General features: G+C 37.2%; 1 protein-coding gene across 1 annotated transcript; it reads left to right on the forward strand.

Annotated features, from left to right (window-relative positions):
- Nucleotides 1–7868: 7868 nt before the first annotated feature.
- SLC5A8 (solute carrier family 5 member 8) lies at nucleotides 7869–56076 on the forward strand. The gene is made up of 15 exons (XM_046646615.1): nucleotides 7869–8541; nucleotides 13555–13620; nucleotides 15479–15530; nucleotides 19613–19680; nucleotides 20707–20861; nucleotides 23747–23887; nucleotides 26859–26988; nucleotides 29459–29547; nucleotides 30458–30570; nucleotides 33313–33380; nucleotides 42164–42250; nucleotides 44922–45127; nucleotides 48700–48803; nucleotides 52139–52218; nucleotides 52487–56076. Exons 1-15 carry the CDS (start codon nucleotides 8191–8193, stop codon nucleotides 52610–52612), a joined length of 1836 nt encoding a protein of 611 aa, XP_046502571.1. The 5' UTR covers nucleotides 7869–8190; the 3' UTR covers nucleotides 52613–56076.
- Nucleotides 56077–66132: the final 10056 nt, after the last annotated feature.

Here is a 66132-nt window from a genome sequence, read left to right on the forward strand (position 1 = left end):
TAGTTGTGGCATGTGGGATGCTACCTCAGCATGGCTTGATGAGCGATGTCATGTCCTCGCCCAGGATCCGAACCCGTGAAACCCTGGGCCGCAGAAGCGGAGCGCATGAACTTAACCACTCAGCCACGGGCCAGCCCCAAAGTTATGTTTTTTGTTTTTTGGGTTTTTTTTGAGGAAGATTAGCCCTGAGCTAACTGCTGCCAATCCTCCTCTTTTTGCTGAGGAAGGCTGGCCCTGAGCTAACATCCGTGCCCATCTTCCTCTACTTTACATGTGGGATGCCTACCACAGCATGGCTTGCCAAGTGGTGCCATGTCTGCACCCAGGATCCAAACCGGCGAACCCCAGGTCACTGAAGTGGAACATGCACACTTAACTGCTGTGCCACTGGGCTGGCCCCTCTAATTTTCTTTTCTTTTTGCTCCTATTTTTCATCTCTGTGTATTTTTGTTCTGCTTTATAGAAGGTTTCCTAAACTTTATCTTCTAACTCTGCAACTGATTCTTAATCTATGCTCCTATATTTTTTAATTTTTAAGTGCACCTTCTAATTCCCTCATTATCTAAGAAGGAGCATGCCGGGGCATCAGATAAAACTTCTCTGACTAAATTTATTAAGTTGGTTGATCCCACTACTTAATAACAGTACCTAGTACTCCAACTTGGAATTGATTACATTGAGTTGGTTAGAGTGAGACCCAGATAAAAAACAAAATAAAAGAAGACCTGTGTGCCAAGTATTGACACATTTACACCTCTCCCAATTCAAGCCATGTGATGGCACTGGCTGTTGTACAGCTTTAAATTCCCAACTTTACTCAGTGTTCCTAGGTGGAAGGACATTAAGAAAGTGCTCTGTAGAGGAATTCTTATTCTCCTATCTTCCCTTGCCATTTCAGAAGGATATTCTCAGAGCCCCCCAGTAACTGTGATTATGATTTCAAGGTAAAGAATAAACAGACAGTACGGAATTATGTTGGTAGTACATTTTTCTTTACTTTTCCTCTCAAAAATAGAAAAAAGAGGCTCCCCACCACTGCCCCGATAGGAAAGCATATGACTAAGTCTAGATGTTTAGATTCAGGATCCAATAAAATCACTCTCAAGTTTCCAAATTTCATTTTGAGAAATTTTTGGGAAATTCTTGATGCCAACAGGCATGGTAAGGTAGGATCAGTACAACAAGAGGCTTGGTATTTTCTTCAGGCAACAAAGAGTGCTGGGTTCTGGGGGTTTACAAAGGTGAGCAAGCAGTCCCTTTTCCTAAGAAACTGATCTTACTCTCATAGGAGATAATAAAATGACACAGATGTTCAGTAGAGGAGACACCTTTCAGGGTGTCTACCCTCCTACATGGGAAACTAGCTCCTCTTCCCCACCCTCAGGGTGAATCTGTGCAGCCACCATGGGAACCCTGCCCATCTGGCCACTACTGATTGGATTTGAGGTCCAGGACATGCCACCCAAGCTGCACCAATCAGATTTCCTCTCCAAGGGATTTAGAATTAGATATCAAAGGTGCTGATCAATCTCTGCTGCCCACGAAATTAAGGGCATGAGAGCATTGGCTTGGATATTTCTGACCATGTACTTTGGCAATGCAGAGAAGACCCATCTGGAGAGAGGGGGAAAAAGGAAGCAGGCATGTAGAGTGGCTTTCCAGTTCCTGCTTTTGGACTCATGGAATCATTGAAATATCCCCACATTAAGAGCCTTAATTAAAACAACTGCAATGCTGTACCAATATGAAGGCTGAAAAGGGAGTATAAACATGCTAAGAGGGCTCAAAGCAGGAGAGAGAGTACATCTGATTGTGGGGCAGGTAGGATTAGGAGTAGTGAAATATTTCACAAAAAATTTTGACAATTGAGGTCACCTTAAATGATGGGTAAGATTCTAACAGGAAGAGATGGGATGAGAGCATTTACAAATGAAAGGACTCATATAAGGGAGAGAAGAATTGGGGGCATCTTCCAAGATGGATGGGGATGGTTGTCTGCTCATGAAAATTTAAGAGCTCTTTGAGTAGCTCCTATCCTTGCATGAGCTATGACATATGTCAGCACATTCTAAGTCCTTTTTCCACTTGAGAATAATTATTCGCAAGTGTCAGTCCATTCCCATTGGCCTATCTCTAGCTACTTTGCTTAAAAAAATTAGACGCTATTCAGAAAAACTCCTGTATTTCTACAAAAGAAACCTATTCAGATATGAAGTAACTAATAATGCAATGCTATAATTTTCAATATAAATTTCGTTCTTGTTTTCTGTGTCAGGATAAGTAGTAAGTAAATATTTCCCAACTGTATGAGGTGAATAATAGGAAATTCAAACAGAATTTCACCCTGGGGAAAACTGTTTTGGCTCTGTTGATCCTCTTCTCAATATCGTTATCTATAGCCTTCAGATGTAGCAGGCCATGAATTTCCAGGGCCACCAATTACTTTTCTGGGAGAAAAGTATTTTGCCAAATTTTAAAAACACACCAAAAATGGGGCTGAAAAAAAATGTGTGCGTATATCTATTGTGGTTTAAGTTGCCAATTTTCACAAAATGTTAAATGTGAATATACTTCTAAGACTTGAGTGAACTATGCAGTTATAAGGCATTATATTAATAGGCATATTATAAACTTTTATATGTTTATAAGTACATTGTTTAGAGAGAGGAATACAGTTGAACTCAGTAAGAAAGTTCTGGAGAAAAATAGTGAGAATTTGTAGCTTGTAGCTAATATCATTTACCTTATTTAGGGAAGGATCTAGTTTTTATACTAAAATAACTTCTAGGCAATAAGCCAATGAATATTTAAATTTTAAGGCAGCTCATGTAACTCCCTCAACTGTTGACTTGTTAAGAAAACTTCCGTGAGCTTGAAATCCCGTCCTTCCTTCACCAAATGTCTGACGTGGATATAATCCCATTACAACAGATCATTGCAACATTTTCTGTATCAGGAAGAGATTTTCATATTCCAGTTATGACTCTTAAAATAATATTGTCTATATGTCCAAACAATTGGGCTAGTGCCTTGTACATAATCTTAATGAGCTTTGTATTTACTCTACCCTGTATGCTAAGTGTGTTCCTAAAATCAATGCAAATTGATTTTTAAAAAAGCAGATCACATTTCAAAATGCGCTTGAGAAATGCTTTCTTCAAGGGATATGAGCAACCAGGTAAAGGGTAGTTCGCTGTGACCAGGCACCACACCTTATGCTCCATGCCCCTCCATTTTGAGTCAGCCTCTGACCGGCACTTCACTTGTGCTCCTGTCTGTTTCTATGTGGCCCTAGTGTTAGGGGTCTTTTGAGTAGTTCCTTGAGGAGAGAATAGTTGCTTGTCAAAACAAGAGGAGAAACTGGAGACTATTAACTTTAAGTAGAGAAGGGCAAAGTAGGAACTAGTCATTGTTGCAGCTGATGTGTGTTTTTAAACCTGAGAACTTCTTTGTCAGCCAAGGATGATCCATGGGGAAATAGTAAAATTCTTGGTAAACTGGTCCTTGAGAAGGAGTCTGTTTGGTGAAGATTGTGGTTAACTTGGATGTGGCAGAGACTGCTGGTCACCTCTCAGTATTTATTCTCCCCTTCTTTCTTAGAAATAGGACCCTCAGTTTTTAGTTTGGCACATGGTCCCTTGGCACAAAGAATTCATTTCCCAGTCTCCCTTGCAACTAGGTGTGGCCATGTGACTAAGTTCTACCCAATGGGATATAAGTAGAGCTATCATATAAAATTGATGGGAAATGTCCTTAAAGGGTGTGGACATTCCCTATTCAGCCCTTTCCTTCTTCTTGCAGAGATCGAAACCAAATCTGAGGATGGCAGAACTGGAAGAGAGGAGATTGGATCCCAAACAAATTCATGTAGCCTCACCCCTCTCCCCACCCCAGTCCTGGGTTACTTATCTCTGGACATCTTTAAATGTGAAAGAGAAAGAAACATTTCTTGCTTAAGCCATTGTTATTTTGGTCTCTGTCACTCTTAGCCAAGTTCAATATTAACTGATAAAATGGGTAAGGAAAACATGATGACAAATTAAAGAAAACTTTCTTTAAGTCTAAATGAAACTTTAAAATAAGTAGTTCCTGATGTTGTTTCTCTCATTTTTCCTCCAAAATGTCTATGAAAACATAGAAAAAGATTAAATTTGCAACATTAGAAACCAGGCCTGTGCCAGTGTATTTGAGAGGATTTTCTAATAATTCCTTCGTTTGTCTATTTGTATATTCAACAAGTATTGTTTTCTATTATTATTTCATTGAGGTCACATTGGTTTATAACATTGTATAAAGTTGAGGTGTATATTATTACATTTTGGCTTCTGTATATACTGCATCATGTTCACCATCAAAAGTCTAGTTTCCACCTGTCGCTATATATATGTGCCCCTGTACCCCTTTTGCCCTCCTCCCACTCCCTTTCCCTCTGGTAACCACCAATCTGTTCTCTGTATCTTTATGTTTGTTTGTTTATCTTCCACGTATGAGTGAAATCATACAGTATTTGTCTTTCTCTGACTTATTTCACTTAGCATAATATCCTCAAGGTCCATCTATGTTGTCAAAAATGGTATGATTTCATCTTTTTTATGGCTGAGTAGTATTCCATTGCGTGTGTGTGTGTGTGTGTGTGTGTGTGTGTATGTGTATGTATATATATATACCACATCTTCTTTATCCATTCATCTGTTCATGGGCACCTAGGTTGCTTCCAAGTCTTGGCTATTGTGAATAATGCTTCAATGAACATAGGGGTGCATATATATTTTTGAATTAGTGTTTTAATGTTCTTTGGATAAATACCCAGAAGTAGAATAGCTGGACCACATAGTATTTCTATTTTTAATTTTTTGAGAAATCTCCATACTGTTTTCCATAGTGGCTGTATCAGTTAGTACTCCCACCAGCAGTGTTTGAGAGTTCCCTTTTCTCCACATCCTCTCCAACACTTGTTTCTTATCTTTTTAATAATATCCATTCTGACAGGTGTGAGGTGATAGCCTGTAGTTTTGATGTGCATTTCCCTAATAGTTAGTGATGTTGAACATCTTTTCGTGTGCCTATTGACCATCTGTATATCCTATTTGGAAAAATGTCTGTTCATATTCTATGCTCATTTTCTGATCAGGTTGTTCATTCTTTTCTTGTTGAGTTGTATGAGTTCTTTATATATTTTGGAAAATTAGCCTCTTATCAAATATATGATTTGCAAATATTTCTCCCAGTTGGGGGGTTGTCTTTTCTTTTTGTTCTTCATTTCCTTTGCCATGCATAAACTTTTTAGTCTGATGTAGTCCCATTTTTTTATTTTTTCTTTTGTTTCCCATGCCTGTGGAGACATGGTATTCAAAAAGATACTGCTAAGACTAATATTGAAGCGTGTACCGCCTATGTTTTCTTCCAGGATTTTATGGTTTCAGGTCTTACATCCAAGTCTTCAATCCATTTTGAGTTAATTTTTGTGTATGGTGTAAGATAATGGTCTACTTTCATCCTTTTACATGTGGCTGTCCAGTTTTCCCAACATCATTTATTGAAGAGACATCATTTATTGAATCTCCTTTGTCGAAAATTAACTGTCCATAGATGTGTGCTTTTATTTCTCGGCCCTTTATTCTGTTCCATTGATCTGTGTGTCTGTTTTTCTGCAAGTACCATGCTGTTTTGATTCCTATAGCTTTGTAGTATATTTTGAATTCAGGGAGTGCAACACCTCCAGCTTTGTTCTTTTTTCTCAGAATTGCTTTGGCTCAACAAGTATTTTTAAAAATATGTACCATGGTCTCAGGCTGTTCTAGACCAGGAAGTATAGTGGTAAACAAAACAGATAAAGTCCCTACCTTCATGGAACTTCTCTTCCAGTGGGAGGAGACAGACTACAAACAAGAAAAACAAAGAACTATGTCAGATTGTATAAGTATGTGAAGAAAAACAAAGCAAGGTAAGGGACAGGAAAGATAGATACATATTACAGATGAAGTGGTCAGGGAAGTCTTCTTGGAGGAGGTGACATTTGAGCAATCACTTGAATGAAGCGAGGGTGGGAGTTGTAGTGATATCTGAAGGAAGAGCATTCAAGGCAGAGGTTGCAACACATGCAAAGGGCCTGAGACAAAAACAGGCTTGGCATGTTCCAGGAACAGTAAGAAGATAGTGTGACTGGAGTAGAGTAAGTGGGGAAAAGAAGTGGTAGGAAAAGATGTCTGAGAGCTGGTCAAGGGCCAGTAGTATAGGATGAATTGCCAGGAGGTCACTTTTAATTGGACTAAAAAACACACTTTGTGGTCCGTTCTGAAAAGGAAATGCCTCCCTAAAAATAGATGAGAAGACGTCTTATCCCTCTACTACACTAGGTTCACAATCATAACAGCTACCCCCATCAGAGAATTGGGCAGCCAGCCGTCTGTTGTCTGGATGTTTTCCACCAAAATGCCTCTTTGTCTGTACAATCAGAGGCTGTCGCCTCCGGGGAACCTATCGTCTTGCCTAATCCTCTGGCAGGATGCTAAAGGGGTAGAGTAAACTGGCAGTGCATAGTGAATCTTGGGAGGGTTCATTCTTACAAGTAAAGCACTGCAGTTTGGATGAAGATGAAGAAACCGAGATGCAGTGGATGCTGTATCTTACAGGTTTTAAGATGCCACTTCATGTGAGAGTTTGAGCACCAGGCAGTGAGAACAGGAGAAAATACTGTCTCTGTCGAAGAGAATCATAATAAGTGCAAATACAGTAAATTGCACAGAGTTGGGACATAATTCCAAACCACGTTTGTTTAAATAATCGAATTACTCGGATTTAGCTTCTATTTCCTCCTGAAAATATTATACAAATAATGCCAGTTTACAAAAAATAAAATCTGATATAGCTTTCTTCACATATTGGGCTGGGCTAAGTGCATTCTGTGGATTGTTTACCAAGGATCAATTGGTAAATTATAAAGATGTATGAAAATGAACAACAATGGCCTGAAATAGACTTATGCCTGGGCACAATTGACTGGAGGGTCTATTTTAGAAGCAAAATGTGAGAATCACATTGTTTTACGAGCATGACTCATGTGTTGTTAGTAATATTTCAAGGGAAGCCACTTAAAATAGTCCTGAGTACTGATATGGGAAATGAGCTTTCAAGTGTCGTCATTTAAGTATACATATTTGTGTTTACATTTAACACATATCTACATTTGGACTCTACAAAGTATAGCAATGTGATAAAGAGAACAAATTTTGATATCAGACCTGGATTAAAAGTCTTAATCTCTCCTATTTCTTGGGCAAGTGTTTTAACCCTTCTAAACCAGTTTCCTCATTTGAAAAATGGAGATGATGCCTATTTCAAGGTTAATAGTAAGAATTACACTGGTTAATGTATAAGTTGCCAAGCACGTTGTATGTCACATGGTAAGGCTCATTAAATAGTAGGTACTATTAATATTATAGCAACTATCATTTCTAGGAGAGACTGTTGGGGATAAAAGATGTTCATTGAATGAAAACTCAGGCAACCTATAGCACAGACTTCTTCCTCGCCTTTATAATTGCTTACCCGCTTAAGACCTGGGACCTCAGCTCACTGAACATTGGCACCCGAATCGCCCATTAATTTATCAAATAAGGCAATCTGAAAACTCCAAGTGTATCTTCTCGTAAGGACCTGGACTGTTGAAGTGGAAAACTAAAAGTAAAGGCGTGACAACTGCCCTTCGACCCCACTCCCCCATCGGTCGCCTGCTCATTTAAATGGTGCGTCCCCTCAGGTGCCACTCTTGATAAAATTTGCGCTGAGCGCTCCCTGTGGATTCGACGGACGCGCTGGAGGCTTCAGTCCTCACCTGCCCAGGTGTCTGCTGCGCTCCGGGATCCCGGCAACTGGGAGCCGGGCATCAGGTGAGCGCTTAGAGTGGCGGGGACGCTTCCCGAAGGCCCAGTTCGAGGGGCTCGGCTGGCTGCGGTGGGACCACCGGCTACCACCAGCGCATACCCACCTTCCCCCGTTCGCGGGGCGCTCGGGGACCCGGCGGGGACCGACTCCTGGAGCACGCCTCCAATTCCCGCAGGGCGCCACGCCCGCCGCGCTCCCGGCGCCGGGAAATAAGAAGTGAGCGCCAGGCCGGCCAGGTGAAGCTCCAGTCCCGGCTGATCGCCGCGGGGCCGCCAGTTCCGCGCGGGCCCGGGTGATCGCGCGGCCATGGACGCGCCGCGGGGCATCGGCACCTTCGTGGTGTGGGACTACGTGGTGTTCGCCGCGATGTTGCTCATCTCGGCCGCCATCGGCATCTACTACGCCTTCGCGGGGGGCGGCCAGCAGACCTCCAAGGAGTTCCTGATGGGCGGCCGAAGAATGACCGCCGTGCCAGTGGCGCTGTCCCTCACCGCCAGCTTCATGTCGGCGGTCACCGTCCTGGGCAGCCCCTCCGAGGTCTACCGTTTTGGGGCCATATACAGCATCTTTGCCATCACTTACTTCTTTGTGGTGGTCATCAGCGCGGAGATCTTCCTCCCTGTGTTCTACAAACTGGGAATTACCAGCACCTACGAGGTAAAGGATGATGGTGGGCTGGGGAGGGGTGTGGAGGACTTTTCTGGCTCCTGCAGAGATGTTCCTGGGGGCAGACCACCATATGGAAATCTCGGCCTGTCCAGGTCCATCACCTCCCATGCCCTCCCCTTTAAGGGAGAAGTGTTTGATAAAGGCCACAAAATCTTGGGACTTACTCTCAGGAGCTCAGTGAAAAAGAGGCTTCCAAATTAAAGGGAATGATTTGGACTAGTGCTCACTAAGGCCCTTTCTGCTTTAACATCCTTGATTCTGAGTCAAGGGGAAAGATTTTAACACTTTTTATCTTGGGGGAGGGTAAGTCGTTCAAGTCTCAGCTCCTCCTCCTTGAAATAAATCCCCTTATTCGAGGTCTTTTCCAGGCACTATTCACTTTTCCAGGTTAGTTGGGGAAGAATTTTCACTCTCCCCTCCTTCCCCTTTCACACACATACCTGCCGTGGTGAGGAAGACAGTTAAATGGTTAAAGATGCTGTAACTCTTGTCCCAATACCTGCTTTGAGACCATTTTCTACTGCTTCCTAGCTAGGTAACCTTGGGTGACTTAGTGACCTTTTGTGTCTCTTCATTCATCTCAAAGTGAAAATTATAATACCACCTACCCCATCCAGTTGTTGGGAGGATTAAATAAAATGATGCAAGTGTAGCATTTAGAATAGTGTCTGGCACAGGGTAACTGCTGAATAAATATTGGCCATAAGTATTGTGGTGGTTAGAGGCGTTTATCTTGGGATCACTAGGAAAATTTGGTTGCAAGGTTCTTAAACAGCTCTGCCTTCTCTCTCTATGGAAAGATGATTAAGGAAAACCATCTTTCCTCTTGCATAAGCCCACTGGTTATAGGTTTTCTCAAGTTGTCTGCAGGAAAGGGCTTTGCAAATATAGTGAATGTTTGGTTTACTTTAAAGAGCTTGAATGGGAGTGTGAGGGGAGGATAAAAACCCAGGGGAGTGGTGAGGCCCAGATTAGTGCCCTCAGTGGTCGCGTTTACCCATCCTCCATGGACCAACCTGCAGAAGTTTCCTCTCTAATAGGCCATTACCCAGAGGACTCTGAGCCTCATTCTCACCGGCCACCTCTGTCTTTGAGTTTAATGTAGTGTTTGCTCCAACCCAGAGCCACTGGAAGGTGGTTTCCTAGTGAGGCTGGTTCAACTGGTGCTGGGGACCGGGCCCCAGTGGCACCGTAAGTGTAGGTGGCAAACTGCATGGGCTCTAGTCGTGTCGTTTAGAGCGAGGCATCCCTGGGGCAGCATTGTCTTCCGCTCACTCTGGTTCTTGTGTTTGAGAGAGTTCAGTCATCACCCCAGAAGTGAGCAGGATAGAATTTTTCTCTTTTGCAAAGGTGACAAATTGGCTGCCCCAGGCCAAACTCAGTCTTCAGTCATGATTGTTGTTGTTTTTTTTGACCCCTATGGTGTTTTGAAAAAAAATTAATTTATCATTTAATGATGGTGGGAAGTCGAATAAAATTCCAGATTCTGGCTTCTTTTGACAACCTGGAAGACTTGTGACACTGGGCCTGCACTCTGTGGCCACAGGAACTCCAGTTTACAGTCATTACTATGACTTCCTATTAATTTCTATATTGAGGCCTCATCACTGTATTTGCATGGTTGCTTTCTCATGATAGAGAAATCTTTGCATTTATGTCTTTGTCAAAAATGCAAAAGAGAAAATGGACAGGAGTGAAGGGAGTTCTTATTTTGAGGGAGAGAGAGAGAACATATTTCTTAGTGGACTTGAGGAATGTTCCATCATGTTAATGTACAAACACCTGACCGATGCCGCTCAGGTGTTACCTGATGGGACTTATAGGCATTTGAGTCTGTGAGCGCTGATCTGTAGTTCACCAACTCCAAAACTCAGAAAGGGTTTGAAGAATTTGGCAAGAGGACTTCAGTCCCCACAGATGAATGCCGCTCTCATAGTCACTGACCCGTGCTTCTTTGGGGCAGCAACATTAACTCAACCAGAAACAGATTTCCCACACATTTCCAGTAGTGGAGGCTAAATTAGCAGGGTTCCAGCTAAAAATGGCAAAAGCTAACATTTACTGAATGTTTAATACATGCCAGACGCTAGGCTGCATGTTTTACATACATTATCTGACTCAATACTCAAAACAGTCCTTATAAGGGAGGTATTATGAGAGCCCCATTTTGCAGACAAAGAGACTCAGAGTTAGTTAAGCTACATAAGAGAGTGTGAAGCAAAGTAGACACATGCTTATAGGCTGTGTAGTGGTGCATAATGGCTGCTTCTGAAGGCTCTGGTGAGTCTGTTATAACCCCAAGCAAGGCTTATGACAGTTCAGAGAGAACAAGGGAAGTAGTACAGGACACACAGAGTTGTGGATGCACCAGGAGTGTTCACGACTACTGGGTGCCAGGCAATTGGGGACAGAGAAGTTAGATAACATGTTCTGTTTCTGACGGTTGGTCATGGCAAACACTTTCTTGAGGAATATTTTGTTTGTTTTATGCTGAGAGGCGGAGCCACCTACACAGAATAAGAAGTGCAGCATCGGGTGATACCCTGGACTTTTGCTCAAGTATGAAATCTCTCCCTATTTATAGTTTGTTAGCTAAGACTGGCTGTTCAGGAGCATTTTTGATGTCTATCACCACCTTAAGTGTAGTCTGGCAGGTGTTTAGCAACTCCCAGATCCACAGACAAGAAGTGTAATGCAAGAATCCAATTTCATTCGCCACTTCTTCAGGATCTTTCTGGATCCAGCGAAATCTGTGTGTTTGAACTGAGTTGCCCAGACTCTCTCTGTTTTTATTTTTTTAATCCAGTAGATGTCTTAGCATCCCTAAGGTATTGAAAGTTCTGAGGACTGCGAGAGATCTTGGTTGACTATTGGCACCTACTGTTAATCTATAGTTTTGTCTGGAAATCCTAGAGCTCTTCTCTAAGCCTGCTTCTCAGTGACTTGGGCTTCTGGGGGTGGGGGGGTCTCCACATATTTCTTTAGCAGACCAGTAACTACTGATATCTGAGATAGTGATATACTTCTTGGTTCTGTCTTGAGATGGTCTTGTTTCAGCTTAAATGCATAGGTTTGCCTGGATCCAGCTGACCTTGGAGTGGGGTGGGGAAATATATATATATATACACACACATATATTTATATATGTATGTATATTTCAGTTATTTGGTTTAACTTGCTACATTCTTATCTCCATCACATTTTTCTCTTCAGTTTTCTTTAGTCTGTAGCAATTTGGATACGTGTACCTAGAAAAGGCAAAGGCTTCTTTGTCTATTCATGTACATTCATTTGTAATAGAGTTTTACTAAAACAAGTATGAGGAAATAACATTGTTCTGTTTCTAGGCTTCAAGACACTTGAGTCTTCTAAAAAGTCTTCCAAAATGTCCTTGAATGATTTTCACACATGTAATTCACTGAAATTCAAACTCTCACTGCCTGTGGATTTAGATACCAGCTTCTTAATATCTTACTTTTGAATGAACAGTTTATAATATTTCTCCATCCATTTATATCATTCAATAGCCTCCAAAACCCTGCAAAGTAAGAGGGGAAAGAATTATTACTGTGATCCTCATTTTCAAGAGGAGGAAGCCGAGATTTTATGTGACTCCACCAAGCTTGTGGAGTCAGGGGTGAGGCTGGGACAAGGGCTGGAATTCTTCCCCCAGTGTGTGACACTGAACTGTATATTTTTTGCACATCAGTTATTTTTGGAGGTCCTACTATGTGTCAGTGCCACCCACTCACTCTGTAAAATCTTAGACTCCTTGTCAGTTTACTTATTTATTTCAAATTATGTAGTGGTTACACCCGCAAATTTTGGCATTAGATGGTCCTAGATTTGCATTGTGGCTCTGGCAACCATTAGTTGCAAACTTGGTGTTCCAGTGTTCTCCTCTCTAACATGTACTTATACATACTACCTGCCTCATGAAGTTGCTGGAAGCACGGTCTACGTGACAAATCCTCTATGAACGTTAGCAGTGATTATGGAACAAAAATATCCAGTGTCTTTTCTTCTGATTTTTACCTAGTGTTAGTTTTGCCTTCCTTTTTTCCCCTGCTATGTGAAAAGACTATTGTCAGCTTTAAAATTCTCTCTATGTGTAGTAATAGTATTCAAATTAAAGGATGTCTTGGGCCCCAGCTTGCTTCCAGCTCTGAAATTCTAGGATTCTAACTCTATAATACATTATGTTATATAACAGAGGAGATAAGCAGACTATATTATAAGATATAGCAGATGTCAAGGAGAGTAGGAAGAATTGATAGGGTTGTTGGCTCTGAATGGAAATTGACGTGGGCTGGTTTAAGTTAAAAAAAAAAAGTTTATTGGAAGGTTATGAGGGTAGCTCATAGAACAGAGGGGAAAGTTAAACAGACTGTGAAAAGGACAGGAGCCAGGGCAGCCTCTCCAGCAACCCTGTCAGGATCAGTCTGTTTCTGCTCCAGTCATTTTCTGTGGAAGAGAAGCTGATTGGCTAAGCTTGGGTCATGTGACTACCCCTTGGTCAGATGAGGCAGGGCACCTCGATTGACAATTTCATCACAATTGCCTGCTGTGGGAAAGGTGAATCAGGGAAATGTATGGAGTAGATACCAAGAGTAAGGGGAGAGCAACACTTGGCTCATTCTAAAAATGCAGAATATAATTCCGTTTATATGACATTCTGGACAGAGCAAAGCTAGGGATGGAGAGATCAGTGACTGCCACGGTTTAGGGGTGGGGGAAGGGTTTGACTACCAAGGAGCAACAGGAGGGAGTTTTCTGGGGGTGATGGAACTGTTCTGTATATTTAAACCCACTTAACTGGACCCTAAAGCAACAGTCAATTTTGCTGCATGTAAATAAAAATAATAGTAAAGTAAAAATACAGAATGCAAATTAGTTATGAAATTACTTTAAATTTTCAGCTCATTTACCTCTTAAGCAGCTGATTTTTAAAAAGTGTCCAGAGGTTTCACATGTTAACCATTGTTCCTTTTTTTGAAACAGTATTTAGAACTTCGATTTAATAAATACGTTCGTCTCTGTGGGACAGTCCTCTTCATCGTTGAAACAGTAAGTAGCTCTCCATTAATTTATTGTTTTTCATTAAAATGTTTTTAACCAAAGCATCTCGGCCAAACTTACTCAGTAAATGCATGAAACATAGAAAAGACATGTTGAAATAGGAGGAAACAAAAAAGGAAAAACACTTGTCACTACACAGCATTAACCCTTAAGATCATGAAACAGTGTTTCTGCAAATGCCTTCCTTCTGGGACAAACAGAATCTTTTCAATGAATGTTAAATATTATATTGATCAAACAACATTATGTTGCTTATCCTACCTCCTACCATCCCCACCAAACTGACAGTCAGGGCATTACTGAGGTGACACAGATATTTGAAGTAGCTGTAGTAGCAGCTGATAGTAGGAATAGTAGCATACTTCAAAAAATGAATCAGTACTCCCTTTTAAAAATGGAAACATGAGATCTAATTGAAACAGTTACTGAGTGTAAAACAACAGAACCATGTATTCTGGAGGAGTTTTTAAAGCCAGGGTCACAATCCAGTAATTCAAGAATTATGTAAGCATAGACTTACTGATTGACACAAATGGAAAGCAGAGATTTGCCAAGCCGTCAGTGACAAAGAATGCCTACCACCCTTCATCCAGATTGCTGGAGTCTTGTCATGATCATTGTCCCATCATTTATATCCAGCTTCCTCTGGGTAGCTATGTACTTTAGAGATGGTTTTGATAATGAGAGTCTAGGAAGGAATTTTCCTGCTCATTCCTGTTTACAGCTCCGCTTCTCCAATCACAAGCTACCTAAACATTTGCTACAGCATGACAGAGTGGCTTTGTAAAGTATTCAACTGGATTTTTTATCTCTGTAAATTACATAACTTAAGTTATATCAGCCCTCAAAGGAAGGAGCCCTTTGGGGTCTGCTAGAGATTCTGACACAGAGCTGAGGCTGGTACTTGCATTTGCCAACTGTTCAAACTCCCTTTGGATCATTGTTAGAAATGCAAACAGAAATGAAAAGTGGGGACAAGTGTTAGGAATGTGGCCTATGGTCATGTTTTCAAATCTTCAACTTGGACAGAGTGAATGTGGAAAGCTAGTACACTCTTGCAGTAAGAGGGCAGCTTTAGCATCTTCCATTTGAAGGACTTACCTCCATAGCTCTACTCATGTTATATGATCAAACATTCAAATACTACATAATATGATTTTGTTTACAATGTTTTTATGGGGTAATCACAAAATTAGCTTCTGTGTGATATATTTGAAAAATCATGTGCAATGAAAATGATATTCTGAGAAAAGGGACTTTACGTATCTTATTCATGATTGTACCCCAGATTAATAAATATTTGTTAAATGTATGAATGAAAAATAATAAATAGTATAAAAAAGATAGAATGCAGTTTTTGTTGGCTTTGAGAATTTCTAGTGTAACTTTACACTTTTGTTTAATTAATGGGCATGCAAACCTTTAAAAACGAGTTTCCAAAATTCTCACTGTTTTCCCAATTGATTATGCAGTGTTTAACAATAGTTCAAAGGTATGTGAATGAAGGTCCATCCCCTTTTAAATTTCTTTTTTTCTTTGTAATTGTTTTAGATGCAGGAAAATTGATTTCAAGCTTGGATTGATGGATCAGTGACTGTCTGCACTAACCCCACATGAAAAGTCCATATTTATTCACAAAATTGCTCATGAGAGATTTTTATAACCTATGACCACATCACAAACAGAAAAGGAGAATCAACTTCACTTAAATAACATTTTTCAAGTTACAAACAATTTTATTAAGTCCACTGAAAGTGTGGTTTTAATTCCTAACTGAACTTATAGAAAGCTATCAATATTTTATTTGTAATTCATACCGTTTATTTGGTTTTCTTTTTTCCCATAGATTCTGTATACTGGAATTGTTATTTACGCCCCTGCTCTGGCTTTGAATCAAGGTACATTTTAAAGTTACCACTTATGTCACTCACATTTTGTGGTTCCTTTTTAATGGACTTTCTTCTCTCTTTGGAGAAACAGGGAAATAGAGGAATGCTTCTAATAACCTGTGTCAGCTTGAGGGGGGCCAGGTGGGTTCAGTGTCCACACTAGCAGCTTCTTTGTGTTCCTGGATCATAGTCCCCAAAGGTCTGTGGATTACTAGAGGAGCAGACTTCACTGGGCAGTGATCCTCTTGGATGTGCCAACCAGCCATTCATCATTCTTTCATAATGAATGCCCCCTATAGTCTGAATCACGAATAACGACACTCCCTCCCTTTGTGGCTTTAACCTGGAGCCCATCTCCAAGAGGCTTCTCTGTTCCTAGGCTCAGTTCCATTGTAAAAAGTCTGGCAGGGAGAGAAGATTTTCTTCTCCTCACTTCTAATATGGTCCAAAATTCAGGAGAATGAGATCTGTGTGATTTGAAATATCAGACTGCTCCTAGTGAGAAAAGGACAAATGGCTATAGTGTCTTTATAAACAAATGTAGGAAGATTGTATTGATCCACAAATTACTATACTCTCTAGATTTGGGCAGATAAAAGCAGTGAAACTGGGATAGTTTACTGAGGCAAAGGTGACTGTTAGATCCTCAAAAGGCTTTGGGGAAACTCCATTTCCTTTAAATTCTTATCAATCACAAGTGAGTTTATTTCTAAAACTTCCTTATAAAATGGAGAAGTGGACTCTGATGGGGAGAATGTGATGCAGTTCCTGGAGTTAATATGAAATGGAAAAACCATGATAAATCCATACTCTAATTTCTTGCTTTCATGATAGATAGTAGTTATCATGTAAGTTTATAAGGTACAACAGTTCCATTTCAAAGAAGAACTCCATTATATAATAGGCTTTTGAATTCTGAATGTCAGGCATGTTCCATGTCAATATTACCAGCATCACAAATGGATCGCTTTGTACATAAGGAACTGAGCTATAAACTTCATAAGTTACTTATTGGTTTTAAGTATAATCAAAGATGTTGGCTTTAGGGTTTTAAAGTGCAGTTCCAGGAATAAGGGAGTACTACCTTCAAACTGTGGAGAAATCGAGGCCCCTGTTCTTATCAGTTTATTGAACCACTCCCGAGGGATAAATTAGGAACCAAGAGACTGCATTTTGACTACTCGAATGTCAATTGTGTATTTTACTGTGACCAAGGCAGTACGCACAAACATAGGCACAGTACTTGGTGTTTTACAGATACTCAATAGAAACTTATTTAACTGAATTAGAGCTTAACGTTCTCTGGGTCCAATCGTTTTTTTTACTATGGAAAACTTCAAATATATAGTAAGATAGAGAGGATAGTGTACTGAATCCTAGTGTATCCATCAGTCTACACTAATTATCAGCTCTGGTTTAATTCACTCTGCGTTTCCCTCACTAGATTATTTTGCTGTAACTTTGAGGTATCATTTCACCTGAATTCAGTATGTCTTTTAAAAATAAAGACCTGTTTTTTAAACACAATTATACTATCATATCTAAAATGTTAACACTAATTCCTTAGTATCATTGATATCAAGTCAGTGTTCACCTTTCCCTGATTTTTTTTTGTGTTTGTTAGAATCAACATCCAAGTAAGTTTATCTAATTGCAATTAGTTGATGTGTCTCTTAAGTTTCTCTTTCTTGCTTTTTAAAGTTGAAAAATTATTACTTCTTATCATTTAAATTGAGATATAGCTTATAAACAATAAAAACGCACAGATTATACAGCTTATGTATACTTTTGATGTTGAGTTTACTGGCTCGTGGAATAGTAAAATGAATACAAAAAGACAAATAACCTTGTAAAATGTGGGCAAAAGACTTGAATAGACATTTTACAAGAGGAGATACTCTTCCAATCCATTACGTGATATCTATCCATTTGTCCAGGCCTTTGAAAACTTCTCTTAGTAAAGTTTTATAGTTTTTGATGTTGAAGTCTTGTGCATATTTCTTAGGTTTACTTCCAGATAATTGATATTTTTGATGCTATTGCAAATGGTATCATTTTATAATATTTTCTAATTATTCATTGCAAATATATGAAATTACAGTTGATGGGGCCAGCCCCGTGGCCGAGTGGTTAAGTTCGCACACTCTGCTTCAGTGGCCCAGGGTTTTGCTGGTTCAGATCCTGGGAGCGGACATGGCACCACTCGTCAGGCCACGCTGAGGCAGAGACCCACATGCCACAACTAGAAGGATCCACAACTAAAATGTACAATTATGTATTGGGGGGACTTGGGTAGAAAGAGCAGAAAAAGAAAAGATTGGCAACAGTTGTTAGGTCAGGTGCCAATCTTTAAAAATACAGTTGACTTTTATATATTGATCTCCTATGCTGAGATTTGCTAAATTTGCTTCTAATTCAAGTAGGTTTTTGGCAAATCCCTTAGGATTTTCATGTTGTTTATGAATAGATACAGTTTTAGTTTTTCTTTTCTAGACTGTATGCTTCTTATTTCTCTTTCTTGTCTTACTGCACTGTCAACATGGGAAATTACATTGATTTTCAAGTGTTAAATCAGTTTTGCATTCTTGGAATAGACCTCACTTGGTCATGATGTATTAACCTTCTTATTATTGCTGGATTTGATTTGCTAATGTTTTGTTAAATATTTTAACAGTCTATGTGGACTGTCGACCTGAAGTTACTTTTCTTTTAATGTCTTTGTCAGGATTTTTGTATCAATTATGCTGGCTTCATAAATGAATTGGGAAGTGTTCCTTCTTCTATTTTCTGACAGACTTTATGTAAAATTGTGTATTTGTTTCTTGAATGCTTGTAGAATTCACAATGAAGACATCTGGGCTCAACATTTGTTTTTATAGAAAGGTTTAGGTATATGGGTTCGATTACTTTAATAAATATGGAGTTATTCATATTTTCTAATTCTTATTGAGTCAGTTTTGGTGAACTGTGTTTTTCATGGAATTAATTCATTTTTATCTAACTCGTCAAATTCATTGCCATAAAGTTGCTTATAACATCCTGTTACCCTTTTAATGTTTTTAGTACCTATAGTGATGTCCTTTCTAATTATTCCTAATATCGATATCTTTTCTATCCTCTGAAAGAGATTGTAGAGAATTGGTATAATTTCTTCCTTAAATGTTTGGTAGAATTCATCAGTGAACCCATCTGGACCTGGAGCTTTCTGTTTTGGAAGGTTATTAACTATTGATTCAATTTCTTTAATAGATATAGTCCTATTCAGATCATCTATTTCTTCTTGCGTGAGTTTTGGCAGATCATGTCTTTCAAGGAATTGCCCCATTTCATCTTGATTATCAAATTTGTGGGCATAGAATTATTATCCTTCCATTAAAAAAAATATAGTATGCCCCTCTGGGGCTGGCCCCGTGGCCAAGTGGTTAAGTTCGCGTGCTCTGCTGCAGGTGGCCCAGTGTTTCATTGGTTCGGATCGTGGGCACGGACATGGCACTGTTCATCAAACCTGAGGCAGCGTCCCACATGCCACAACTAGAAGGACCCACAACGAAGACTATGCAACTATGTACTGGGGTGCTTTGGGGAGAAAAAGGAAAAAAATAAAATCTTAAAAAAATAAATAAAAAAATATATATAGTATGCCCCTCTACTTCTTAGACATATGGTAGCAAATTGTATAGTCTTTTCTCCATCTTGATCCCTTCTTAGTAATATGTACAGCTTGTCTTTCAAGGACTGGTAGAGCAGTGTGTTTATTTGAACCACAATGACAAATACTCATTGACCCCATTCATAATATCAAATTTTTTTAGCTTAATTACAATATCAATGCTTTTTAATGTATTTAGTTTATCCAATGTTGGATCTGTGTATGTTTTCTGAGGGTAGAAACCAGGTCTATTTAACTTATTAAATAAAATTTTAAACTCTATTTGTTTTGGAACATTTTATGAGATTTAGACCTAGTTTTAGGCCAGTGACTATAGAGGTAGGTGCCCAATAAATGAGATAGCTTTCCCTGATGATTTTTTGAAAAATACTTTTGTTGTGTATGTTTCACAGCTATACATGCATTTTCTCTCCTTTTACAGTCACAGGATTTCATCTATGGGGCGCAGTAGTGGCAACAGGGGTGGTCTGCACATTCTACTGCACACTGGTATGTCAAGAATATTTTTTATCCTTTCATCTACCCACTTGCTTTGCAAAATTGAAAATTCCAATAGTTGTGTGCTGCAGTCTGGGTTGTTCATACCTATTCTCTTACTCCTACCTCCTACAGTGTAACTTTTTTGTAAGGAATATTCAGTCTGGGGTAAAATTTAATCCTTCTTAGAACATTGATCATAACTGAACATTTTTTCTTTCATCTGAACCGTGCAATGGTCCCTACTCTTGTCTCCTAATTCATCCTTACTGTTGCCAGGTTATTATGGCTGTGCTCATATTATTCTTCCACTTAGAAATCTGAGATAAATTCCCACTGTCTTTAGGCAGGAGTGGCCGTCAAAATATGTAACAACCAGTATGGCATGGGCTCTGATATTATCATAGATGCTGGTCCTTAGTATCTATGCAAGTGGTGCAAGTTTTATGGTGTCTCCGATAGTCTGGGTTTTAACCCTTTAGTTGCTAGATCTTTTAGAAGACAGGGTACCCATGGAGGGCCTGGTCCAGCCAAGGTCATAGGTCCTGGAAGGGGACACTTGAAAAGTTTGTGGCAGTGTCTAGTACAATACAACTTGAGTATTTCAACAACTGGCATGACCTTCTATGTATATACTAGTTGAATATCAGCCCTCCCTATAGGATAAAATATCTGCCTATAGGCACATATTGCCTTTTGCAATTTGACTCTGAATTTTCTTCCCAACAATCTCCCCATACCACTTCAAAATATATATCTGGCCGCACTCAATGTGCCATGTACTTTGACCTCTCTGTGCTTTTGCCCATGCTGTTTTCACTACTGGGAGGGACTTCCATCTTTGCCTCTGCTTATGTTTGAAGGTTTGGCTTAAATATCACCTTCTCTTGAAGGTTCTCCTAACCTGACCATTTCCCTTGGTGGTACTCTTGGCCAAGATCCATGTTTTCATTGTTTTTGTCTAGTGTAGTGTATAGCATGTAGATGTTTAATAATGTCGGATAGAAACATTAATTCTAATACACTTTCCCTTCAAAGGGTGGTCTTAAAGCAGTTATATGGACAGATGTTTTCCAAGTTGGGATCATGGTGGCTGGATTTTTATGTGTGATTATACAGTCTGTGGTGACTGAAGGTGGAATCAGCACTATTCTAAATGATGCCTATAATGGTGGAAGATTAAACTTCTGGAAGTAAGTAGCTCTTTACCTCTTGGTTAATAGAACACTCTTTTTGCTTTTTCTATAAAAATAATGTCTTTATTGAAATAGTAAGTTTACTTTAGAAAACAAACGAACCTCTAAGAATGTGGTGTAGAAATGTGAAGCTGACAAATAAATGTGTAAGCAGTTTCCACCAGGTCTTTAAGGGGTTAAAACAGTCAGATGGCGCTTAGTTATGTGATGCTTAGGATGGTGCATCCTCCTGAGAAGGCATTTATAGCAGGAGTATTTTATTCCAGATATTAAAGTCTGGAATAGGTTGAAGGGTAGGGTAGGGTGATAAGGGAAGAGATAATGGAGAGAGAAGAAAAGGAAACTTCTTAAGAGAAAAACACTAAAAGATAGTGATTCCATTTTGACAGTTTTGTTTCACACAGCCTGGAAAATTTCTCTTTTGATATTGGTCTGGTAATGTATACTATATTATTATGTATTATAATTATATTTATGTGTAAGTATTATATATTATATATTATTTAATAGTCTATATTATTTCTGAGGTATTGATTATGAAAGTTATGGTTGATGCATCAAGTGTCAGTATTGCGTATAATATAAGATGTCTTAAACAACTGTTCAGTTTTCCTAAAGAGAGACTAACGGAAAAACTAGATATTTCACCCCACTATATATCACTCAATTTAAAAGAATATTTAAAACACCTTTCCTTTTGGACTAGTAGTGTCATCCTTTTACATCATGTTCAGTATAGAGAAGGGCTCATTTTGACATGGACCAGCTTATTTTCTTTTTAAGCAGTCCTACTTTGAGGCACGAAGGCTGAAATCACTGGAAAGAAGAAATAAAACACAGTTTGCACTTTGTTGGCTCTCTTCTGGTTTTCTGAAAATAGGTTCTAACATTTGAGAAGAGCTTTGTCAGAAATTGGACAGGGTCAATGTGTTGATTTGCAGGAATGAATTACAGCAAATCAACTTCAACTGTTTTCAGTATTTTTTTTCCTTTTACCTCAAGATTCAGATTCCAAGGAAGAGAGCCTCCAGTTGGCTTAGCTTGAGCATGATTCCATCCATCCCTTAGCTAGAGCAGAGCAGGATGTTTTGATTGACAGCCATGTAGACTATTAAATGGAGAAATGGTAGCTTCCCCATAGTAAACCTGGATTGCTGTTACCAGAAGAGGGGAGAATGGACACTAAGAAGCAGATACAACCTGTGTCCACTCAGGAGATCTTGGTCATTCCCAAATCTCTTCCTGGTAGGCTGGGTTGAGGGGAGAGGTTGTGGAACCAATCGTTTTTCGGCAAGATAACTGTTACTTTGTACAAAGGATACACATACTCCCCCATTGAAGTGGTAACATGCATCAATAAAAGATTCTAAAGAATAAAAGATAAGACATTTTTATGATCTTTACTTTGAAGACTGCCAACCATTAAATAATAATGAAAAGGCTTATCGTGTATCCCTTGTAATTCTAATAAGTTTTGAGAATATCACAGGCAAAATATCTGCTCTGGTGGAGATAAATGAAGAGAAGGATTTTGTGTTGGTATTTTCTGTGCAGTCTGTAGTTGGCATAAATATGCTGTTTGGCCTGAAACCACTGAATTTTGTGTTTTAAATCTTGTCTTACTTCCCTCAGGTAGCTCGCTGAATCCTTTGGCTCTTGATTTCCATTTGCTAACATAGTGGCTACTTTCTCTATGGGAGAAAAGGTCAACACCCTTGACACTCTTAGACTTTGACATTAAATATTAGAGAATGGAATAGAGGCTTTGATCTTTCCACAGGAATGCCAGAATATGCATAAAATCCAAACACTTTATTCTACTGATCTCATATATAAGATTTGGAATAGATTTGAAGAAATTCATGATTTTCAGAAAGTTTCCATGAAAGCTAATTTTGCAGAAATTTATCAAGCCCATATTGTGTATCAGAGATGAACAGAATCATTCCTTCCAATGTGGTACCTTAAGAAGGATTAAAAGATGTATAAGCAGTGAAGTTAAGCTTTCTTTGTAACAATATTTTTGTCTTAGGTAAATGTTACAAAGTGTCTTGTAACTATTAGTTTTTAGCTTGTGCACACAGCATTTTAAGAAAGCATGATTAGGGGCTGGCCCGGTGGTGCAGCGGTTAAGTGTGTACGTTCTGCTTTGGCAGCCCGAGGTTCACTGGTTCGGATCCCGGGTGTGGACATGGCACTGCTTGGCAAGCCATGCTGTGGCAGGCGTCTCACAGTAGAGGAAGATGGGAACGGATGTTAGCTCAGGGCCAGTCTTCCTCAGCAAAAAGAGGAGGATTGGCAGCAGATGTTAGCTCAGGGCTAATCTTCCTCAAAAAAGAAAAAAAGAAAAGAAAAGAAAAAAGAAAGACATGAAAACCTTTAAACTGCCTTAATTGACTGATTTCTTGAGCTTGAATATAAATTAGAACTGTGACTGTACATGTGCTAAGAAAGGAGTTATACACACAAAATGTGCCAATTTTGTGTTCATTTCAGTCCCCTGTCTCTTGCTGTGGTGAATTTAGGAACCTATGTTTCTCTTTTCAGTGTCATGGTCTTCTCTGATTATAACATGGCAGACTTGTTTAAATAATTTCCTATGGCTATGGGAGAACAATTTATATAAACACTCAACATGATTATTTATTTTCCCCCAGTCCCATCCAGAATTTCTAAATCTCTGAAAGTATCAATTTTTGTTTCATTAAACTTAAGTTAGGAATATTTCTACCTCTTATATTACTTGATAAATTTGTATATATTTATGTATATGTACATATTTATATAGGTATACACTGCTTGCTTCAAAAAATATTCTTTGAGGATTTTCTGTAGTTTTTGTGCTGATGGTTCAGACTTGTTTTCTGTTTCTTTTCGTTTAGTTTTAATCCGAATCCTTTGCAAAGACACACATTCTGGACAATTATAATAGGAGGGACCTTCACGTGGGCCAGCATCTATGGTGTCAACCAATCACAAGTGCAGAGATATATTTCCTGTAAAAGCAGATTCCAGGCAAAAATGTAAGCCAAACTGTGGTATATAAATCATTATAACCATCAGTTACCTTTATGGAAACTCTTTCATAAGCCAAGCTTTGCTCAGGTTTAAGTCTTTCATATCATGAAATTCCAAGAGATATATGATATACTTACTTACAAAAGGATGAAGTGGTACTGTATGTTTTAAATCAGATATAGAAAATATTTATATGAATTGTTAAGTAAAATAAATCTTATCAAATAAATAGGCATTTACTGTGTATCTGTGTAACGAGCTATCAGGATTAAAAAATTATAAATACAAGGCTCTTATTGTTAAGAAACTTAACATCAAATTAGGAAATACATGCAAGTGAAATAACACTAGAGAGGCATAACAGTTCCCTGAAACAATATGACAATAGAGGAAATGTTCCAGAGCATTTTATTGCCAGATGTGCTGGTGTATTTTATTTTCAGACACAATCATGAATTTATAACCCTGCTTTAATACTTGCTACTTGAGTGATCCTGGATCAGTTCTTGGACTCTTTTAGCTTCAGTTTCTAAACTTGGTAAATGAACCTAAGAAATATACCTCTCATGGGAGGTATTGTGGAATACTGTGTTTGGCACACACATATTAGAAGTCCAGTAAATGTGAATTCCTTTTCCACCTCAAATCATGGAATGCAAAGGCAGAAGATGAGTAAGAAATTCTTGTCAACCAGGCAGATCCTGAAGGATGATCATATGTGGGCAGGTGGAGGAGAGTGGGAGGGCATTCTAGGTAAGCAGAGTAATTTGGACAAAGCATAGAGGTTGAAAGGACGACATGGTCAGGGAACTCTCAAGCTCATCTTGGCTTGAGCGAAGAGTATCAACAGTGGCTGGTTGTTTCTCAGGAGGCCTCAGATCAGCTTGGTGACCACCATTCGTTGTGCTGATAAATATGGCTCACTAGGCCCACATGCTTGTAGGAGATTAGGAACTCTAAATAGATTAACAGTGTGATTGGAGTAGGAGAAGGAGTGGCAATTCTATTTCTATTCAAAGGAGAACATGAAAATACTGTGATGACACATGTTAGAGCTCAATATATTGAGAGTAAATTGGTTTGGACATTATCTATCTTTAGAAATTTCCACAACTACTGATATATATGAATATGAGTACAATAATTAGATATGGAATTCCCCAAAAGTGAGTTTAGGAGTTCTGATATTTTAAGGAACTTGAAGGCATGTAATTTATATATCCAGTAATCCACCGGATTTTGAATCTATACCAGAGCGGATGCCTCTCCCAAAGTAATTGTGCACATGCTCTTCTATTTCTTTGGGAACATGAAACTCAAAAAGCCCAATTTTATAGCTGTAAGAGCAGCGTTAGAGCTTTCTTAATAGGAAGCAGTTTCCTTCAGGATAGCCCAATGGGTCTCCTTAGCAAGGCGGACTCCCCGAGCTCAGGGGAACCATTTTCTCCTGTTTTCTAACACTCTCCTTGGGAAGAATGAATCCAGCCACAAAGTGAAGACCTAATGACATTGACTGGTCAGGGACAATATCAGATGTTGATAAGTGGTGTATTTGAATAGTATTAAAGTCAAAATGATATGGTAAAATGTTAAACTCATATATAAGCAAGGGCTGAGCAGGAAAGTGTCAGGGCATATTTTCTGATGATTTGGAGATGAGATATAGCTACTTTCACTATTTTTATACAATAACAAAAAATGTAGTAAATTTAGTCAATTCAAAGGAAAAGGCTAGCAATCTGTTGTTTGGCACCCGTTGCAGGGTGGGTCCTCTGGAAGCCAACTTTGTGATGGAGGTTAGCATGCCAGAGTCTATTACAGTAACTCTGTAGAAGAGAAGGAAGAGAAGGAAGCAGAACTGGACAGAGGGAGATATTGGACTGTGACTTGTTCTCAACAGAGGCTTCGCAGGGAGCTTGGAAGCTGGGATGACTCTTCAGACTTACCCCAAGTTAGAGGGGACTGGGCCTTTAAATCTCTGGTTCCAGAAGTCATTAGATGCAGACTTCCCTGGGGAAGCAGGCATGACTTTGGGAGTGATACCTCCCTTCAGCCTAGGACAGCTCATCACAGTGTCCACCACAGCACCGCTGGGGAAAAAATGTAGCCACCTTAGTGAAGGAAATGTTTTCTATTCAACTGATTATTAAGACATAGCATTCAATGACATTAGCACTAATAACATCAATAACTACCGTTTAACAAGTGTTTATTACATTCCAAGTGCTGTGCTATATGATATATATTATTTCATTTAGGCTTATAACCCTGTGAGGTGGGCATTGTTATGTCTAGGTGTAAATGGAGAAACTGAGGATGGGAGAGGCTAAATTACTTGCCCGGGGTCACATATGGCAGGTAGAGCCAGAATTTATGCTCAGGTCTGACTCCAGTGCTGTTACATGAACCTTTGCATCCTACTGGAGCACACATCGTGTATCATAATGCTGAACAATGTTTGAGAAGATACCCGTCCAAGGAATACAGGTTTGCCTTTCATACCTAATGGATGATATTACAAACCACATTTAAACAAGTTTGATGAGTTGCTATGTAGATGCTAACAATATTTAGCAGTTTATAATTGCGTTACTTTAAAAAGGAAAATGAATAATAGTTGCTGCTCTGTTGACTAATCAAATCTCTATTTCATGACAAGAAGCCCTGAAGTAAGATAATTAGATACCATTATGAAGCTAATAATACCCATGGAACTCTGACGAGGAGGATACATTCGTTCAATGGAAAAATCCCATCTATTCCAAGTATTTCCACACACATTGTTGACTGACATCATAAGCAGAATGTTATGAATAAAATAGGCCAGAATAAAATAAATAGCATTTTTGATAACCAAAAGATAGCATGCATTTATTGAGAATAATCATGAAAGTTTCTCTGTTTGTTTAACAAGTTTCCTAATCTTTGGGATGGAAATTACAGTTGTCTTTTGCTGGTTTGTTTTCACTTCTGTAGGTCTCTCTACATCAATCTTTTGGGACTTTGGGTAATCCTCGTCTGCTCAGTGCTTTGTGGACTCGCCCTGTATTCCAGGTACCATGATTGTGATCCCTGGACAGCCAAGAAAATATCTGCACCAGACCAGGTTGAGTACCATGTCTTTCTTACACACGCATTAATAACATTCAGAAAGCTCATTAATTGGGAAGAAAGAGTGTTTATGTTCTTGTAGAGAAACAGCAAATTGGTACAATATAATCATCTTTGATTTCTATAATGCATTTGGCAAAAATTTATTTTAGCAGATCCAGCAAGAGTGAAGAATGCTGCATCCAGGATTAAAATATTGAAATACCTGGAAAAATTTGAAGCCAAGTGTTAGATAGAAATAACTCAAGGCTGGGAGTAGAAATGTAAACACAGTTAAAAAAACTATACACGAAACATGGTACTGTAGAGTATTTTGTGGGTATTGTTAGATTGCTCATTTATGAACAGTTATAGTCCATTCTTTCACAGATAAAGAAACGAATCCAATAATTGAACATTTATTGAGTACCACCTATGTGATGAGATTCTGTGCAAAGAGCCTTGTATCCTTTATCTCTTTTAATTTTCACAATCCTGTAATTCTAATCTTATAGATGAGGAAATGAATGAACCTCAGAGACGTGACATAGCCAATAAATAAGAATAACTGCAAGCACTCATCACATACTTACCACGGGCCAGGTGCTATCATAAGTGCTTTACATAAATTTCAACTTCTAATCCTCACAGTTACGCTTTGAAATAGGTGCTATGATTATCTCCCTTTCAAAGATGAGGAAACCAAAGCACAGAGAAATTAAGTAACCAGCTAATAAACTTGGATGCAGGATTTGAACCCAGGCAGGCTGCCACCAGAGTCGTACCTTTGAACCTCTCTGTCATATACCATCGTTCAGAAAGTGGAGCTAGAATTCAAACCCAGGACTCCCTGACTCCAAAACCTGAGTTTTTGTTGTCAGAGTTCCCGCCAAAATTATTTTCCAGGACTTGCTTGTAAATCAAGTGCCCAGGGGACTCATTAGAATGAAGATAGGGTAAATTTCTTGTTGGTGCAAATGCATCACATATTCCCAGAAAAATACAACTTTGTGGGATTAGAAAATGAAAGCATGCTTGAGCTGTGTATCTCAACCTTATCTTAGCCCATCCTCTCCTTTTGATAACCGGATCCTTCCTATTCACTCAGAGAATCCAAGAATCATGTTTGCTCTGAAGATGGAGGCACTCTTCCATTATATTCACTCTAGTCAAGAATTTTTTGTGGTTTTTGTTGATCTTTATTGTCTGTAGTTTGTATCATGAAGACAATAGGGATTTTAAAAATGTTTCTGATATGCCTTCCCTTACCCCGGACAAAAATATCCCTACAACTTCCTAACCTTGAGACCCCTTGTCGTAGAACGCGTTCAGCAGTGTCTTGCATACATGCACCTATCACTTAGAGGATTTTAGATCTCACTGTAACACTAACAATGGAAACTACTTCTGCTTGTGTATGGAATACTGCTTGACGTTAAACTTTTAAGAAATCTTGGGAATTTGCTTCTCATATAGAGAATCTCATATAGAGAGAAGTGCTTCTCTCATTTTCTGTGAATAAAGAATTAGTAAACTTTGGAGAAAGTGGAGGAAACATTCTTACAACAACTCAACACGGACCCTTGGGACAGTGGAGGATGTGCTTCCATATCCCATTAGCAGACCATTGTTAAATGAAACCAAAGAAGCTGATAAGATAGGGCATGCCATCCACTCTGTACTATGGGAGAAGGAGTCAATAATGTTTCAATGCAAATAAGAAGACATTTTTCTGGAAAATTATCCACTTTGACCCTTTTGATATAAAAATCAGTTTTACTGAAAGACTGCCATGTAAAACAGTGCTTAAGTCATGCACATTCTCATCCTTATTTAATATTTATTTAAAAAAATAAATCAAAAAGCAAACTTATCAAAAGGCAAGTTGGTATCAGTAACTTTTTTTGAAAGAAGCAAATTTCAGGAATTTACTGAGGTTACTCACCACTTTGTCTCATACATGTGCAGTTATTACACTTTCAGTCCTGGGAAGTGATTGAAGTTCACAAAGATGGCCTTGAGTCATCAAGTAAAGTTAATTAAGTGACATGAATGCTGCTTGCTTAAGCACAGAGGTCTGTAAAATATTTCCTTTAAATTGATTTGTTATTCCAAAAATGAGAATAGCAACCTTTTTATCAAGCATGGACTATACTAAGTGCTTTACAAAGAGTATCCAATTTAACTTTTGTGGCAACTCTACAAGGTTAGTTTTATTACCCCTGTTTTACAGATGAGGAAACTGAGGCTCAGAGAAATTAGGTAACAAAAGCCACATCTGTCTGAATCCAAAGTCTGTACCTGTAACGACTGTGCTATTCTCTACTTTAAGTGTTACCAGTTAAAGATTTAATTTTAGGGATTTGGAAATTTCAGTTATGTGGAATAGCTTCCTTTAGTTCTTGAAGAAGATAAGATAAATGAGGCATTCATTAATTTTATTTGATAGAAAATAGTACTCAGGAGTAAATTTTTGAATTTTTCAGCTCATGCCTTATTTGGTACTAGACATTCTGCAAGATTATCCAGGACTTCCTGGACTTTTTGTGGCCTGTGCTTACAGTGGAACATTAAGGTATGAACTATATGACTCTAATAATACGTGGTTTCTCTGTTGGGATCCTTCTTTTGTTATTGGATAATTCGAGGGATAAAGCTGAATTCTGGACGTGGGCACAAATGGCCCAAAGTTGGCAATCTACTCCATGTATCCTCTCTGTCAGTCTGACTCTTATCTTTGTGGGCTAGCAGTCTGTTATCATCAGTCTCCACTTTTAACTTAGTCCCTATCTTCTAATACACTATCACATACCCTATAGGGTCATAATAATGATGATCACTTGATGGTAGCTTTTACTGATTATCAAAAATGGGTACCTACAGTCTCAGTTTAAAATATGCATGTGGCTAAAGCATAATCAAATGGACAATTAGAATTAAAATCTCCTATTTACATGCTGAATAACATACACTGTCCAAAGATTCTTGTTTTGTGTTTGAACTTATTCATTGCACTTTCTTCCTGTGTTTGCTCCAGGGAATTCTTATTATTAACATGTGCATCATATGTTAGCGAGGATCCAGGGAATTAATACTATTGATATTTATGACATGTTAGTGAAGACTTATGACAGTTCTTTCTATGCACAAAGAAAAATAGGTTTAAAGTCGTTATGTAAAAATGCTGCATAATATATGTAGATTCTTTCCATAGACACGATTAATTGCAAGAGGGAAGCAACATTAAATGGTCCTTTCTCACTATTAAGCCTATGGATGTTGCCTGAATCATTCTTGGATGGGAACAACTGCCAGAAAGAGGATGCTGGGATCATTCAAAATAATATAATAGAAATCTGGTTATAGTTCAGAAGTAACAATTTGTTCTTCCCCTTCTCCTTCCTGCTTAAAGTATTATTAAAGTATTATTAAAGTATTATTAAAGTTAAAATGTTACAAATCGAAAGTTCTATTTTCCCTCGCAGCACAGTGTCCTCCAGTATTAATGCCTTAGCAGCAGTGACTGTGGAAGATCTGATCAAACCTCACTTCAGACCGCTCTCAGAAAGGTCTCTCTCTTGGGTTTCCCAAGGAATGAGTAAGTTTCCATTTTCACAATTCCATTTTAGCTCTGGGAGATGATTTTTAAAGATACTAGAAATTCTTTTCCGTAGTAGATACAGAGTGAGAACCTCTGAGTGCCAATGGATATACATATCCGCATGGCTATGGCTTAATGCAGTCATGGTTATATTTGCAATGAAGATTTAGGAGATACTTCAAATAGTTAGTTGTCAGGGACCACAAAGGATGATTTCCAGGGGTCCTATTTGGCTGTCCTTTCCTACTGTCTTCCTATCCCAGGTCTATGTCAAAATTCTTAGCCAGAGAAAAAAAATTCATTCCTTTTCCTTTTCAGCTTTAGACCACAATTTTAAGGAATATCCTTAATTTGGAACCAAGAGCCACACTTTTTCTATGTTACCTAAGAAGGTGCTGTCAGTTTAAGGTACAGAGTCTGTGTATTAATTGAAAATAAAGAAGCAGAGCATTATGCTTTTAACCTGTCTTGGTTGTCTGCTCTGTCTGCACATGCAGACTGTCCTGGAGATGGTCTATAAAATTGTGCAAGGAATTCTCAACTTATATTCTTAGATTATCAAACTTTATTAGGGGTTAAGTATCTGGCTTGAATAGAAAAGTTTAAAGGTCTCTAGTTCCCAGATGTTCCAAATGTAATATCTGACTGAAAGAAATCTGGCTAGTGTACTCCATTCCTTATTTGACTTCTTGGGCATACGTGTTTTGGAATGAATGACTAACAATTCTTTTTTAAAAAGACACTTTAACCTCAAAACAATAACACTAATAGACGGTCAAAGAAATAGTAAGTAATATTCTTTTTTAAGCCATAATTTTTTTTTTTAAAGATTTTATTTTTTTCCTTTTTCTCCCCAAAGCCCCCTGGTACATAGTTGTATATTCTTCGCTGTGGGTCCTTCTAGTTGTGGCATGTGGGACGCTGCCCCAGCGTGGCTCGATGAGCAGTGCCATGTCCGCACCCAGGACTCGAACCAACGAAACACTGGACCGCCTGCAGCGGAGCGCGCGAACCCAACCACTCGGCCACGGGGCCAGCCCCTTTAAGCCATAATTTTATATATAATTGCCGTGACTATAGCCTGGAATAAGTACTTAATTTATATTCTTCATTGTCCCCCAAATTTAAATAGCACTGCATCATTTTACCTGGTTTTAATCCTGGAGCATAATTTCAGAATGATACAATGCTTCTTGAGGAGTATTTAGACTGGTTCATTATGGGATTATTGAAGCTGGGTGGTTTAGTAGAGTGAATAGAAGCTTTTGAAGCCAGACAAACCCAATCTTGCTTCATCAATTTACTAGCTATTATCTTCGAGGAAACCCAATAACCCATTTGAACCTCTGTTTCTTTATGTGGAAAATGAGAACAAAAACTATTCACCTTTCAGCTATACTATGAGGTTTAGAGATAATGTATATTAAACAAGAGGCACTAGCTGGTGCTCAAGGAATGATGCTGCTAATGATTAATAAGAAATCAACTCTGCTAGTGCAAATGAAGTTTTCATTCATTTTGAAGAGTTATATAAAATCATTATCTTGAGATATCTACAATAAGGACATCATAGAGAGGAGCATGGTAGATGGTGTGAATATGTTTCCAGTGGCTTTAAATACCAAAAACCACAGTGGTATCCATTCATGAGCTATCAAATGGAGAAGAATCTAGCTAAATATGTTGAAAATACTATTTATATTAGGATTCAGAGGCCTAAAAAATCATTGCAACAAGAGCCCTTTGCAAAAACTTAATGTAAAGGTTTCCATTCAGGTCTAATAGGATTATTTACCCAATATGCTTAACAAAGGAGTGAGTGTTAGTGTAAGTAAAATAGGAATTACATAATATAAGGAGTGCACTAATTTTATGATGAGCCAATTTCTCATTAATTTTTTCTGTACTTTGAATTTTATGTGTGGGAAATTATATTGACTGATTTCAGGTGATTTTTGCTGAATGGAAGTCATTAAAAATAAAATTTAGAGGGGTAAGCTTTTCTATAATTTAAAAAGTAAAATGTGTACTTGGATAAAATCTGGAAAATAACTGAAAACCAAAAAAAAAAAAAAATCCTACCATCTGACCACCAGTGGTGGCTTGAGGATTTCTATAGTTTAGGGGAAACAATTTAGTAGAAAGAGGAATATCATACTTGTCTTGAAACTGCCTTTCTTTGCTAGTTTAACAGGAAAGGCATGAGGATGTTGATGGAATGAAAGCGCTAAAGGTCTTAAACCACCCTTTGGTGTAGATTGCCACTTCCCTGGAGAAATGAACACTTAAAGTCAGAAGGCTCTAATTTCTGATGTTTATTACTCCCCTGCTGCATCACCTTGTGCAGAGCACAGCTGAATTGTGTCTTATTTTTGGCAAACTAAAAACAGAGACCTGAGGCTTCCTTTATAAACAAAGGGTTATGGAGGATTAGATTAATAACACAATAGTTCTTAGCTTTAAAATTCCTGCAGTTAATTCTAGGGATTCTTTACTTATATAACCTAATGTTGTCATTAATCTTGGGACACAATATCAGGGTTTTCTCTTCTTTCTTTATACACTGCTGATCCTGTAGGAAAACACCCCTTTCCTTTTTTTGCTGGCTCTGATGTATGTGGCCATTGTTCACTGCAGTCATATTACTCACTTTGAATCAAAGATGTGACAGCTTATTCTACTCAGAATTCTAATCTTCTGAGTCTGGATTTTATACTGGCTTTTATATCATCCATCTAGGCCTGCTGTTTGGAGCCCTGTGTATTGGAATGGCTGCACTGGCATCACTGATGGGGGCTTTGTTGCAGGTAAGAGCTGACCTTTGAAAGTTTGAGTCATAATCACTACATTTTTCTTTTTCTTTTTAATGTTGATGTGATCATCCTCCCAGACTTCTTTATGTATATGTCTATGAATAGGGAAACAAATTAAAATCACAATGAGATGCTCTATAAAAGCAAGAAAGAGAGATGACTAAACTCTTTTAAAATTTTTTTAAATTAAACTTTCTATTTTGAGATAATTGTAAGTTTACCTGCAATTGTAAGAAATAATACAGAGATCTCATATACCTTTACCTGGTTTCCCTCAATGATAACATCTTGCAAAACAATAGTACAATATCACAGCTAGGATATTGACATTGATACAGTCAAGATGTGAAATGTTTCCATCACCACAAGGATCCCTCTTATTCCCCTTTTATAGCCACACCCACTTCCTTCCTGCCCCTATTCCCTCCTTAACCCCTGGCAACCACTAATTTGTTCTCCATTTCTATAATTTTGTTGTGTCAAAATGCTATATAAATAGAATTATATAGTATGTAATCTTTTGAGTTGGCTTTTTTTTACTCAGCATAATTCTCTGGAATTCATCCAGGTTGTTGCATGTATCAATAGTTGGTTCCCTTTTTATTGTTGTATAGTATCCCCTGGTACGGATGTACTACAGTTGGTTTAGCCACTCATCTGTTGAAAGGACAGCTGGGTTTTTTCCAGTTTGGGGCTATTATGAATAAATATGCTACATTTATGTACAGGTATTGTGTGAACATATCTCTTTATTTCTCCACAATAAATGCCCAAGAGTGCAATTTCTGAGTGGTAGTTGTGTATTTACTCTTTAAAGAAGCTGACAATTTTCTAGAGTGATTGCCCCATTTTTATACCAGTAGCATGTATGAATGGTCCAGTTTCATCACATCCTTTCCAGCATTAGTAGTCACTATTTTTTATTTTAGCCATTCTGATAGGTGTACGTTGCGTATACTGATATCTCATTGTGGTTTTAATTTACATTTCCCTAATGGCTGATGATGAACATTTTTTTAGGTATTTACCATCTGTCCATCTTCTTCCATAAAATGTTGCTTCATGTCTTTTGCCCATGTTCTAATTGAATTGTTTGCTTTTTTACTGTTGAGTTTTGAGAGTTCTTTATATATTCTAGATAATAGCCGTTTGTCAGAGGTGGTTTGCAAATATCTTCTCACTCTGTAGCTTGTTTCTTCACCCTCTTAATCTTTTACAGAGCAGAAGTTCTTAATTTTGATGAAGTCCAATTTATCAAGTTTTTTTTTATGGATTGTGCTTTTGATATGAAGTCTAAGAACTCTTTGTCTAGCCCCAGATCTTGAAGATTTTCTCCTATGTTTGTTTTCTAAAAGTTTCAGAGTTTTACATTTTATATTTATATTTATGTCCATGTTCTGTTTAGAGTTAATTTTTGTATAAAGTAGAGACTTAGGTTGACATTTTTTTCCTTTCGCCCTGTGGATGTCCAATTACCCCAGCACCATTTGTTGAACAGACTGTCTTTCTTCCCTTGAATTGCCTTTGTGCCTTTGTTGAAAATCAGTTGGGCATATGTGTGTGGGTATATTTCTTGGTTCTATATTCTTTTCCACTGATCTATGCATCTATCCCTCTGCCAGTACCACAGTCTTGATGACTGTAGCTTTATAATAAATCTTGAAATCGGGTAGACTGAATCCTTTTACTTAATTTTTCAAAATTGTTTTAGACATTCTAGTTCCTTTCCTTTCCAGGTAAAGTTTAGAATAATCTTCTCTATATCTAAAAATAATCTCTCTTAGATTTCGATAGGATTACACTAAACCTGTGTATCAACTTGGAGAGGATTGATAGCTTTACTATAGTGAATCTTCTAATTCATGAACATAGTATATCTCTCCATTTATTTGGGTCATCTCTGATTTTTTTTATCACCATTGTAATTTTCATTATACAAGACTTCTGTCTATATGTTTTGTTAGAGTTACATATATTTCATTTTTCTGAGTGATTGTAAATGGTATTGTATTTTTAATGTTGATGCCTATGCCCTTGTGTTTGTTAAAATATAGAAATACAATCAAGTTTTGTATATTTATCTTGTATCCTGTAGCTTTGCTTAATTCACTTGTTGGTTTGGATCTTCTCTGTAGAAAATCGTGTTGTCTTCAGACAGAAACAGTTTTATTTCTTCCTTTCAAATATGTATGTATACCTTTTATGTTCTTATTGCACTGGCTTCAACTTCCACATCATGTTGGATAAGAGTGGTAAGAGCAGACATCTTTGCCTTTTTCCCCAATCTGAGTAGGGAAAGCATTCAGTCTTTCACCCTTGAGTATAATGTTAGCTGTAGTTTTTTTGTAGATACCCTTTACCAAGTTGAGAAAATTACCCTCTATTCTTATTTTTCTGAGAGTTTTTATTATGAAAGAGTATTGAATTCTGTCAAATACTTTTTGTGCATTGATTGATATAGTTACGTGTTGATGCAAAATAACAACCATTCTATAGATGAGAGAGATAAGGTGAGTTTTACTTGAGCCAGGGTGAGGATTATAACCTAGGAAGGCCTTTACCAGAGAGGAAGAAAGAGTTCTGGAGAAGCATGGTTTTCAGTACAGTCTTATACCCTTTTAGAACAACGAAAATACATTAAACATGCCCAGTGTACATATTCATCAAAGTTTCAAAGAGGTATTCATTTGCAAATTAGCAGGTCAATGTGACCCTGATGTCAGGAAAAGGACTAAATAGGGCGTTACCAATAGGGCATAGGAGTGGAAGTATGTATTCTTATCTTAACAGAGTACATTCTTCATTTTAATGCTTAACGCAGATGTACAATGTATGTTTAATAGGCCGTAAGTCAGGCTTCTTTAGTTCAAGCTGAATCAGTTTTGAACCTGAGTAGTTACCCCATATACCTCAATATGTGAAAATCTCTTGTCAACATGATATTCATCTTTAGTCTGTTAACATGGTGGATTATATTGATTGATTTTCAAATGTTGAACCAGTCTTGCATACCTGGAATAAACTTCATTTGGTCATGATGTAATTTTTATATATTGCTAAATTCTATTCACTAATATTTTGTTAGGGATTTTTTGCATCTATATTCATGGAAGATGTTGATCTGTAGGGTATTTTTGGTATCAGAGTCATACTAGCTTCATAAAATAAATTAGGAAGAATTCTTTCCTATTTTCTGGAAGAGATTGTGTAGAATTGGTGTTAATTATTCTTTAAATGTTTCATAGAGTTCTCTAGTGAAAGCATCTAGACCTGGAGATTTGTTTTTGGAAGTTTTGAAATTGTGAATTCAATTTCCTTAATAGTTATAGGGCTGTTCATATTATCTGTTTCATGTTGGGTAAATTGTAGTAGTTTGTGTTTTCAAGGAATTGGTCCATTTCATCTAAGTTGTCAAATTTATGTGTGTAGAGTTGTTTATTCCCTTATTATTCTTTTGTGTCTGCAGGGTCTATAGTGCTATCCCCTGTTTCAATCCTAATATTGATAATTCTGTCTTTTCTCTTTCTTTCTTCAGTCTTGCCAGAAGTTTGTAAATTTCATTGATATTTTCAAATAACTAGCTTCTTGTTTCATTGATTTTCTGCATTGTTTTTCTGTTTTCAATCATTGATTTTTGCCCTTTATTATTTTCTTCCTTTTCCTTGCCTTGGGTTTATTTTGCTCTTCTTAAACTAGAATCTTAGATTACTGATTTGAGACTTGCTGTTTTACAACACATAGTTAGGTTATCTTTTAAAGTCCATCCTGCCAATCTCTGTCATTTTATTGGTATACTTAGACCATGTACTTTTGATGTAATTATTGGCGTGTTAGTGTGTGAACTTATTGCTAAAAATTTCCCTATCAGTATTGGTTTTGCTATGTCCCACAACTTTTAATGTTTTGTGTTTTCTTTTTCATTTGTATTTTAAAATTTTCTTTGAGATGTCATTTTGACCAATGGATTATTTAAAAGTATGTTACTTAGTTTACAATTGTGGGGAAATTTTTCTATCTTTCTGCTATTGATTTCTAGTTTTATTTCAATGTGGTCAGAGAACACATTCTGTGTGATTTTAATTCTTTAAATTTGTTAAGTCTGTTTTATGGCCCAGAATATGGTATTTTGGTATATGTTCCATAGACACGTAAGAAGAATGTGTACTCTGCTGTTCTGAGGTGGAGCGTTCTATAAGTATCGATTAGATCCTGCTTGTTGATGGTGTCACTGAGTTCTATATCCTTGATGATTTTCTGACGATGTTCTGATGATTTTAATTGTGTATTTGTCTGTTTTCCTTTTAGTTCTATCAGGTTTTGCTTCATGTATTTTGCTACTCTGGTGTTTGGTGCATATACATTTAGGATTTCTATGTCTTTTTTTGTGAATTAACCCTTTATCATTATATAGTATCCCTCTCTGTCTCTGATAATTTTCCTTGCTCTGAAGTCTAATTTATCTGATATTAAAATAGTTACTCCTGCCTTTCTTTGATTAATTGTTGCATAATATATATTTTTTTCATCTTTTTACTTTGAACTTGCCTATATCATTACATTTGAAGTGAATTTTGGAGACAACACATAGTTAGGTTATCTTTTAAAGTCCATCCTGCCAATCTCTGTCATTTTATTGGTATACTTAGACCATGTACTTTTGATGTAATTATTGGCGTGTTAGGGCTTAGGTCTACTGTTTTTTGCTCTCTGTTTTCTTTTCTCCCCCTACTTCCTTGTGGGTTACTTGAATGTTGTTTAGAATTCCATTTTGATTTATCTATATTGTTTTGAGTTTGTCTCTTTGCATAGTACTTTTTTCTGTTTGCTTTAGGTATTACACTATATGTAAATACCTTATCACAGTCTATTTGTTTTGTCATTTTATCAAGTATAGAAGCCTTACCTCCCTTTTTGTCCCTTTACACTACCTTGTTTATAATACAATTGTCTTAAATTTTTACTCTATATACATTTAGAATTACATCAGTGTTGTAACATTTGTATCAACAATCAAACTTAATTTAGAAAACTCAAGAGGAGAAGGAAAGACTATTTTATTTACCTGTATTTTTGCTTATTGTATTCTTCCTTCCTGATGTCCCAAGGTTCTTTCTTTTTACCATTTAATTTCTATTTAGAGAACTTCATTTAGCCATTCTTTTAGGATAGGTCTGTTTGCAACAAATTCTCTTAGTTTCCCTTCATCTGAGAATGTATTGATTTCCTCTTTTTCCCAAAGGACATTTTTCTTGGATATAGGATTCTGAGTTGACAGTTCTTTTTTTCCATCACTTGAAAAATATTGTGCGGCCTCCATTATTTCTGACAAGAAATCTGCCATTCTAATGGTTTTCCCCTAGAGATAAGATGTCATTTTTCTCTGGCTGATTTCAGGAATTTTTTTTTTTTTGGTCTTTAGTTTTCATTTTAATTATGATGTGTCTTGGCATGTATTTCTTTGGGTTTATCCTGTTTAGAGTTTGCCAGCTTCTTGAATCTGTAGGTTCATGTCTCTTGCCAAATTTGGGAAGTTCAGATATTATTTTTTTCAGTACTTTTCAGCTCCACTCTCTTTCTCTTTTCCTCTATGACTCTGATGACATGAATGTTAGATTTTTTGTTATAGTCCCAAAGGTCCTGGAGATTCATTTCATTTTTTTAAAGTCTGTTTTCTCTCTGTTATTCATTTTGGGTAATTTCTATTGGTTTATCTTCCAGCTCACTAATTCTTTCCTCTGTCCCTTCCATTCCTCTGTTGAATCCATCCATTGAGATTTTTACTTCAGTTGTTATATTTTTCACTTCTAAAATTTCTCTTTGCTTCTTCTTTATATCTTCTATGTTTTTGCTGAGAATTTCTATTATTTTTTGCTAAAGCCTTCTATTTTTTCATTTGTTTCAAATATGTTCTGATTGCTGAAGGAGTTTCATCATGGTTTCTTTAAAATTTTGTGAAATAATTCTGATATCTCTGTCACATTTGTATTGGCATCTCTTGCTTTTTGTTCCCATTCAGTTTGTGATCTTTCTAGTTCCTGCTATGAAAAGTGAACTCAATTGAAACCTGGACATTTTCATATTGTGTGATGAGACTCTAGCTCTTACTTACACCTCTGTTTTACTTTGCCTTCTTTGATACCACTTCAACAGAGTAAGAGAGGGTTCTGCTTCATTACTGCCAGGTTGAAGTAGAAGTCCAGGTTCCCCACTTGGCCTCTATTGACACTCAAGGCAGGAGCTTCTTGTTTTGCTAGTGACCATGGTGGAGATGATCTTGTTACTGCTGGGCAATGGTGAAAGTCCAGATTCTTCACTGGACCTCCTATGACATTACAACACAGCAGGGAGGGAAAGAGGTGCCTTGTTATAGGCTGGTGGGGATAGAGTCTAGGCTCCCTACTTGGCTGTTGCTGCCATATTGTAGGGGGGGGGCAGTTTATTCCCTGGAACTTGGCTGGAGTTGAGCAGTTATCTTCTAAAAGTTTTCTGTCTTGCTGTTATTCCTTTTCTGTCCTATGACTAGAGAGAACAGGCTTTTGTTGGGGCCTTTTCTTTTTTTTAGCTGCACCTGTTGTCTATTCTGCATTGCCAGCTTCTTCAACCCCGAGACTGAGATATGTGGGGCAAAAAGAAAACTCGGAGAACTCACCACTGTGTCATTTTTCAAGTCCCAAAATCCCTAGCCAGTCTGCCAATCTGCCTTCTTCTCTCCATATTCAGATTATTCTTCTGTTTGTTGTATATGTAATGTCCAGGATTTTTAGTTTTATTGGCAGTAGGAATGGGGAAAAGTACATCTACTCCATTTTCCCAGAAGTGGAAGTGCCAAGGTTTGGTGGGGTTTTTTCCTCACTGTTTTTAGCATCCAGGCCTCAGTATAGACTCCTCCTCCTGTCTGGAGTACCTTTCAACTAAGTCTTGTTTATTATTCAGGTTTCAACTTAAATATTATTCAAGACAATGCTTTCTGTTCCCTGGATAAGTTTGAGTTCCCCTCTGCCAAATATTCCCAGAGTACCTTGTATTTCTCTTATCATCTCAATTATCATACTTTATTACAGTTATTTATTTAATGTCTGTGTTACTAAATAGTTTGTAATTCCATAAAGACAAGGATGATGATGTTGTTCAACACTATACCAAATATCTGGTGCTTACTGCAGTGCGCAGGACAAAGTAGACATTTTACAAATTCAGGTTGAATGTACCTATTTGTGGTTGGTTCTTGAATATCCACTTTTCTGATTGCCCCAAGTGCTCCCTGAAACTCCTATGGCCACCTGGGCTCCTCTGGGATTCCTGGACCTCCTCATGATCCAGAAACTTGAAGGCTAATGCTGGGCAAAGCAAGTTCTCCAGGTTCATGCTCAGATCTAAGGCTTGGGTGCATCTGGTTGGCTGTTGCTTAGGACATATCAGTTAAAACAGTTTGATATCATCCTGATTATATAAATGAATGAATTAGATCCAGAAGCTCCAAGCTTTTCTAGCATACCTAATCCATAACCAATAAAACTCCTCTGAATGTGCTTTCCTCCATAGTCTGCATAATTGCTTATAGCTCTTGTTGTGGATGATTCCTCTTTTTTCATATACGGACTTTGGCCTGAGCATATCCAGTGAGATGTTCTAGGACAGTAATCATAGCTCCAAGCCGGTTCTTCCTTGCTTCCTCTCTAAGCAAGGTCTTATTTCCTAAGACAGGTTTTTAAAGGATATTTTCCTTATATTTCCAAAACTGGCTCACAGGTCACACTGTCACAGCCTGCTTCATGGGCCATGTGTCTTCTTTCACATTTTGCAGTGAAAGACTTCATCTCCCTTCCTACTGGACTCTGCTTCAAGAGCAGTTGTGAAATGACTTCCTAGGATCCTATCCCGAGTCCATATCCTCCTCAAACACTAGTTCTCCTCTATCATCAGTCTCCATTTTCCTTTCCCTAGTCCACAGGGTGGGCTTCCCCCTCCCCCCAACCAAAGTCTATACCCTCTGAAATTTTTCTTGACTTCATATTTTTTCTTTGATTCATTCATTCTGTTCTATCAGGCCCCTTTACTCTGTGGACAAACCAGGGTGTCCCTGATCCTTCTTTTATGGTTCTGCTCACTCTCAAAAATTAGCGATTTAACTATTGAGAATAGCTATCTCTTAGAAGTTTCAGCTATTTCCATTTCTCTATTTTTCACATTGTAAATTTTTTCCACGATTATGATTTTGGCATCTGTACATCAAAGCAAAGGTTGCAATTAGCCAATTAGATTTTAAATCTCTTTCTACATGATTCAATCAATCTTTTTTTTAAATCATATATTTCATTCTGGTTCCATCTTTAGGGAACCAAGAATAGCATTGGGTTTCATTACCATCTCTGGTCCCTTAGCAGTACTTATCCACAGTCTTGTTTTGCAGAGGACTTTGAGACTATCAAAGCACAAAGGAATGATGTGATTGATTATTAATGTTTGCAAGAACAAAGCCAGGAGGAGAGGTGTCTCTCTTGTCTTATGCATTCATATAGATGTTCCTATTGTCTATGATTCTGTACCTTCTTTACACTTTGCTTCCTTTATTGAGGGTACCTGAATGAACAGATGGATACTTGAGACTGAGGAGCAGAAGCTTCCAAGCTCTGATTACCTCTTTGCCAATGACAAGATTGCCATGATTTTCAGGAGGAGACTGAATACCTTAAATCCTCTTCCTGATGAAATTACTTTGAAACATTTTTACTTTGGGTTTGAGATTACTAGTTGCTGACTTTTTATTATTTTCACAGGCAGCACTCAGCATATTTGGCATGGTTGGTGGACCACTTCTGGGCTTGTTTTCTTTGGGCATTTTGGTCCCCTTTGCCAACTCAATTGTAAGTATGAAGAATTAATATGTGTAAAGCTTTCTTTTCCAAACATAATTTTTTCTCAGTTGTAAAGATTAAGTTCCTTTGATATCTGTCGTTAGTGACTTGTCTCAATGACTTGAATTACTCATATTGACTTTGCTGGAGTGTACAATGAAGTCCTATGCACTGGGACCCTGCATGTGTGAAACTAAATGGTAACTGCCAGAATATGTATTATGAATATTATATAACTAAGTTATGTAATAATATAATTATATTCTATAAGAAAAATAGAGTATTATAGAATACTGTAGAACATAACTAAATGATATGTATTATGAAATGATGTATATTATGATACATGATATATTATGATGTATATATTTTGATGTATATTATGAATATTATATAATATAACTGAAGGATCAACACTTTTTGCACATTTATCTTTTTGCCCTTCTTGAAGAGATCAACAGGCTTAGATATGAAAGATTTAAGGGCAATAGAGCTGAGAATACCTGTGAATAGCCACAGTAAAGCAAAGAGAAGCAATAAGATCAGATCTTCACCATCTTGGCCAGAAAATTTATACTGCTCAAATTTAAAGCTGTAGCTCCAATAACATTATTCTAGCCCAAAAGGGGTGATCATAATTGGGGATAATATCCAGAAATAGATAATATCTCTGTTTTTCTACATAGACATATCTGTGCTTTGAAGTGCTAAATTTTGTTTGGAATAAAAGAAATAAAAATTATTTCCCTGGAAAGCCAGGAGAAACTCCAGTGGTTCAGTAATGCTGTAAGCTAAAGTTCAGGAAAAACCGATAACGTGTGTATGGTGGTTTCAGACAGATGTAGAATAACCACAGAACTGTGACTTTACATTTAGGTTAAAATGCCATTCTTTACATTAAAATTCCATTTTGCTCATGAGGCATTAGGAATTGGTAAGGTAGATTCTAATAATGGCTCTTATTCTTATTATTATTAATAATAATTCTCAATGAAGTGTCATATGAAAAGCTAGCTTGGTAGAAATTAATCACAACGAAAGAGAGTAGTTTGTGTCCACTTCAGAATGCTGAAGCTTTTAGTCGACTCCTGAAATGCATGGTGGTTTGCTGAGTGTCTGAAACATTAAAAAAAAAAGACTGACTTTTGGTTGTTGACATTTATGCCACCGTGAGTTGCCTCCAGAAAAGCTGTAGCTGACTAGGTCCAACACATCCTTTTTCAGGGGAAGCAGGATACTATTGTTCCTATCATAGGAAGCACCTCTTTTTACTATATTCATGTTATTCACCAGCAGAATATCTACTCTTACTTAGGAGTGGACTTCCTCTTCTCTCTCTCCCTCACTCCCTTCTTTCCTCCCTCTTTCTTCTCCTCCTTTACTTCTCTTCCTCCCTTCTTCTCATTCATTCATTGAATATTTATAGGCTGAGCACTGTCCTGGGAGTAGAGAGTGCTGAATATTTCTGCCCTTGTGGGTATTATAATTTTGTAGATCCCTGATCAAGCCATGTACAATGCTGAGAGTAAGCAAGTCTGACTTATCAACAGCTGGCCAGATCTACTATTCCAACCTCAAATTATTCAAAAATATTTTTTGCATGCTTGCTATATGTGTAGCCCTGTGGTAAGAGCTAGGGCACCCGAAATAAACAAACCTAATTCTGCTCTGAAGAGTTCATGGCTTAGTGAAAGAGCTTGCAGTCCTTGTCCCCAACATAAATCCTCTGATCTGGTCGGCGGCCTTCTTGTTTTCCCACCAACACACTGTTCTTTTTTTCAACCCTATGATTTGGCTTATGTTTTCCCCCTTACTTCACATATTCTCACCTGTCCTCTCTATGTGGAACCCAAGGCACAAGCTGCCCTGTCTGATCATTATTTGTAAAGGAAGGGGAGAAATTTGACCCACAGAGGAAGGGGCTACCCAGCTCAAAGTTTTTCTGTGTGTCCATCATTTGGAATTAGGGCTTAAATCATTCAAGAGCTGGCAGAACACCTGGATTACAGGTGAAAAGCAGGAGTGAGGGACCCAAGTCTTTCAAAGATTGGGAATCCAAATGTCTTCAAAGAGGATGTCTCCATTTATCTCTAGAAATACTTGATTTGGTTGTCTGCACCATGCAGTCATTTGTGAAAACTGCTTGCTGTTTTCTCCATAATTACCCTAAAGCACAATTACAATCATGCTCGTTGCTAAGTATAGGAATAAACTCTGTGTGTGCTTTCTTCTTCATAGTCTCTTACTCTTACAGTGTGCCATTTGTTCATGGATTAAGTAAAAATAGAAGGAACAATTGGCCTGGAGTCAACTGTGTGACTGTTGTAGTTAATTGGGTATGAAGAGACAAGGAGGTCAGAATATACTGTTGGCCATGGAAACAGGGTGGAAGGAATGGAATTATGAGACATATGAAAAAAAAAATGGATAGAAATTGGTGATTAGCTAGATAGGAATGTCAAAAAGGGAATCAGGTTACAGAGTCCCCAGGGCTCTGGGCTGAGGGACCAGGGGCCCATCGTGCCCTTGACAGGAGGCAGGGATCTTGCGAGGGGAAATAGTTTTAGGAGAAAAGCTGGTAAATTTGACTTGGGCTATATTGAGCTTACCCTTCTAATGTTAATTACCTTCTCAAAGAAAACTGTATTATTTTTCTTTTAAAACCACTTTTGTTTTGCAGGGAGCACTTGCTGGTCTGCTGGCTGGATTTGTTGTTTCTTTGTGGGTTGGAATTGGAGCTCAGCTTTACCCTCCACTTCCTGAGAGCACTATGCCACTAAGCCTTGAAACCTACGGCTGTAACAGCACGTACAATGGAACAAATTGGATGACAACCACAGAAATGCCATTTTCTACTAGTGCTTTTCAAGTACACAATGTTGAAAGGTATTGAATTAAGCTTTATAATGTCATATTTTTAAAAAATGTATGTGACAAGTAGAGAACCCCTGTTGCTTTTTGTCTTGCCTGCAATGCTGCAATTTTGCCTAATTCTGAAATGTGTAGAGCCCATGTGGCTTTCTGGCTGTAATATTTTGTTCTGAAATAGCAAAAGTTACGTATTTTCTTAATTTTGATAGAAACTTCTGCCTCACCTACAGATCCAGAGAAGACTTGAATAGTAACAACAAAAAATTCCTATTATGAGTAAATGCTACCAGATACCAGCTCTATGAAAAATTGTCTTTGTCAACTGAAAAACTTTTAAAATGAAAAGCACAGTTATAAAAGAATCATTGCTCTTAAAGTTTTTGAAGTACAGCCTTTACAGACTAAAAGCCGTAATTATCTAAATATGTTGAGTAATTGCTATTTGTTCAGTTTTAAAGATTCCAAATCTTTAGAGCTCTAGCAATGAGTTGCAGTCATGGTCTTCTTACTAGAGTTTTCAGTATTCAGTACACTTTTGAGCTTCTGGATACTGATGTTGTCTGATTTAATGAAATTATGTAGACCTGTTGGTAGGTAATTATTTTATTGTACAGTGAATGTGATGGCAAGACTTTCTTTAGTGGGTACATAGATGTCCAGCCTTGAAGCACAAATGCCATGAATATGTTCAAGGAGTACAAAGATGAAGCTATTGCCCCTAAAGTATTATCTGAATTCTAACTGACCCAGAATGAAATCATTCCCTTTGGGTCAAGACGTGGTATCTCACTCTTAAAATGGACACACTCCTTTGAGAAGGAACGTGTCTGTTATTATTAGCAATTCACATCCTGAAGGGAATTCATCTATGAGAATGTTTGCCAGTGAGAGTTCAAGGCTGGTAAACTCTGCATGCATAGAGAGAAAAGGTAGTTCCAGAACCTGAGGCATATCTGGGGGATGTTTGACTACATGGGGTGCTGCAGGGAGAGGGGCAAGGATATGCAAGGAGCAGTCTGGACAAGCATGAAAGCACTAATGGAAGGGTCAGGAAAGTCATTAGAATCAGAAAGGGGTAAAAGATTAATGGAAGGGTGCATCGGAGGATGTTCAGGATGTACTTCTTGTTTCACAATTTTGCTTAGCATTTTTTCTGATTATGTAAATATCTGTCTTAATTTGAGTCTAAGGCAAAATAATTATTTGGATTCCTGAAACAAATAAATTAGCTGAGATTTATCATGTACTTGGTACCTGGTACCATAATAATCATTCTTTTTAATCACTTTTATATGTTAGCTTATTTATAAAATAACTTGGCTAATACAAGAATTTTTGAGTATGAACAATATACTCAGCCCTGGGCTGGCCATTTATGTAATATCCATTGAAAATCTTCTCTTCCCCTTCACTGTGATTCCTGCCTTCCAGGAAATTATAATCTAGCTGGAGAGAATGTGCTAATATACACATTAACTCAGTAAGCACGGTAAGTCTAGTAACTAGCACATGGTAAATAGCTAATAAATACTTGATAAATATTTGTTAAAAGAATGAATATAAACAAAGTTTAAGTTGAAATTAGCATGAAGACTTCAGAGATGTTGTCTTTCTTGAAGCATGTCAAGATTGGCTAGAGGGAAAGGTCTGGAAAGTCATTCTTGTCACAGAGAATGACCAGAAGAGAAGTTGGACAAGAAAACAAACAAACGATACATTGGGATAAGTGGTATTCGTAGGCTGTCATGGGAGCCAGGAGGAGGAGGAGCCTAACTCTTCCTGGGTGCAGTCAAGCAAAGCATCTTAGAGGAGTATTGCATGACCTGGAATTTACCAGGTGAAAAGATCGGGCAGAGGGGACGAAAGGAAGAAGGAACGTTTATTGCAGAATGGAGAAACAACATATCCAAAGGCATGAAGGCCTGAAGCCATGTGGCATCTTAGGAAATCATACATAGTTCGGTATCGCTAGAGTACAAGAAGAGTGAATGACACAGCTGAAGATGAAACAAGATACTCTTTAGTTGCCTGGAAACTGGTAGCTCGTTGTGGTTTTCATTTGCATTATGTTTAAGTTCAATACATTTTTATATGTTTTTGGCCATTTGGATATTTACTTTTCTGATTTGTCTATTGAACTCTCTGGTCCACTTTTAAATGGATTCTCCGTCTTTTTCTTATTTATTTAGGAGTTATTGATATATTCTGGATACAAGATATGTCTTAAAAATATTTTTCTCCCACTCTGCCTTTTTATTCTCTTAATGACACTTTTTGGTGGTCAGAATTTTTTAATTTTAATTGTTTAACTTATCAGTCTTTTCCAATATGGTTAGTCTTTGGTGTGTCCAGTTAAGAAATCTTTGCCTACCCTGAGATCATAAAGACATTCCTCTAATTTTTCATTGAAAAGCTTTTTTGTTAAGCATTTCCATTTAGGAAATGTAATTCACTTTGGAATTTATTTCTGTAGGTGCTGTGATCAAGATTCATTTTTTTTTTTTCCCATATGGCTATTCAACTAACCAAGCAGCACTTGTTGAAAAGATCCTCCTTTTGCCCTATCTCGATGCAGTGACAACTTTGATATAAACTAAATGACTGTTTTCCTGTGGCTCTATTTCTCTATTTTCTATTCTGTTCTATTTTGTCTGTCTTTGGCCCAATAATACCGTATTATCTTAATTTCAATAGCTCACCTCAATGTGTTTCTCTTCTTTCTGGGACCTTGGCCCCTCAAGTTCTAATTGCCGTGATCTCTCTGGTGTCTTAAAAAATCCCAGCTTCCCCCCATCCCCCAATTTTTTGTATATTATTCTTGGCAGGATGGTTGGTCTAAATCAAGCTACTCTATCAAAGCTGAAAGTGGGATCCTAGAGCACTCATTTTAGAAACAGATCAGATCATGTCACTCTTCCACTTAAAATACTGCCATGAGTGCCATATCCCAGAGAGTAAAATCCAAGCTCATACAAGTCCCACAAAAGACCTCTCATCTGGTACCACTCTATCTTGCTCAGTATGCTTCAGTCAGCTGGTGGTTACTTCTCTCCAGGAAGTTTCCTCAGGAACTTTTTGTTAGCCATATCTCAGTTCAAATGTCACTTCTTCACAAAGGCTTTCTCTGACCCCACGTTAGAGTGTGGTTCCTTCTTTCCACCCTGCTAATGTCGCATTGCCTTGTTTTATTTTCCTTACAACACTTTCTACCAGTGGAAATTATTGTATTTATTAATTAGTTTACTTGTTTATTGCATTTCTTTCCCTATTAGAATGTAAACTTTATAAGGAGAGGAACCTTAGCTACCTTTTTTTATGATAGACTTTCCAGTGACAATATCAGTGCCTGGGACATAAAGCAGAGTTGAATGAATACATATGGACGTTTGTTATTATAGTATACAGTCAAGGTTAGGTCATGCTTTTAATTCCTGATACAATAAGGTAAAATTGGGATAGCACATTATGACTTTAACAGCATTATTAAATATTGTATTTTGACTTTGCCATGAGGATTATTGACACTTACTCTTAGCTGCTGGTAGCATTATGTGAAATCTTATGCTTATGCTTTTGTTCTCCCTTAGGACACCACTGATGGATAACTGGTATTCCTTATCATATCTATACTTCAGCACTCTTGGAACTTTTGTAACGTTATTCACAGGAATGCTTATCAGTTTACCAACAGGTAACTCTCTAAACATTAGTATTGTTGTATTTACCCCCTATCAGTTTTTACTATATCTGTTTTATAACCATTTATGTTATTTTACTATAGTCTTGTTAACAACTAGTTTAATTATTTGTTTCATGTTACTCATGGGAAATTTGAGGGCCTGGACTTGAAATCTCTGTCTGAATCTTTGTTCTGCCATTTACTAGCTGCATGAACTTGGGGAAGTCTGTGTAACTACTCTGAGCCTTAGCTATCATGTGTAAAATAAGGATAATAATAATTGACCTGCCTATCTCACCAGTTGCTGTAAGTTAAAAATAAAATACTTGAAAAAATTGTCCATGGCTACTAGAATGCCAGGGATCTTACATATATTGTTACAACACCCCTGTGTCATGATCTTTTCATTGCCCGGTGCTGACTTTTTGTAAACGGTAAGGAAATATACACATGTGAGGAATAATAATCATAATCTTTATATTTAAACGTGTGGGAAGGCTTTTTTCAGATGTTCATAAACTTTTTAAAAAATCAAACTGATAATACATGTAGTATAGACTGCTCTCTGGGATTACTATAGAACTCTTGTGCCAGCACTTCATTTTGTCCTTGTTCTGTGAGTTCCCTTGGCCTCCTTCCTGGGTTGGATTTCCTGCTGTCTGCATCCCATTAATCCTAGTTCTTGTTTACTCCCTTTATTGAATGGAGCACAGCCTATAGCACGTTCTTGAGAAAGGGTGGACAAGAGAGAGATTTTGGAAACATTGTGTGTCTGAAAAAAAATGTCTTTTAATTCTCTGTTATACTTTATTGATAATTTGAGTTGGGAATCCTAGGTTGAAAATAACTTTCTTGTTTTTGAGAGGATGTCTTAATTTTCTTCTGCCTTACTGTGTTGCTGCTGAGAATGCCAATGCCGTGCTACCTGCTGACCCTTTGCATGTGACCCATTTCACCATGACTGCCTTGCCCTAGACCCTCAGTAGGGTCCTTTCAATCTGAAGACCCGTATCCTTCCATTCTAGGGCATTTTCCTATATTATTTCTTTTGTAGTTTCTGGTCATTTTCTGTTTTCTCTTTCTGGAAACTTCTGTTAGTCAAATGTTTGAGTCTTGGACAGTTCTTCTAATTTTCTTATCTTTTCTTTCCTGTTTTCCATCTCTGTGTTTTTTAGGTCTACTACATGGGATATTTTTTCAATTACTTTTCCAGTAATTCTCAAAGGAGCATTCTGATCCAGTTGTTTTGAGAATAGTCTGTAAGGGAAGGAAGGCAGGTAGGAGGCTATTGCAGAAATCCAGGTGAATGATCATGGTGGCTCAAACCAGGGTAATAGTGTGGAGTTGGTGAGAAGTGCCTGGTTCCCTAATTTCCTGCATTCCCTCACTCCTATACATCCATAGCAACCACACTAGGGGAAGGCAGCTCCACTGCTCTCTTTATCAAAAGTGTAATAACCAGTTAGAAATCCTACGCTTTGTCCAAGTATGTCTGATGTCTTCGCTTGCTTTGTGCTACAAAATTGCCAGCACTGTGACACTTTAAGGAGTTCTATCATCAGTCATTGTTTTTTGGCACCTGGATAGCACTGTCTTTCCAACTTCTGTAACTTGTCTTTAGAATTAATAAATTATATTAATAATTAGTGGTGACATTAATATAATTATATAAGTAATGATATTGATTATAATATATTTATTATATATTACAATGTATAGTTATTATACATTTGTAATAAAGTCTGTAGCTATTTGTTACCTGTCAAACAGTTGTTTTCAATTTTTCTCTTTCTTTTCAAAAAGGACCTTGCTTTTTCTCATAAATGAAATTACCAGCACAGTAGGTCTATTCTCTTGTCTGTTTTGATATATTTTAAAACATGTTTTACACTTCTCTCACCAGTAACCCAACTGTTCAGATCTGGAATACACCTAACCAATCTCCTTGTACTATTTGACCTTTAGTCCTTATTCAACCCGGGTTTTTTCTTTAAGAAAATGAGATATCAGAGTACTTCCTTTCCATATTCATTTTTCCCCTTAAATGCTTTGATTCTGATAACTATAAAAACTATACCTTTTGTTTTAAAAAGTAATGCTCTACCCAGAGGAGCCGGCATCCATTGATAAAATACACTGCAACTTCATTAACTTCGTAAATGACTTATTCCCATTCTACAGCAGCAGTGAGCACCTTAAAAAAAAAATTTAGAAACATAAAATCCTGATGCTCCTTGGCAAATATATTTAAAAATCTACTCTAGGATACTAGGAGTCTGGAAGAATTCAGGCCAAACAGACTGGGTTGGCTTTCAACTTCACCTAACTATGTACTGTGCATAGTGAATTGTCTCTTCATCAGTAAAGTGGGGTCAATGATTCCCTGAGTAGACCATGAGCTATGAATGCAATGATTGTTTTACTCATCTCTGTCTCTCTAGGACCTTGTAGAGTCCCTAGCACATGGTAGGCACTCAACAATGTTGAATGAATTAATTTCAAGTTGATTCCATCTCCAGAAGAGCTTAGGCCCCCATAATTAAAAGGCTAGCATTTTACTAAAGTAGTGGTTCTCAAACATTAAAGAGCTTCAGAAATTTGGTAAAAATCAGAATTCAGTGGCCCCACCCCAGAGGTTCTAATTAGGTCAGTCCAGATTGGAGTCCAGGAATCTGCATTTTAAGTACATCTCCTAGGTGATTTGGATGGAGGTATTTTGAGAACTGCTCTTCGAGACACATGGTTTTAAAAGAATCTTCTTTGATCTACAAATAAAATACCAAACCAGAGAATATGTTTTTATAAAATATTTTATAATTCCTCTTTAGGGAAGAGGAATTGGATCAAACACGAGTCATTGTACTGATTTTCATTTAAATAACGTATTCCACAATTTCGGATTTCCTGCATTTCTTCACACACATCTATATTCATAGCCACCAAATTGAGGAAAGGCAACTCGACTGTCTGAAGCAGAGGCAGATGGTTTGATATTTTATTGGTAGATCATGAAGGATGCTTTTAAATCAGTTTTCCTATCAGCACTGGGCCAGGTGACTCATTCTTTCGCTGAGCACCAGATGAGGGATTTGGTTTGCATTTAAAAGCCATCTCATTTATCTTTAAACATTAGACTCCTATTTATCACAGTGAGAGGCTTGCAGAATCTGAGCCTGACTGAGGGAAGGGAAATGGGGAACTAAGTCTATGTAGAAAATTCCCTTTCTCTTTGTGTTTTATGAATGCGTAGACTTCACTGTGCACAAGTTAAATGCCTGTCTGGTGGACTGTCACTAGGTAGTTAGAGATATCTTTTTAACAATGTAAATAATGTATATGTTTTTCAGGAGGAAGAAAACAGAACATAGACCACAGATTCCTACTAACCAAAGAGGACTTTTTATCCAATTTTGATGTTTTTAAGAAGGTAAGTTGGCTTTCTTTTTTCTTAAAGTAGTAAGACTGTTCTTTTATCATCAGATTAGAAAACTAGTTAATCCCCAGACTCTCTTTTGAACTCTGATGAACAAGGAAGGTATTGGCCCTACTCTTTGATGATCTGCTTCTGTTGTGTTCTCTCTTCCCCAGTAGACTACGAAGCTGATTTTGAGAAGGAAAAGCAGTAGTAACAATTATTTAGAATTGAATGAATGAAAGGTTTTTTTTCTAATCACCTTGTTAACATTCTCTTTTAGAAGAAGCATATTTTAAGCTATAAATCTCATCCAGTAGAAGATGGTGGAACTGATAATCCTGCCTTCAACCATGTTGAACTGAACTTCACAGATCAAAGTGGCAAGATCAAAGGGACTCGTTTGTGAAGCAGCTTTGATACTAAATGATCTTAAACAGTGTCCCAATTTTATGTTTTCTAAGATAATTGGATCAGGTTTAGATTTTTTGTTGTTGTTGTCTATCATGAGTGTTTTGGGGATAAATTTTTGTTAAAGTGAGTTTCTTCACGTACTACACTCATTAACTGATGCTACTCTGGAGTTAGGAGTTTCAGCATCAGCATTTCCCTCGATCTCTCTTTTATTTCAATGAAGCTGTAGTTATGAGAGTTATGACTGCATATGTACTGAAAGGCTAATACACACAAATACACTCATCCTTGATGGTCAAAAGCAGATTCTTCAATTTGGGCATTACTAAAAATACTTTCCATGCATTTGGTGCTAGCGTATAAGTTTTGGGATTTGCCATAATCATAACTGATATTGAAAAGAGCTTTTCTTCCTCCTACTACATACTCTGTTCTTAGGGAGCAATGGGGTGACAAGTCTGTGTTGTCTATATCTTCTCTTCTCATTGACCCCTCTCTGCCCAGGGCACATATTAACCTTGGAACCAAATCTGTCTCAGGAAAGTGGTAATCAAGAAGCATTCTGTTTGGGACAGAAGATGGACCCAAGGATCAAGGTGCTTCTTTGTGCTATGCTTCTTTTCTCATGCCTTTTTGCTTATTATCTAGAACTTCCTGGCCATTGGCTGCTTATATTGCCTTTCTGAGACTCTGGTTCTTATCTGCTTTCCTAGTTTCTGACCCATCAACTTTTGTTTTATTGTGCAGTTTACCTTTGCTTTAATTTACTAATTTCTTGTTTACTCTATTGCCTTGGGCTTGCATATGTCTTGACACACCAATATGAATCATGCTACTCCAGATCCTGGTTCACTAAGTCCCAGCCTATAAATTATAAATTCCCATGAGCCTGATACTGACTAAGGTACTTTCAACATAGGTGCTTATGGATTTGGTGATCCAAGAACATTTACATGATTGAGAGTGGTTAAGCTCCATGGAGTTAGATGAAGACAATGAATGCTATCATGCTGAATTTTTAAATGTCAGCTAATTTGCAATCTATTAAATTTAAAGGTACGTGTGCTTAGAAGTCTTGAATTCTAGTATATTCACCCAGTTAGAGAGCTAAATTACGCAGGCAAACACTACCATTTTTCTTTAATGTTTTGGAGTTACTGAATATATGCTTTGTTCTATGTGTTAAAATTTCAAGTAGTAGTCCCAAAGTTTATTTTGTTTATTTTGCTGTATTTCTAGCTAAGAGTTTGGTTACAAGCTTTCATCAATAACTTATTTTTTTCTGCAGTACCCACATTAGATACTGTTTAGAAGTTTGTTTGGTTTTACAATGTTTTAAAATAATGTGAGAAATATTTAGGTACATTAACTATTTTGTAATTAAAAAATTTTTTGCTTATTTTGTAATATTTGGGTAAGCATGCTCTATCCATTTAGAGGTTTCCAATTGAAAACAGTAAAAAATTAAAAAGAATAGGAATAGCATTTATATAAGCAAAGAGATTTATATAACATTATATTAACAATGTAGTCATATATTTTGTATGTGTATAGATGTTATTTTTTTAATCAATATATTTGTAAGCATACGTTAAACTTTGTAAATCTTTCTCCAATTTTTTAATGAGTAGGAAGGTATAATCCTATTTTATGCATGTGTGATTTGAACTATTGTTATTTATTTAGTAATTCTAAATGCACTTGTGTGTAGAATGCTTCAATTTTAGTAATCAAAATCAGGTTATTTAAATAACTTTTTCTCTTGTCTGACTGCCCGAGGGTTATGCAATGTATTCTTAATGAGAGATATGATACTTCCATTCTTGTCCACTTTCTTTTAATAAAATATATCTTTGTGACATTAGGAACTGTCAGTATTTTACTTTTATAAACAGGTAAGAGTGCCAGATGGAATTCTTAAGAAATCAAAGTAACATTATTGTTAATTATTAAAAATCATATATCTTATCTAAATCTTTGGGTAAAACCAAATAGAGGTAAAAGATTAATCTATTGTAAATTAAATAATCTGATATTCTTATTTTGAGTCACAACAACTCTAATGAGAAGGAAAAGCCACACAAGTTGTCTGTTTTTGTTTTGCCACTGACAAGTTGTATGACGTTGAATTTATCCTTAATCTCCTCTAATGATGGAACCTAACACTAAACACCTACCTACCTCACAGAAATAATGTGAGTATAAAATGTCAAGTAGCACTTTATTAACTCAGATAGTGTTACTTAAAATTTCCATATGATTGGGAATCAAAATTTGAAACAAAGGTCATTTGCTAGTTTTAAAAAATGATGAGCAGTTAATTTGCAATGTAATCATGTGGAAATATTTTATTTTTTAAAAAATAGGTGCCATAGATATATTAAAATGTATTTAGGAATCAGCAGGATTATTCTAACAGAGAGAATATAAACTTTACTCAAAGAAAGCTATGGACGAATCATATTCACTACATAGAGAAATGAAAATTTTATATGTAGGATGTAAAACAGTATAAATGTATATTCACCTATTTAGTTGCTTATACAGTCATTTTCTCTCTAGACCAGTGGTTCTCAGTGGGGCAATTTTGCACCTCAGGGAACATCTGGAAATATCTGGTACATTTTTGGTTGTCACAGCTGGTGAGGAGGTGCTACTGACATCTAGTGGATAGAATTCAGGGACGCTGCTAAACATCCTGTGATGCACAGGGCTGCCCCTCTCCGCCACAGCAAAAAATGATCCTGCCCCAGATATCACTAGTGTTGAGTTTGAGAAATCCTGCCCTAGAGGCTAAAGTTGCGATCTTGATTTTCCTGAATTCACATACCCTGGTTGTGTTACTTTACAGACATTGCCTTGACTCCTCTCTCTGATCATTCTCATCTACAAATGAGGGTGAGATTATCACTAGCATATGGAATGCTATGATTTGGAATAATGATGATATGTTTTCATAGCATTTTGAAAATATTAAGGACTATAAAATGGTGAATAATTTTGAAAAAAACTCTTAAAAAAGTGTTGTTTCACAACATGATTTCCAACATTAACACACATTAGGATGAGGAAATAGTAAATGTATGAATACGAAGATTTCATAATTTTGTTTTATTTGTGAAAACCCCGGGAAGTGCAGTTCATTATTAACAACTGAGTATCCATGATGTAGATACAAGGTGCAGAGATGGGGTTGGGATCAGGGAAGTGGCTCTCTGTGTTGATCTTTTAGGAAATTCTGAGTGTTTTCCAATAATGATTGTTGATATAGAGTCAAATGAATGCATGATCATTGTTACTAAAAATTCATTATATAATTTGGTCATTGTAAAATTTGCTTTTACGTTTAAGTTGTGTGTCCATTGTTTGTGGAAAAAACCTGAAGGAGTTGAACATTATAATGTAAAACGGTTGCATTTCTGATTTTTCAACTTGCTGATTAAACTCTCTACAAATGTCTTTGCAGTTGTCTGTTTTGGGGAATTAATGTCAAATTGAATATAATTCATTTATAAGCTTTTACAGAATTATTTTTACTCTATTTACCACATAGATTTTAAAAGTGTAGGCAAGTAAACATGCAGAACTTTTGTCACTGAAGAATATTTTATATTTTAAGTAATAAACACTGTATTTGAAAATAGAAAGTAACATCTTTAATACAGGAAATTTCTTAGCCATTATCTCTTTGACTATTCCTCCCTACCATTTTCTCCATTCTGTACTCTTTAACTCCTATTAGATGACTGTTGTACCTTTTTATCCTATCGTCCATGTCTCCTAATCTAGTTCATATTTTCCACATTTTTATATTTAAAAATTTCAGGATGAATTTGCAGGATGCATCACATAAATATAAACAGAAAGATATTTCCTTTCATTTTCTTTTCAGCTATTTCTAACCTGCTACTTAACCTATTCATTGAATTTTCCATTTCAGTGACTTTATATTTTTCATTTCTAGAGTTGGACATGCTTTAAAAATTTTTTCTACTCTTTTTTTCGCTAGTATTGGATCCTTTCATTATGATTCCCAGTCATTCTTTTAATCTTTTTAATAATTTTAACAATATTTACTACTTTTTCATATTGCTATCTTATCTGAAATTCTTGGTGTGCTAATTCTTCTACTTGTTCATTTGGTTACTCTCCTTCTTGGTGGTTTTTTTCCTTATGTAGTTGATCATTTTAACTGGCAGTTTATCTTCAGTAGGGGTTGTATTTTGTCTAGTGAAAGTTCTCTGGGCTCTGGGTAGTGACAGCCTCTACAAAGAAGTGTTAAATTAGCTTTTGTTGTGCCCTAGTTGTTTCAATGGCGCTCAGCCAGTTTTACATCATTATCTCAGGTTGGGCTTCTCTCTTAGTTTCACAGTTTCAATGTCATCCTATACCTGCCTGTGCATGGCACAGAATTTAGGCTCGTTACCTCAGCTTTGTTTGTTTTCCATCCGAAGACTTGGATAGAGGCAAATTTTCTCTAAAATTCCCTTTTAACTGGTGGGCCATTTCTTCAAGTCTTCAGACTTTTGGTGATATTTGGAACAGAGTTCTAACTTCTCCACATTCTGTGGGCAGAAACCTCATCTTTGTTCCCATGAGGACATAAGAACTCATCAGGTTGTACACCTCCATAGATTATTCAACATCTGTTGGTACCATTGTTATGGTTTTGATTTTCATTTTTTTTTTTTTTAAAGATTTTATTTTTTCCTTTTTCTCCCCAAAGCCCCCGGTACATAGTTGTACATTCCTCGTTGTGGGTTCTTCTAGTTGTGGCATGTGGGACGCTGCCTCAGCGTGGTTTGATGAGCAGTGCCATGTCCACGCCCAGGATTCGAACCAACGAAACACTGGGCCGCCTGCAGCGGAGCGCGCGAACTTAACCACTCGGCCACGGGGCCAGCCCCTTGATTTTCATTTTAATATTGGGACTGGTGTTTCCCTTTTCATTCCTACAAGTTTGACTCTATATAAAAATTTTTATTTTGTGACATTTTATTCAGAATTTCTGTGGGTTTATAGGAAAAGGGGCCCTCATCTATATCAATATGAACCACAAGTTGTCAGAAGTTCTGTCGTTATTATTTTAATTTGCTTAATCCTAGGCTGTGAAGGCCTAGGAGAAGACAAGGAGATATTCGTCGCATGTAATTTCAAAGCAACATGCAAAATAGGATATAAAGTGAACACATGAATGCTGAGGTACATGGAGAGTCTTCTGTTTTTATATAATAGCTTTATTGAGATATAATTCACATACGATACACTTAACTCATTTAAAATGTACAACTCAATGGTTTTTATATTCACAGAGTTCTGCAACCACAATCTTAGAACATTTTCATCAGCCCCAAAAGAAACCCCACACCCATTAGCAATCACTCCCGCATTTCTCCCAACCCCTTTAGCCCTAGGCACATAGCTGTATATCCTTAGTTGTGGGTCCTTCTAGTTGTGGCATGTGGGACGCTGCCTCAGTGTGGTTTGATGAGCAGTGCCATGTCCGCGCCCAGGATTCGAACCAACAAAACACTGGGCCGCCTGCAGCGGAGTGCACGAACTTAACCACTCGGCCATGGGGCCAGCCCCTGTATTTCTTATTATAGCCATTCTAGTGGGTGTGAAGTGGTATCTTATCATGGTTTTGGTTTGCATTTCCCTGGCAGCTAATGATATTGAATATCATTTTATGTTTATTGGTCATTTGTACATCTTCTTTGGAGTCATATCTATTCGGACCCTTTTTCCATTTTTAATTAGTTTATTTGTCTTTTTATTATTGAGTTGTAAGAGTTCTTTGTATAGTCAAGATATAATTCCCTTTATATGTGTGTATTTATATACTATATATATATGCCATATATATATGCTATATACGTACTATATATACGCAATATATATATCTATGTAATATATGCAAACATTTTCTTCCATTCCGGGTTGGAGATTTTTCTTTTAATTGCAAATATTTGAGTTACAGAGAAAAGTCATTTGAAATCTAAATGGAAGTAAAATATAATGTGATTTTGAAGTAGAGAAATATAAAGCCTGCTATTCACACACTTAATGCAAAGTAGGAAACATCATGTTTCAGCAAATAAGACGTACAAATACAGTGCCAGTTTTTGGAGGTAGGGCCAATCATGGAGGTAGGTGTAGGAAAAAAAAGGGAGATAAGTGAAGAGACAGGAGAGAGATAAATACATGGATTTGCCTTTCTGTTGAGGCCATGCACAGCATTATTATTTAACACTAGGTGGAAGACAGGATACCAGGCAAAGGCAAGACTGCAAAACAGTGGTAGGAGAGAGTTAAGGAATACCTTGGTTTACACGCTGTTGGCGAGGCAAATGGCTGGCTCAATGAGGCTGTCTACAGGGGAAGTGATCAAGCAGAGAAGAGAGCCCTGTGATGAGATTCAGAGGAAAGTATAACGGTGAAAATTTAACCAATGATCTCCCCCACTCCCTGGATCATTCGATTGCCTCCTTGACTTTCTTCACATTCAACTAATCAGGACTTTGATATTTATTGCTCAGAAAAGTGGTGCTTCAGCAAATACCAGAGAGAAGAGGGATTTATTTTTGGCTGCTGAATGTCAAAAGTTTAGCTCTCAGGTTGACAAGGATAAAATATCTTGGAAGGTAAGAGCTAGGTTCTTGAACCCCTAGAGTAGAAGTGGGTTCTCCATGCTGGGAGGATTAGAGGGAAGTGAGGAGAGTTAATATATTCCTGAGTCTCTGAGGACGTGAATATATTCGTGTCCTACTCTACGTGCTGAGCCCTGGATGGCAGCAGCAAACCCATAGGGATTTGAAAACCAATAAAACCTGTGTCCCATCTCTTGGTTAGAGCTCAGAGCCATAAGACCCCAGTAAATACTCTGCTGAGTGGTGCATCTGGGCAGGTGTACAGCCTTTGGGCATTAGAGAGAATTTACCATGCTTCATGGGCACAGAAGCAGAAACTGATGCATCAGGTGTCCAGGTGAATAGGACTTTTAATAGCCTTACAATTTCCTATGACCTAGTGTAGTGGAAGAGCAGTATAATGATTTCTAAGCTCCCAAGGGCAGAGTGGAGGTAAAGAAGGAAACGTATATGGGAATTGGGCTCAAACAGGCTGAGTTGTACTTAGACTGACAATCAAGGATTTTATGGTTTCAGAACAGGACATGAATGTTATAAGCTTAGACAGTTAAAAAAAAATGAGGCAGGTAGGGGAGTGGTGATGGGAGGAAGAAATACTATTCTCATTTTATAGCAAGTAGTCAATCAATACTGTAGCTAAAAATGGATTTCAACCTCTTAATGCTTTTCATGATCTCTTAAACTTAGTCGTCTGTGTTCACTGCTATATTCTTAGCATCTAGAACAGAGTGTGGCACAATAAATATTTGTTAAATGAGTGCATCCATACAATTCCTCCCACTTAGAGTTTTCAGCCACCTTTTTGCTTGTTTGTTTTTAAATGCCACAGGCTTGCTTTCCTGGGTAGCAAAGTCTGAGATGGAGTTGAATTTGCTTAAGGTTTATTAAAAGGTACCTTTAGGATCAACATCTGTGGAAGGAAGATGACAGAAGCAGGTTTGGCAGAAGTGGTGACTGAGCCACAACGCAGATCCAAGGACAGTCTTCCCACAGAGACTCTGGAGTGAGGGGAGCCCTTCAGAGTTACCCTGAGTTGGGCCAAAACAGCCAGGCTTTCATATTCTTGCATCAATAAGTCATTGATGTGGACTGTCACAGGAAGGGGCATGGTCTTGGACCAGGTGATCCTCTGCAATGAGACAATCTAGAAGGGGCTTAGACATGAAGGCTGTCTGCCAATAGCACTCCCAATGGCTGGGGCAAAAAGTCCTTCACTGAAGGATCTCAGCAGTGTACTGTGGTATCCACTTCACTAGGTAATTGCATTTTAGAGAAGTTAAATCATTTGTCCAAGGTTATACATCTTGGATCTGAACTTAGTTTTGTCTAACTCCAAAGCCCGTAATCTTAATATTTTTGCTCTATTGTACATGTTGATGTAGCTGATGGGGGTTGGAGTTAGGAGGACTTATTCTCAGATCTGGGTTGATACAAAGCGCAGGTCAAGTTGAAGGACCTTTCTGTGGCCCTGACCCAATCCTTTGAGAAATGCCCAGTGCTCTGCTCAGCTAGGAACCTGCAGTGACAATGCTTTGTATTGAATGATATGATTAACTGATAACTGATAACTGCTATAGTTTGCTACTCACCTACCTTTCCACCAGGGTGATATTCTCTAAAATATTATACAATCAGATAAAACTGATTAAGTTCAGCTTGAATTGTAGAGTATATTAAAGTAATTCAAATTATGGCAAAATATTGAGTAGGTCAGTGGTTTTCAATGTGTGGTTCCCAGCCAGCAGTATCACCACCACCTGGGTACTTGTAGAAATTGAAATTCTCAGGTACCCTTTAGAACCAGTGAAGCAGAAACGGTGGTGGTAGGGTCCAGGTGATGCTAATGCATGCTAGTGTTAGTTTGAGAACTAATGGACTAGATGATAATAATTTTTAGTAGGAAAAAAAGTTAATAATTAATATGACTGTATATAAATGATTCCTTTAAAAATGGTTTGAATTATTTCCTCTATTTTGTTCACAGTATGTGCTTTGCATATTGATCTCAGCGCTTCCAAAGGATCACACTTCCTAATTAGTGAGATCTGAATTAACAAAAGTTAAAGATTACCTCCTTGAGGGCTAACGTCTAGGCAAGCTGAGTGCATCTGTGCATAGGGTCCCACTGATAACAGCTTCAGTATTTACCCCTCCCTACCAGGAGATTAATGGGATCCAAACTGAATACTTCAAATATTTAAAACCACTCAGGTAATGGAAATACCGTTAAGCAACCCTTCCTTAACTTTTTGTAGAAAATATTATAAAATTTGTGTTTAAATTCAGACAATCAATGGGTAATTTGGGGAAAGTACTCAAAGTCTCTGTTAGGAAAACAATAGCTGGTAGTTAGATCTGAGTGACTTTAACTTTCTCTAAAGTAGAGGACTATATGAAATTGAGGTTTTATACTTGGCTCTTTCATGTTGAAATATATTTACGGGAAAGTGAGTTTAAATTGTTTGCATGCTATAAGCAAAAGTGTGTCTCCCTTTTAGATTCATTTATTTTAGGAAGGACTTGACTGTAGGCATCATAGGCATCATACACTGTTAGGCATTGGGGAAAGTGAAGGTGGAGGTTCTTGACCTCTACCATTCACAAGCTAAGTGAGGATATAAGACAGATGTGCACACACTAGTTGAGGAATCATACACAAGGAGAGAATCCGAGTGAGTGGGGCAGATTGTGCAATAGGAGACTTCTAGGGAGAGAGGAGCCTAGTGGATAGGACTTGGTGGGCAATGCACTTATTGAAAAGTTGGAATTTGAGCTAGACCTTGAAGCTTGAGATGATCTAAATAGGCAAAGAAGAGGGGAACTATGTTTTACCAGGAGTGTGGTACATGAAGGAAGAGCAGAAATAAAGTTTTGGAATGAATGCAGGAGTCTGCTCTTCTGGGGGATGTGAGGAGACCGACCTGGGAATCATGGAGGTTGGCACTGAGGTGAAGGAAGATTGTGTAAGTAGAGTAGCCAGCTTTAAAGGCCAGGATGTGGAGTTATGACTTTTACCAGATTTTCTCTTTGAATCCAGAAGGGTCTGCTGCCTGGCAGGGACATTTGCTATATTCTTAATCTGCATCTACTGTACATTAGACTGTATTTATGGTGATGATAGTAAATCATCAAAGGAAGGATAAATGGGCTTCAATTCCTTAGTTTAAGAAACCCTGGAAAGTGTATTTATGGAAAATTTATATAGAAATTTATTTCTAGAAAGATTTCCATTTTAAAAATTCAGCTAAACTAAAATATTTTCCAGTTCCAAAATTAACCCCTTTTGCTAACTATTTGGATAGCTTTATAATGAGAATCACTACTTTCCAGAGGGTCCAGATAGCTGAGATTTTAATGAAGATTATAGTGTTGAAGTAGGATATTTCTAATATTCTAGTCTTATGAAGATTTGTTAGATTAGATTAGAAAATCCTCAAATTATGACATACTCATTATGCATGATATTTAAAATATTCTGCCATCAACACTGGGAAACAGAGTTCATTACCAACATATGCTGATATTTTGCTGGCTATATTGTTTGCTTTCACATGCATTCATCCAATAATCACTTGATCTTACTCTTTATTTTCCCAGTTTTATTGAGATATAATTGACATACAGCACTGTATAAGTTTAGGGTATACGGCATAATGATTTGACTGACGTATATTGTGAAATGATTACCACAGTAAGTTTAGTTAATATCCATCATTTCATATAGACACACACAAAAAAAGAAAAAAAAATGTTTTTTCTTGTGATGAGAACTCAGGATTTACTCTCTTAAAAACTTTCAAATATGCCATACAGCAGTGTTAACTATAGTCATCATGTTGTACATTATATCACTACTTATTTAGCTTTTTTGAGATATAATTGATATACAACATCATATTAGTTTCAGGTATATTACATAATGATTTTATATTTGTACGTATTGCTAACTGATGACCGTGAGAAGTCTAGTTAATATCCATCACCAAGCATGGTTATAAATTTTTTTCTTGTGATGAGGACTTTTAATATCTACTTTCTTAGCAACTTTCAAAATACAATATTGTTAACTATAATCACCACACTGTCCATTACATCCCCATGACTAATTTATTTTATAACTGGAAGTTTGTAACTTTTGACCACCTTCACCCATATTACCCATCCCCTGCCTTCTGCCTTGGGCTATCACTAATCTGTTCTCTGTATCTATGAGTTCAGTTTTTGGTTTTGTCTTGTTTTTGTTATTCCATATATAAGTGAGATCATATGGTGTTTGTCTTTTAATATCTGACTAATTTCATTTAGCATAATACCTTCAAGGTCCATCCATGTTGTCACAAATGGCAAGATTTCATTCTTTATAATAATAATTGAATAATATAACCAATAATATAATTAGTAAAATATAATTATAACAATTATATAATTAATAATTAACATATAATAATATAATAATAATATTAGTTGAATAATATTCCATTGTATACATATACCACGTTTTCTTTATCCATTCATCCATCATTGGACACTCAGGTTGCTTCCATGTCTTGGCTATTGTAAATAATGCTGCAATAAACATGGAGGTGCAGATATCTTTTAAGATAGTGTTTTCATTTCCTTCAGATAAATAGCCAGAAGAAGAATTGATGGATCATGTGGTAGCTCTATTTTTAATTTTTTGAGGAACAACCATACTGTTTTCAATAGTGGCTGCACCAATTTACATTCCCTCCAACAATGTTCAAGTGTTCCCTTTCCTCCATATCCTCGGCAACACTTGTTATTTCTTGTCTTTTTGATAAAAGCCATTCTAGCAAGTGTGAGGTGATATCTCATTTGGGTTTTGATTTGCATTTTTCTGATGATTAGTGATGGTGAGCACCTTTTCATGTGCCTTGGGATGTCTTGGCCACTTGTATGTCTTCTTGGGAAAAAATGTCTATTCAGTTCCTCTGCCTATTTCTTAATCAGATTTTTTTTTTTTTTTTTTTTATTGTGTTGTATCAGCTCTTTATATATTTTGGATATTCACCCCTCATCAGATACATGATTTGCAAATATTTTTTTCCCACTTGGTAGGTTACCTTTTCATTTTGTTGATGATTTCCTTTGCTGTGCAGAAGCTTTTCAGTTTGATGTAGTCTCACCTATTCATTTTTGGTTTTGTTGCCTTACTTTAGGTGTCAAATCCAAAAAATCATCTCCAAGACCAATGTCAAGGAGCTCACTGCCTATGTTTTCTTCTAGGAGTCTTATGGTTTCAGGTCTTTCATTCAAGTCTTTAATCCATTTTGAGTTTATTTTTGTGTATGGTATAGGAGCGGTCCATTTTCATTCTTTCACCTGTGGCTGCCCAGTTTTCCCAATACTATTTATTAAAGAGACTTTTCTTTCCCCACTGTATATTCTTGGATCCTTTGTTGTTAATTAACTGACCATGCTTGTGTGGTTTTATTTCTGGACTCTTTATTCTGTTCCATTATCTATGTGTCTATTTTTATGCCAATACCATAATGTTTTGATTACTATAGCTTTGTAATATAGTTTAAAACCAGGAAGTGTGATGCCTCCAGCTTTGTTTTTCTTTCTCAAGATTGCCTTGGCTATTTGAGATCTTTTTTGTTTCCATACAAATTTTAGGATCGTTTACTTCTGTGAAACATGCCATTGGAATTTTGATAGGGATTGCATTGAATCTGTAGATTGATTTGGGGTGATATGGCCATTTTAACAATATTAATTCTTCCTATCCATGAGCACAGAATATCTTTCTGTTTATTTGTGTCTTCTTTGACCCACTGGTTTAGTTGCATGTTATTTAATCTCCACGTATTTGTGAATTCTTCAGTTTTTTGTCTTGTAATTTATTTCTAGTTTCATACCAGTGTGGTTGGAAAAGAGGACTTATATGATTTCAATCTTCTTAAATTTGTTAAAACTTGTTTTGTAGGCTAACATATGATCTATCCTGGAGACTCTTCCATGTGCACTTGAAAAGAATGTGTATTCTGCTGCTTTTGGATATACTGTTCTGTAAGTGTTAGTTAAGTCCATCTGGTCTAACGTGCCATTTAGGCCAATGTTTCCTTATTGATGGTCTGTCTGGATGATCTACCCATTGATGAAAGTCTTCCTGGGTCATTGATGAAAGTGGGGGATTAAAGTCCCCTGGTATTATTCTATTGCTGTCTATTTATCCCTTTAGGTCTGTCAATATTTGCTTTATATATTTAGGTGCTCTTATATTGGGAGCATAAATATTGACAAATGTTACATCCTCTTGTTTTATTGGCCCCTTTATCATTATGTAATGCCCTTCTTTGTCTCTTATTACAGTCTTTGTTTTAAAGTCTGTTTTGTCTGCATATAGTTATACCAGCTTTCCTTTGATTTTCATTTGCATGAATGATCTTTTTCCATCCCTTTACTTTCAGTCTGTGTGTGTCCTTTCAGCTGAAGTGAGTCTCTTGTAGGCAGCATATAGATGGGTCTTGTGTTTTTTATCCATTCAGCCACTCTGTGTTTTGATTGAAGAATTTAGTCTATTTACATTTAAAGTAATTATTGAAAGGTATGTACTTATTGTATTGTGTTAATTGTGTTCTGGCTATTTTGTAGTCCCTCTTATCCTTTCTTCACTTGCTTCTTCCTTTGTGATTTGATGATTCTATGTAGTGGTATGCTTAGATTTCTTTCTCTTTCTCTTTTGTGTATCTACTATAGGATTTTGCTCTGTAGTTACCATAAGGCTTATATATAACAATTTGTATTTACAACAGCCTATTTCAAGTTGATAATGACTTAAATTTGACCACGTTCTAAAGCTCTACATTTTCACTCCCAAGCCCTCACATTTTGTTTTTGA

Source organism: Equus quagga, chromosome 19 (assembly GCF_021613505.1).
Source record: "Equus quagga isolate Etosha38 chromosome 19, UCLA_HA_Equagga_1.0, whole genome shotgun sequence".
In the NCBI taxonomy this organism is placed as follows: Eukaryota; Metazoa; Chordata; class Mammalia; order Perissodactyla; family Equidae; genus Equus; species Equus quagga.

Coding starts and splice junctions, on each gene's coding strand:
- SLC5A8 (XM_046646615.1), top strand. CDS start 8,191: ATGGACGCGCCGCGGGGCATCGGCACCTTCGTGGTGTGGGACTACGTG. Junction 30,571..33,312: donor TTGGGTTTCCCAAGGAATGA/GTAAGTTTCCAT, acceptor TCATCCATCTAG/GCCTGCTGTTTGGAGCCCTG. Junction 48,804..52,138: donor GCTTATCAGTTTACCAACAG/GTAACTCTCTAA, acceptor TATGTTTTTCAG/GAGGAAGAAAACAGAACATA.